The 72,089-nt window shown below is 35.8% G+C and overlaps 2 protein-coding genes across 2 annotated transcripts in view; both read right to left on the reverse strand.

The window, feature by feature from the left end:
* Window positions 1-21,092: 21,092 nt before the first annotated feature.
* On the reverse strand, window positions 21,093-51,027 carry LOC112011287 (uncharacterized). The gene is made up of 22 exons (XM_024043692.2): window positions 50,898-51,027; window positions 49,747-49,877; window positions 48,610-48,669; window positions 48,371-48,440; window positions 48,206-48,270; window positions 48,064-48,125; window positions 47,857-47,980; window positions 47,723-47,780; window positions 47,364-47,476; window positions 43,986-44,063; window positions 43,826-43,888; window positions 43,586-43,681; window positions 43,381-43,490; window positions 41,376-41,565; window positions 40,930-41,044; window positions 24,363-24,475; window positions 24,182-24,259; window positions 22,574-22,642; window positions 22,360-22,491; window positions 22,185-22,241; window positions 22,012-22,092; window positions 21,093-21,892 (listed from the first exon to the last, which is right to left on the reverse strand). Exons 2-22 carry the CDS (start codon window positions 49,816-49,818, stop codon window positions 21,842-21,844), a joined length of 1,857 nt encoding a protein of 618 aa, XP_023899460.2. The 5' UTR covers window positions 49,819-49,877; window positions 50,898-51,027; the 3' UTR covers window positions 21,093-21,841.
* Window positions 51,028-63,394: 12,367 nt separating this feature from the next.
* The window catches only part of LOC112009342 (uncharacterized), an 18,659-nt gene continuing 9,964 nt past the window's right edge, over window positions 63,395-72,089 (reverse strand). Inside the window, exons 2-6 of the mRNA XM_065783093.1 lie at window positions 71,293-71,408; window positions 66,712-66,798; window positions 66,495-66,611; window positions 66,335-66,398; window positions 63,395-66,213 (exon numbers count right to left, since the gene is read on the reverse strand). Coding sequence (XP_065639165.1) covers window positions 65,999-66,213; window positions 66,335-66,398; window positions 66,495-66,611; window positions 66,712-66,798; window positions 71,293-71,408 — 599 coding nt within the window. The 3' untranslated portion in view covers window positions 63,395-65,998. The remainder of the gene's footprint in view (window positions 66,214-66,334; window positions 66,399-66,494; window positions 66,612-66,711; window positions 66,799-71,292; window positions 71,409-72,089) is intronic.

Here is a 72,089-nt window from a genome sequence, read left to right on the forward strand (position 1 = left end):
GTGAACTGAGGGAATAATCATGACGCCTCCACCAACATGAGGCTATAAAAAGGATAAGAGAATGAGAAATAGGGAGTTGGCAGTTCTGGTGAGAAAAGTAAGAAAGAGCGAGTAAGAGCAAATGGGCGAGACCTGGGAGTGAGTAACCTAGAGAAGGGAGTAAGGGTGTGCATTGAGATTTAGGGAAACTACAAAGGAATTTGAGCCGGAATTGCACATAGTAGGAAATACTAGGCCCACTATACAAGTAGATTGTGAGCCCAAATTCCGAGCTCGGTCCACATAGCAGAAATTGGGTACGCACAGAAGACATTGTAATGGAATAACTATTTCTATCCATAAATTTTGTTGTTAAATATGGAAAGCTTGTAAAAGATAATGTATAAGGAAACTTTATATTTTTGAAAATATATTAATTTCAAAAACTATTATATGCACTAAAGAATAGTTATTATGGCACGTTTGGCAGACTGTAATAAGCACATTAATGTAATAAACATGACATAACTATTCAGTTGTTTGGTTATGTTTTTATTACAATGAATACTTATTCTTTATGAATAGTTATTTTTCAAAATGAGGAATAACTATTTCATATCAAAAATACTGAATATCTATTCCTTCACCTTATGTAATAACTTTAAAAAAAAATTCCCTAAAAAGCCATTAGTTGCCACATCTTCAAAAGGAAAGAAAATAAATTTTCTTTGTTATTAATTATTAGCTCTATTTTGAACACCCTAAAATAAGTGTATTTTAGAAAAAATTGACTTACAAATGATTTAATTACACCTTCTTTTTATACTTTACTAAATTGTGGATGCATATTCAGGATTCTATTCCAGTATTCCTAAATGGTCATCAAACTAATGAATAGTAATACTTATTACATTCCAATTTAATGTATCCCTTGTAATACTTATTCTTATTCCCATGTAATAATCATTACAGTGTGCTAAACGTGCCCTTATATTTGTTTTAAAGAGGAATAGTTATTCTTCAATTTAAAGAATAGTTATTCCAATGTAATAACTAATCCATGTAATAAAGACACAACCAAATGACCAAATCGCTATTACATATGAATAATTATTCTATTATAGATGCTATTATAGCATACCAAACGTACCCGAAATGTATTTACGCAAGGAAAATGAATAGAAAAGAATTGAATGGAATTAAGTAACCTTATTTAGATGTTTTAAAGTAAAGGAATAAAAATGAATGAAAATGAATGAAATGTAAGTAATTTTTTTTGGGATTAATATAAAGGGAAATAAATGAAATTATTTTATGACAATATTACTATTAGATTTCTGTTTTAAAATAAAATGTTGAATATATAGGAGTATTTTGAGAATTTTAGTTAAAAAAAACTCATTAAATCTAACTTCATTTCGTCCAATTCCTCCAAATTTCAAGGGAATGAAAATTTGAGGTTTAAAGATAATAGAAAGGAATAAGTATTCCCTCTTACCTATTTCATTCCTTCTTACATAAACTCCCAAACAAAGAAAATAAATAATTTTCTAAAATTATTCTCTTCATTCATTTCTATTCCATTCAATTCCCTCCTCCTAAAGAAGGGCTAACACTTCACACATGAGTCATTAAAAAATATATTGTATGAAAGTTTAGCACATGATATTCTAACTTGTGATTAGAATAAAATTTGGCTCCTCCGAATAAAGTTAGTTTATTTTAATTAATATTTCATGAGAAATTCACTTTTAAGTTAGATTTAGTGGGTGTTTGGATTAATTTTTTACTAATTAATTTGTTGATTTGTAAAAAGTGGGGAAAAAACCATAATTGTATTTTTTAAAAAGTGAAAATTTGTACATAAACAAATTAGCTAATAATTCTAAGAATTAGATCATCTGAATATATATGTGTCTAACCAATGTACATTATATAAAATAAATTGAAATAAATAAAAACGAAAATAGCTACATTTTACTCCATATAAAAAAAGAAAAATTATTAAGTACTTTCGGAGTATAAAGAAATTATGTTCTCTCCTCTCACATTTATGGTGAACCCCACCATAAATGTGAGAAGATGATCTCCATGCTCTGAGTATACCTAAGAATTACTCTATAAAAACATGGTAGGTTGTTTTCATAATCATATTCTTCATGCACTATCTGTCAATGAGCTGTCAACATGTGATTTGGAACATGTATGTGCATCCTTCCATTTCTTTTTTCTTTTTCTTTTTTTTTAGATGGATAGAATTTTCATTACAATTGGATTAGAGTAAAGTTCCTTCAACCTATTATGTGAAATATCAAGCGAGCATTCATATGTAAACTTATTTAAAAATCATGTGACTTTTTAAAATAATTTAATAGATAATGTGATCTAATACATGAATGGTATGAACTGTCACGAAAAAATTGAAGAAAATTCTTTCAACCTAATTCATGGGAAACTTTGTTCATGTTAAGTTTAACGGTTTTCGTATTATTCTCATAGTAATCAATGGCTATCCCTTGTCAAATTCTAGAAAATTATGAAGGTCTCCCAACAATCCTAGCTGTCAAATTTTTTTTTTTAAATAAAGTTGAAATCAAGAGAAAACAAGAAGGTGAATTTTTAAACTAACCTCTTTTATAATATGCGGTTTTTAATAATGAACTCTTTTATAATATTTCAAAGTCATTTTCTTGAAGCAAATTTACGCAAAATCTATATATGTATAGAACGATGATTATAAAGTATTTTAATTATTATCAAGGTCGACTGAACCTCTAAGTCATTTAAGGAAATGATTCTCAAAAAAAAAAAGTCATTTAAGGAAATGGCTTATGGCCTCAGATGTGTCACTTTGGGTCTAAAAGTCTTCAGTTAAAGATCTAAGAATCTTCCTAACAATCTTAGGTTGATCATAGATTTCACCCAAATTAAAAGCAGAATTAACAATATCATTCAGTTTGGCATAAAATTCATCAAAGGATTCATCATCAGACATCCTAATGTTTTCAAACCTAGAAGTTAATTGCTGCAGTTTGTTTATCTTAACTGCCTTTGTGCCTTCATGCACAGTTTGGAGGATTTTCCAAGCAGTATGAGCCACCTCAACATTAGAGATTCTCTTAAATTCCTCCATAGAAACAGCATTAAAGATAGCATTCATAGCTTTGCTATTGAAGCTTGCTGCTTCTTTTTCAGAAGTTTGCCACTCACTCACAGGAGTAGCGGGCTTCTCCCATCCGTATTCAACGGAATTCCAAACCCTTTCATCAATGGATTTCAGGAATGCTTTCATCCTTACTTTCCAATAGGCATAGTTGTTCCCATCAAAATGAGGAGGAACAAACAGAGAGTGTCCATGCTCCATGACAACAGGGGTCAAGGATCAGCTCAAAGATTAAAAAATCTCAAACAAAAAGAGCTACCAGGCTCTGATACCACTTGAACGGTTTTAGACCCCTAAAACACACAGATTGCGTAGCCTAGATTAATTAGCCAAGTTGTTACTTAGTCAAATTAAGCAATTCTAGGTTAAAACAATCCAAACAATCATATCAAGATATAATGCAGCGGAAAATAAATAACACAAGATATGATCACCCAGGAAACCACACGGTAAAACCTGGGGAGGATTTGACCCACCGATCCTCAAGGCTAACCTGAATTCACTATGAAAGAATTGAAGTTCGTACAAAAGGACTACAAGCTCCCCGCTCGACTTCCTAATGCTACCCACCAGTAGAACTTCCTGACACGACCACGCGCAGGCTCCGAATCCACGGACTACTTCTTTCTTGAATTCTTCAATCAGCTACAAGCTCCCCGCTTGCTTTTCTTTTAAATTCCAATGGTTGCAACAGTAATGATCTTCAAGATGTTGAAATCATCTCCACCATGAAAACCCTAAGTTTTGTGTAAAGGAAAGCTCCTCAAAGATCTCACACGAGATTCACACAAAACAGCAATGTATGAGCAACAATACAATATGGACTACCCTCAAAAACGTGGCTAGGGTTTTATTTATATACCTAGGGTAAAAACATAAAACCCTAAACGTTTAATGAAGTAGGGCTGAGTTGGAAATTCTGCAGAAAATTCAACCTGTGCGATTTTCGATCGATCGAGTCTATTCTTCGATCGATCGAGCCAGGCCGAGAGTCCCAAGTACTTCTGCAGCCACTCGATTCCAACTTTACAATATGAAACCAACTTTGAGCAAGTCTAAATAAGACTAAATACAATGTTTTGATCATGGTTTGCCAACATTACAAATTAGAGTTCTAAATACATAAAATCCTAAGACCTTAGAACCTAACAACTTAGATACAATATTTAGGTGCTGTTAATTAGGTTCTTCTTTTAAGATTCTGACATGTGAATTTTTTCTTATGGGATGAAACTTTATTTTTTTAGTTAAGTATCCACATGTCAGAATGTTAAAAGAAAAATCTAAGAAACTACACTTAAAGTATTGTACTTAATTTTGTCCATATATTTTATAGGTTAATAAAGGGCCTTCTTCATGATCACCTAGGAAACCACACGGTAAAAACCTGGGGAGGATTTGACCCACCGATCCTCAAGGCTAACCTGAATTCACTATGAAAGAATTGAAGTTCGTACAAAAGGACTACAAGCTCCCCGCTCGACTTCCTAATGCTACCCACCAGTAGAACTTCCTGACACGACCACGCGCAGGCTCCGAATCCACGGACTACTTCTTTCTTGAATTCTTCAATCAGCTACAAGCTCCCCGCTTGCTTTTCTTTTAAATTCCAATGGTTGCAACAGTAACGATCTTCAAGATGTTGAAATAATCTCCACCATGAAAACCCTAAGTTTTGTGTAAAGGAAAGCTCCTCAAAGATCTCACACGAGATTCACACAAAACAGCAATGTATGAGCAACAATACAATATGGACAACCTTCAAAAACGTGGCTAGGGTTTTATTTATATACCTAGGGTAAAAACATAAAACCCTAAACGTTTAATGAAGTAGGGCTGAGTTGGAAATTCTGCAGAAAATTCAACCTGTGCGATTTTCGATCGATCGAGTCTATTCTTCGATCGATCGAGCCAGGCCGAGAGTCCCAAGTACTTCTGCAGCCACTCGATTCCAACTTTACAATATGAAACCAACTTTGAGCAAGTCTAAATAAGACTAAATACAATGTTTTGATCATGGTTTGCCAACATTACAAATTAGAGTTCTAAATACATAAAATCCTAAGACCTTAGAACCTAACAGGTCACTTAAGTCTAACACGATGCTTAGCCCTCGACATCCCTAGCGAAGTCACCACTGTGAGAGAATGCAACTTAGGTGCTCTCAAAAAAGATATTTGGGTGCTTTTTAAGGGTAGCTCTCTTTTTGGGTAGGTTATGTGGGTTCATTATCATTAATTGAATAATAAAAAGTACATACTTGATGAATTGAGTATTACAAGGCTTTGGGACCTAGTTACAAACTACCAAAAAATTGCATGGCTTTTTGTCCTAGTTACAATCTACCCAAAAATAAAAACAAAGATAAAGCCTAGGTCCACCTATCCAAAGACACTAAATTCGAAGGCTAGATTACGGAATAGGAAGGTGTTAGGCACCCATTCCGCCCAAACAGAGTCTGGTCTTCTAGACTCTCATGACCAATGTACCTCTTTATGCATGATATGAATGATATGTTGCATACATGAGACACTCAACCAAACTAAGTCACATTAATCTATTTATGAATGTGTCCTCTTCTTTTAAAAAATTTCAGATATGTTTTTGTGAATAAAAAAAAAATTGTGATTTGATTCATTAAAAAAGAACCAAATATGTCTTTGTATATGTAAAAGAAATTAGTTTTGTAAAGAAAAATTAGATATTTTCTTATTAAATAAAAAACAAGGTTTTTTTACTTAAAAAATATCAAATCTGTTTTGGAACAAAGTAAAAAAAAAAAAAAAAAAATGGTTTTTGGTTTATATGTAAAAAAAAAATAAATAAATCAAGATTTGTAGAGAATAAAAAAAATTAAACCTGTTTTTTGTGTGAAATAAATTAAAAATGATTTTTTTTTAGAGAAGGACAACACTCATGAAATAAACCTACGCTACTTGCATCAAACAAAACAAAAAAGACATCACTACTTATGAATCAAACAAACAAAACACCTCTTCTTATGACTTTCCTTTTTTATTTCAAAATATACTATGTTTAAAAAAATTAGATCTATATCTAAGGAAGACACAACTCAGTTTTTATGTTAAAAAAAATTCAGTTCTGCATCTAAGGAAGATACAGATCTGTTTTTATGTTAGAAAAAAATTCAAATCTGCATCTAAGTCTAAGGAAGACACAAATCTGTTTTTATGTAAGAAAAAATTCAAATCTGCATCTAAGGAAGATACAAATCTGTTCTTGTATTAGAAAAAATTCAGATATGCATCTAAGGAAGATACAGATCTGCTTTTGTATTAGAAAAAATCCAAATCTGCATCAAAGGAAAATACAGATCAGTTTTTAGTTTTGAAAAAAAAAATGTGATAATGTGTAGATTTTTGAAACTCAAAAGGTAAATCATGACAACAAAATCATTAAGAACATATTTCAACAAAAATATTAACAACACATGGCATGAACACTAGAAATTGAAACTAAAATAATATCTACATCATGCATCATCAAAAGAAAAGAAAACAGGAAAAAAAAAGGTCAAGAAAAAAAACCACCTCTTGCATGGACGTACTCTTCTTCTTGAGGGAATATTTTAGGATTCAAAGAAATTTGTTCAATTATCTTTGAAACCTAAAATACCTTGCTTACAAAAAAGAAATTCTTAAGGCTAAAGCCTCCAAAACGTCTTTAACATAAGAGGAAAAATAATAAAAAGGAGAATCAGAAAGAGGGGAAATCTGAGAGTGTGAAAAACTGTCTTAAATTTTGAGAGACCTCCTCTATTTATAGAGACTAGGGGAGGCTCGAAAACATAGCTAAATGATCAAAATATGAATTGGGACACGTCCTTATCCCTAAAAAATCAAAAAAGATGTGTTTCAGCTTAATTCAAGTGCCCTCGGGCCAGGGCCTAAGTTTGTGCCAATCGGCACTCCAAAAGTGTCGAATGGCCCTTTTAGGTGTCGGCCCTGTATTCAAGTTTTGGTCTGTTTTGGACTCTTTTTTGAGGTTTTATTTAGCCGAGACTTGCACTTAGACGTGTTCTTAATCTATATTCTAAAAATTAAACTCTTTTTTTGATAATTTAGGTCTTTTCTGCAATGATTATCTTGTAGATAAATACTCCAAAAAGTCTTGATTATCCACAATTTTATTGTTATCTGATTATCCCCTTTGTTCCTATGCAAGCAAGCCCATTTTTGACACTCACTAACAACCAATCACAAAATTAATGAATTAATTTTAATTGTTTAGCCAATCAAAATTAATTTAAATTAATCATGCATGATTGATTCTACCTAGACACAATGCATGCTGACTGTGAAAACTTAATCATGTGATATCTTTCAATCCGACGGTCCGATTTGGAAACCGGGCATACCGTCACAACAGTTAGAATCTCAAGATCATTTTTATGATACGCAATGAACAAACTAATGAATGTAATGCAATCATGAATTTTGGGTACATAAATGGTCACTCTAGTCATCTTCCTTGATTAAATCATGGGTGCAAAATTAAGTGTCTACAATATCGTCCACGTAGACTTCGATCTTCTTGTGCATCATATCATGGGACAGGGTTACCATAGCTCGCTAGTAGGTCGCCCCAGCATTCTTCAAACCAAATGGCATGACATCACAGGCGTAAGTTCCCTAATGAGTGGTGAACACTGTTTTGGCTTTGTCTTCTTTAGCCATCTTAATCTAATTATAACCCGAAAATCCATCCATAAAGAAGAAGAGCATGTTGGTCACAGTGTTATCAATCAGGATATCGATATGTGACAAGGGAAAGTTATCCTTCAGGCTGGCCCAATTCTAATCTTTATAATTGACGCACATGCATACTTTCCCATCTTTCTTTGGCACGAGAACAATGTTGGCAACCCAGTCAGAGTAGGCTATGGTGGTAAGAAAACCGGCTTTCAATTGCTTTTCTACTTTTTCTTTGATTTTCAGGACTATCTCTAACTTCATCCTTCGGAGGGCTTGCCGCATTAAAGGGCACTCAGATTTAGCTGGAATCCTATGGACAACAATCTCGATACCCAGTCCTGGCATATCTTGATAAGACCAAGCAAAGATTTCCTTGAATTCCTTCAGTAGAGTTATGAGCTCATCTTTCATGTCTTTGGGAAAGAATACCCCAATCTTGTCGGGTTTTCCTGTCTTGCCTTCATCGGCTAGGTCTATCACCCCTATCTCTTCTATATTGGGCTTAGAGCCTTCACTCTCTCTGTTAAGAGCTTCTAGGATGTCTCAAGGTAAGTTTGAGACCTCTTCCATTCCTTCATCATCATGATCCAACTCTATTGTCTCATTCACGTCATCTACACTTTTTTTATGGCAAAGGGATGATGTACCCACTTGGGAATCAGAACAAATCCTATAGAGTGGAACATATATAGAGAAACAAAAGCTAATTTGCACACACATATTCATAGGAAAGCAAATAAAAGGAGATGCAAGAATTTTCTGAATAATACGTTGAATATTTCATTAATGGATTATGGGTAGGGGAAAACAAAATTCAAGCCTGATAATGATAAAAGGGATATCCTCTCTTTTTTTTTTGTTGTTTCTAGGAAAACAAACTAGGGAAATGAACAAGGAAAGCAAGAAATAACATAAGCATGCAAAACAAACTAGATATGCTATTCCAACCCTCTTGGGGGATCAGGAGGCCCAATCACTTGATGATGGAATGCTCCTTACTCAGCCCGTGCAACCACAAAGCAAGGCTTAATGGTCCAAAGGCCTGCAGCCTCACCTGGCATCCCTAGTTGATAGTAGAAGTCAGATTATCTTTGGGAGATATGATAGCGTTCATGACCTCGACTAGAGCTCTTCATCTTTCAAGCCAGACCAAGCTCTTCATCTTTCAATTCCTTGAAAGGTTCTGGCATAATGACCTCGGCTAGAGCTAGAAAAGTGGTTATGGCATGGGGAATAGACATCCCTGAAATGTCGCACTTCCTCTTCTTGACTCTAGAAGCTTGAAATAGTTCTTCATGAGTGGGTTCGTATCCCAAGCCGAATCTTTCTTTGTTATTTGAGAGTTCCATGAGAGCAGGGCTCCCATGTCCTATGGCTCCAAGGCCTTGGCCTAGTTTGAAACCAAAATTAAGCATCTCCTTCACGGCCATTAGAACTACTGTGGGCTAGCCGAACTCAAGCTCTGAAGCATTATGGATCATGGAAACTAGCTCGAAGCAATGGAAAGATGCCTCAAGGAAGGCATTGGCATCAATGTGTGGGATAGATGTCTCTTGGAAGATAGTCATGGGCTTTTTAGCCATAATGGTGATCAACTGATTTTCGGAGATGAATTGAGTCTCCTATGAAGGGTAGACGCAATTGCACCAACTGTATGCAACCAAGGTCTCCCTAAAAGCATGTTGTATGGAGAGTCAACCTTAATCACTTGGAAGTTGACCATGAAGGATCTTGGGTCAATCTTGATCATTAACTCGATTTTGCCTTACACTTCACACAATGCATGCTGTTAAAGGCTCTTATGATTATAGTGCTAGGCTTAATAAGAGATATTTCCACCTTTAGGCGCTTAAGAGTGGCTATCGGGCAGACATTTAGGGCTGACCCATTGTCGATTAATACCCTTGCGACAATCATGTCTTCACACTTGAATACGATATGCATGGCCAAGGTATGATCCCTACCTTTTGGAGGCAACTCATCATCTAAAAATGAGACTTGGTTGGTGGCCAATACCAATGATACCATTGTTGGGGTTTATGCCCTAAAATCCAATTTATTGGCATGTCATAAATAATTAAATTGTTTAATTATATGAAACTATTTGTAAATGAACTAATGGGACATTATCATAGTCCTGAGATGCATTGTATATGATTTAAGTGATTTAGTCACAGAAGATATAAATCACAATTTCCTTGTAAACTTAAAACGTAGTTCGTAGTCGGTGATGAAATTGGGTGTTTCATCTACGAAGACTATAAAACATCAACTAAGATAGTTTGCTTTGATCATGGAAGTGGAGACTTCTAGTTGATATATTGATGTGTCTTAAGTATTAAGACATATTGAACTGGACCACTATGAGATTAATTATTCAATCAACAACTGTCGCCTGAATAATTAATCTCATAACTTCTAATTTCATAGACTCTCAATCCTGAGAGGATAGTGAACCCATCATGAAATATAGGTTACTTTGATATATCAAGAGTGACATCTAATATTGACGGTCAAAATCTTAGTACGTTAGGTAACCACACGTAGTGTTGAGGGAACACATATTCTCAAGATGGAATCCATAATCTCTTTTTATAGAGACACGAAATATCCCCTTAAGATAAGTCTATTGGGAACTGGTTATTCAGGATGCCCACTTTAGTAAGGAGTTGCTAAAGTTTATATTTATTGAAATCAGATTTCAATAAATATGAATAACTAAAAGATTAAACTGCGTACTCAAGGATAAAATAGTTGTCTACAAAGTGACAGTTCATTATGACTTTGTTCACTACGGATATTTCATGGAGGGGTCAAATGATATCATTAGAGTCTTGGGATATAATTTATTAATAAGGCCTAGAGTGCAATTATATTTATATAGTGGTATTAAATATAATTAAAGGTAACTTTGGACTTGAATAAGGCCTAGTGGTATTAATAAGGCCTAGTTGACAGATAAGCTGAAAGCCCATTGGAGCTAGAGTCTTATTTGTTCCCTTTGGTCCCATCTCCAGCCACAACCTAAAGCCCAATTGGGTAGGCCCAAAAGGCTAACCCAATTAGATAATCATTTTTTATTTAATAAGAGTTATTAAATAAAGTAACTACCAAGGTAGTTAGAATATACGTATGATGAAAAGAAAAGAAAACATTTGTTTTCTACAATGAGAAGAAGAAGAGTTTTTTTTTGAGAATCAACGTACAAAAAGACTGATTGAGAGACCACTCTTCTTGGGTACCATGTGGAATTGGGATGTTGATTAGAGGAATTCTCAAGTCTTGTTTTGAATTTCACTACATCAAGGTACACTTTCTATTCTTTGTTCTAGAATTCAAGGATGTATGTTATCTCTTATGAATGAAGTAGATCCATATTTGTTGCTTCCGCTGTGTGATTTGTCTAAGATGCAAAACCAGATTTTCCAACAATCATTCCCTCGAAGGAGGAATCTGTAATACCGATAGGAACATGCATTTCCTTCAACACCTTCAATAAAGCTTCACAATGGACCTCAAAAGATAGCGACAAGGTTAAAATAGAAACCTAAGCTGGGGATTTGTTCAACTGCTGAATCACACTATAATTGGCCTTTTAGATGGTTTTCAAGATCTCCTCGACTTCTTTAGTAGTGACCCTATTGCTAACTAGCTCAACTATGCTCTTTCCAATCTCTTTCCTCCTTTTTTTTTTGTTCCTCAAAAGTATAACATCGACTATTCCTAGTGAGTCCGGCTAGGCTTGAAGAGATATTAGAGCAAACCTCTTCCTTTCCAGTTTAGGTGGAAATCAAAGTCACATCATACTTCCATGGGACGCGATGGCTATCTTGGTACAGGAAAGGCTTCAGCATACGAATGACCACACCTTCTTGAGTCTATAAATTTGGCGCTAGGGAGAACATCTTTGGATTGATGATGACTAGGTTGGGCAAACCAGCTTCTAAAGCTTTTGGGCTAGGAGCCCCAAAGGCTATCATTGGATTATCCTCGAACTCAGATTCATGATTATTAATTTTTCACAAAGATAATGATCAATGATGGCATTACATATTGAAAACGTTATAAACCCACATAAGCACGTACAATAGTACAAGAATCAAATTCAAAAAAAAAAAAAAAATGCCCGTAATCAATCTTTCAAACCCACCATTATTGCCAATACCATTAACCTACCCTCCTGCACTTGAATTCAAAATGGGGGATCACCCACGTACAAGTTGGATTTAAATTTGAAATGAGATTAGCCGCGTACAATTATATATAATTACCATTTCCTTATCCCATCAAAACACTACATTTCAATTTATCTTGAATATGCATTATGCATTACAAACCAATTTTTCCAAAATATTTCACTCTAATTACATCAAGAAATTCAGGTTTGCTTAGGTCTCTCTCTCTCAAATTATTTAAATTCAAAACTAATTGGTTCATAATGGTTTCTAAATTGGAACAACACAGTTAAGCAAGTTATGTGAAGACTCAGTTGAAATGGACTCAGTTGAGCTGATACCGAACCTATAATATCATAAATCTTCAAATTCCTTATTCCTTTTTATTTAAAAAAATCATCCTCCCAATTGGTCTTCAAATTCAACATTAAATGATATCAAAACACAAAATTGTGTAATTTAGTCATAAACCAAAGTACTAATATCAGCAAAGGGGAAAAAGAACATTAAAAAAAAAAGGATAATACCACAAACCATTATAATAAACAATTAAAAATAATAATATTAGTTTTTGTCATCTATATTTTTTTTAATAAATATGGATTTAGTTTTAATATTTTTTTTTTAATACCACAAACCTTACTTTTTCCATTCTTAAGTAAATGCACCAAAGTGGACCGAAATTGACTAAATGAACTAAAGTGAACCAAAGTAGACCAAATGACCTAATTGGATGGAACTGGACCATAACGGACCGAAATAGACTGAAATTGAACGAATGGGCCAAATGGATCAAATAGACTGAATTGGACTGAATGAACAAAAATGGACAGGATGGACCAAAGTGGACAATTTTAACGGAGTAAATGGCTAACCCTTGGTATCCCTACCTCAGGAGGTACAAAAACAATGCAAGAGAGCTTGGCAAGCTTCAACTTTTAGAGTTGCTTCCTTTCTAATCGAGTCTAAAATCTTACTAATTGACTCTTCACAATTCATGCTAGGTCTGTTAATTCTGCTTCCAACAATCTCCCTCTATGTTCTTCATTTTTGGTTCTTCATTTTGTGATTTTTAATTATTCTTTTATTCATTCCTTTTTCAATAAATATTAAGTTTTGTTTTTCAAAACATGGAAATAATAGCCTAAAATACTAGATGAGACTTTTGTGAATTTTGTCACTAAGGCACAAAATATATGAGAGCAAAATCAACATTAGGTTTGTAGCATATTAGTATTGACACATATCCTTATTATGTTATATATTAAAGCAAAACCATTTAGCACATGAATATGGGAGTAAGATATATTGTATACGTATTATAGGATATTTTTATAAAATCTACATTTGTTCTATATTGCACTAGATTAATGAGAATTTTACTATTAGTACTGAGCAATGATTTCATTTATTTGGTTGCTGGTGATATTTGAGCTTTATGACCTTTTTAAAACAAGGCTACTCTTGAATTAAATAGTATCTATGCTAATGGTGTATATACTAAGAATTTTAATCCTAATGGCTGGCAAGCCTTTGATAAAATCAGGACAACTTTTTATAGGGGCTGCAAAAGTAGAAAATGAAAATTCTGAAAATGTGTAATTTAGCTATCTATCTTAATTATTGAGAGATAAACAAAGGTGGAGTGATTCTGCTTTTTTCTACAAAGTTTTACACAGTAGGAACGTTATGATGGGGGAGCTTTAGCTATAAAGCCAGAGAGAAGAACGAAGCAATCCAAGAGAAACTCTTTAGGATACAGTGTAGAGTCAACAACAATATGCTTGCACCTATTTTCTCATATTTAGTATGATAATTTAAGCAAAAGTCTTATGAAGAAGTGACTTATTCCTTAATATCCATAGCAAAATGGTCCATTTATCTTAACTAAATTTCTCTCAACCCTCCAAAAACATTAATAGTGACATTCATTTTCTCATTGAATTTACCTCTCTTTAATTGGAAAATTTTAGTATTTCTAAGAACTTTCTCATGCATCGCACAGGTTGGTGACTAGTATACTATATAATAAAAGTTGGGCTTAGAAACCGTGGTTATGCCAAGTGGATTCACCAAATTGCAGAAATTTTTATAGATTTTAAGAAAAAATAGATACAATTTTTCTTTCCCTATAATTTCTAAGTTAATAAAAATCTTAATTTGATTACAATCCAAATTCTTCACCTAATCCTTTATTAAAAACTATTAATTAAAAAAACAAAAAAGAAGTAAATAAGATAGAATTAGTCTATTGCATATCCAACTATCAACCTACATTTGAGTTTTCTTTTTCTTTTTATTATTTTTAGATAAGAACAAATATACATTGTGTATCACAAAACATAAAAGCAATAAGATAAATAAATAAATAAATAAATAAAAAACAAAAACAAAAAACAAAAAACAAAAGACAAAGAAGAAGCAAATAAGAAAGAATTAGTCTATTGCGTATCAAACTATCAACCTAGGCTTGAGTTTTCTTTTTATTTTTTCTTTTTTTAGATAAAAACAATGGTATATTTGTTTTTATCAATTTCTTTAGATAAAATAACAATAAATGTTTTAACAAAATATGCCACCTACATTTTGTTCATATCAACTTCTTTGATTATTTGGATAAAATAACAAAACATGCATAACTTCCTCACAATTGAAAATTATCTATATATACCCTTTTTCTTTTTCTTTTTATATATTCATATGCACAACTTCTTCTTCTTTTTATGGCTTCTTTTTTGTATTTTTTATTTTTATTTTTTATTTTTTTTATATAGAAACACTACTTATTGTTCTAACCAATTTTTTTTCTATCCTCCATTATCAATAATTCTCCTCCTTTTATAATTTCTATATGCTGATTAGAAATCTAACTCTCTTTTAGTTTTTTTATTCTTATAACTTAGGCAATTCGACATTTGTGAAATCCATAGTAGAATGCTCTATCAAACATACCATCCACACTATTACAAGTGGGTATTACTCTATAAAGGAAATTTTAAATCCATTATATAGGATTTCATATTTATTTATGGGTTGTATTTGTGTTATGTTTATATGTGCGTTATTAGATTATATTAATTTTCTTGAATAGTAAAATTTTTATGTTACAATTTCCCATTTTTATTTTTGTTAATATTATATGTGTGTAGAAGTGATTGTCTAACATTATAAGCATGTAAAACTTCACTGTAATTATTATTATTTTTTTTTTTTTTTTTTTTTGTTTTTACATATGTCAATATTCATACCTATATATAGCGCATTGCACGAGACATCATCTAGTTATTATAAAAGTTTATAGCCAAAACCGTGCAACGCACAGGAATAATACTAGTCTACATATATATATATATATATATATAACCAAAACCTCTGAAGCTCTCATAATTTTCCACGTCAACACAATATTTAAATAAAAATATCATTTTATTTAAATAAAATTATTTTTGTTTAGTCCAAACTTAACAAGGAGTGAAATTCTATCTCTCTAACAAGTTCAACTTAAACTCAAACTCAAAATTTGTACCGTTTCTATCTTAGAAACCTATATCAATCCGGTTAGGTTAGGTTTCATTTACTTTGCATTGGAGAAAATCATTATCTTAAAAAAAATTATATAGTTTGACCTATAACTTTTTTAATTTTTTAGAAGTTTGACATGAAAAAATAATAATAATGATTTGACCCGAAAGAGAGTTAGTATGTGTATGAGTGATGTGTCATATGCAGAACAGGACAACAAACCCATGTGTTTTTTAAGGCAATTTTTAAAGCCCAAATTTTCACTTCATGAAATGGGCGCTAAAACCCCAACTATTCTTCTTCACTTCACAGAATTGGCTCAATAGCCCAAATCTTCTCTACTTCACAAATTGTACTTGAAAGTTGAAACCTGTGATTCCTGACCCAATTTGAAATCATGAAGATTATTGGGCAAATATCATGCAATGGCTTCTTCATTAAATTGTAACACAAATTAAAGTCATACAAGAGAAAATCATGCAATTGCGTAATTTCTTTAATTTTTAATAAAATTATTTGTCTACCTCACAAATAGATAGGTACTCTTATATAGCACGAGTTAACGACCAGTATTTATATAAAACCGAAACCTCTAAAACTCACACAATTTTCCACATTAGCACAATATTTAAATAAAATTATCATTTTATTTAAATAAAATTATTTTTATTTACTCCAACTTAACAAGAAATGAAACTTTATTTCTCTAACAAATCCAATTTAAACTCAAACTCATCATCACTTTTAAACAAAATTATTTTTGTTTAATCCAAACTTAATAAGGAATGAAACTCTTATCTCTAGAACAAGTTCAACTTAAGCTCAAACTCAAACATTGATAATTTATCTCTAAATTTGCAAGATTAATCATGAACATTGTAAAAGCAATGCAAACCCTAATATATATTTTTTAAAGCCAGGTAGAGATATGAACTCTTCTTATGTTATTTTCTTCTCATCTACTTTGTTAATATATATATATATATATATTATAATTTTTCATGTATTTTTTAAAAAATAATTTTTGTACATGAACCACCAAACTCACTTTAATCATTTTTTACAAGATAAAAAAACTTGCAATAATTGAAATTATTCTTTTAAATATAACTCATCTTTCTTTTATATTTTTCTATTGTTTAATCATATATATTTTGTTTTATTTCAATAATTTCTAAACAGTGAATTATCTAATTCTTTAATATTTTTTAATCTTCCAGAAGTTTTAATATCTAAATTTTTGAGTTATTTTTTTGCAGTATCTAAAATTGTTTAACAAATCGTAACACAAATTGAAGTTATGTAAGAGTAAATTATACAATGCTATAGTTTCTTAATTTAAGATTTTATAAAATTATTTTAGTCTACCTCACAAATAGGTAGATTCCCGTGCATAGGACAAGCTAGCGACTAGTAATAATAAGGATCATGATTTTTGTATCACAATAATAGTTATNCACCTACAAGACATTTGAAAAAAAAAATCTAATACACAGCATGTTATGAATATCAACAACACATTCTTTCACAAGATTGCTATAACCAAGTAATATTAAATCTACATCAAGAAAAGAATCCACACCTCAATATGATCTTGCATTTTTCCTTGAACTAATAATTTTTTTTAACAATTGGCTATATCCTTTTTCTTCCTTAGGACTCCTTTAATTTTAAATTTTCACAACTCTCCACTAATCTTTAAGGAGATCCCGTTTAGATAAAAGAGGCCATTAGTGTATCAAAACGAAGTCTAAATAAATGTTTGAAAAAAATATCATATAGGCTATGCACACAATTTAGATGTAACTACAAATGTCTTATAAGACAATCAATAAGTTAGAAGAGAATATTTTTTTTCCCTTATATAAATATGTTGTGTGATTGCTTGAGACCTTTAATAACAATACTTTATATACAATTTATATGATCTAGACTCAAGTGATTATTAATTTATTCTTTCTCAATAAAATCAATATATATATTATTATATATATAAAAGTAGAGACCTCATGTGTGAGTGCATGAGGTTCTGCCATGTGACACTTTAATAGGTAGTTTTGCAAAAACATGTGCTGCCATATAAAATTATCAAAGAGTTTTGTCTAAAATCAAAGTTCATGGCAAGCCCAAGCCCATTTTTAACCCAGCCGAACTCTAATTAGTAATATGCAATAACTACAATTAACGCCAGGTACAATTAACGTAGTGACTTTGAAGTTCACTTATAAGTAACACAACCCTCTCATCTTCATGTCTATTACAAAAGCCAAACATTCTCCTCAATAACACCAACTCATCACTTTCTACCTCTTGCTATCCTGAGTTCCGACCTTTCACATTTCCGTTTCAATCTCAATTTCAAAGCAATAACTTCAAAGGGCCTCAAATAAATGACCGAGATGTTCTCTGTGCTTGGCATTGTTTTCACCAGGTCCATAAATCTCTTTAACTCTGTTTCTCTTAAAAAGAAAATGTCCCTTGTGTTTCCATAGAAAGTAGCACTTCAAAGATTTTTTTTGAAAAATTTCTTGCCAAAATTAAATGGAATTTGAACTTTGGGTTTCTATGTGGTCTTTTTAACATTTTTAATGATGATTCCAGGAATATAGGACCGACCTGGAAGATCAACCTCAAGCAAAACGGTCGGCCTGTCAAGGTAAAATAAGAACCTACATTTGGGTTTTTTATTTTATAATTTTTCTTTTTGCATGTTGTAGTTAAATCCTGTTAATTTGTTAATCCATATCCATCAATATCCAAATTTCTATAGATACAAATGGATCCCACAGATTTTGGATTGAAGCCAAACACAAAATCTGCTCATGACATATAAAAACTGAGGAACAAATACTTGAAAGTATTAAGAAGAATGTAAAGTCTTGAGTTGAGTTTCTTTTGGTGCGGGTAGTCATCCAAGGCTCCAAGTAATTGGCAGTGATCTTGGGTCCAGGTAACATTAGCCACGCAAAATAAGTGTAGGGACATAACTAGAAGTTTAAGACTCTAAGGTAGTGTGTGCAATACAACATGTGCAGATGTATATGTGTTCATGACTTTTTCTGGATGTTGAAGAAGCCGCAAGATTTTCTGTGTAGATACAAGTAACTTTCCCATCCAGAGCTTAACATTTGCAAAGTCCAAAATTAACTTTGTTATACATGATGTATGTATTCCACTCCATGACTTCCCTACTCAAAATTTTCATGTGTTTTATGGTTGCCTTAGAAATTTTAATAATTTTCTGTTCTAGGTATGTGTGTATATATATATTTGATGGATCTGTTCTAGGTATATTAGAGCTTGCCAGATACATATTATCGATTCGGTTGTTAATACTTAGGCTCTATAAAGATTCCATAAACTTGAAAATTGTTAATATTAGTTCTTATCCTTCCAATCTTTGATTTTTTTTTTTTTTTTTTTTTATAATTTGGTTGGATCATGGTTCCCAAATACTCAAAAATTTTCCAATAATTGTATTGTTTGCAGTTGCATCTATCTCAGTTGTGCATCAACTGTTGCTCAAGATGGGAGGGTTGGCATGCCTATTCACTGAAGGTTACTAGGTCCTTTTTTTTTTTTTTCCCCTCTTAAGTTTAGTCAAGTAGCCTAAAAACTTAGTGCAACTACTGATTCTTTAAAAACAAATTTATAATTATTTTAGTTCTAGACTTTGAATTAGTTCAAATTAGAAACTGCAACTTAGCATATGACATTCTTTGAATATGGTTGAAAAAATTACTATCAAATTTTGTCACTAACGCTACTTCTCTTGACTATATGAAATTTTTTCGAATTTATTAGTTCTCCAACTTGGATCATGATTTTAATAAAGTTGATCTATGAATGAAAATTCATAGTTTCATTTTTAAAAATTTCTTTTAGTCCTTAACTATGGTGTTTGATTACAAAAAGGCAATTCTTCAATAACTAATGACATATTTGCAACAATAGGATTGAAAATTCATGGTGGCAAAAATGTCCCTTATGTGTAGGACATTTTTAGGGCATTAGGTCTCGGTATGTATTCAGTAAATTCTTGAGAAATACATAATGAGAGTTCCAAGTAGAACACTTGGTCTTGGTGCCAAAGGATGTATTTCTTAGTGCATTTGGCCATAGATAATGTATATTAGAAGCTTCAAGGATGATGAAAACTCATTATAAATGAATCCTTACACTTTTATTAAAAGTTGAACAATGGTGAGATATCACCCCTTTCATTTTCTTTATAAAGATGGTTTGGTTAAAGAAAATTATCTTCCTTCTGGACTTTATTCCTTAGTGATATAATGATTGGGATATTATGTGTTGGGCATAATTTGGTGGTTTACATATAGGAATTTACTGCTCTTACTAGCATTGGCGGGTATATTTATTAAAAAAATCAATACCATGTAGTTCCTAGAGAATTATTATCTTTGTTGTAGCTAGCTAAAAAGTTTCAAGAATTACTTGCAGGAACGTACTTCATAATGATTTGGCAATTTAAGGGAATTTTTGCCCTATGTTAATGAAATATTTAGTTTCGTTATCTATTTCTCGAACCATTCATTCTAGATAGGAGCTAGATTAATACTCACAAACCAAATCAATTATATGCTTGCTCTCTTTCAAAGGATGTGAAAATAATAATTGTGCAAGTAACTTAACCGAAATAATTAAATAATTGTGAATTCAATCACGCAACACACATATTCTTATTATGTTAGTAATTTATGTTTCTTTTAATTTTATGGTTTTTAAATTTATAATATAATTGAAGCTAATTATGTAAATATTATACCACAAGATGAAATTATAAAGTATCTGCGCATTGCACGAGACATCATCTAGTTATTATAAAAGTTTATAGCCAAAACCGTGCAACGCACAGGAATAATACTAGTCTACATATATATATATATATATATATAACCAAAACCTCTGAAGCTCTCATAATTTTCCACGTCAACACAATATTTAAATAAAAATATCATTTTATTTAAATAAAATTATTTTTGTTTAGTCCAAACTTAACAAGGAGTGAAATTCTATCTCTCTAACAAGTTCAACTTAAACTCAAACTCAAAATTTGTACCGTTTCTATCTTAGAAACCTATATCAATCCGGTTAGGTTAGGTTTCATTTACTTTGCATTGGAGAAAATCATTATCTTAAAAAAAATTATATAGTTTGACCTATAACTTTTTTAATTTTTTAGAAGTTTGACATGAAAAAATAATAATAATGATTTGACCCGAAAGAGAGTTAGTATGTGTATGAGTGATGTGTCATATGCAGAACAGGACAACAAACCCATGTGTTTTTTAAGGCAATTTTTAAAGCCCAAATTTTCACTTCATGAAATGGGCGCTAAAACCCCAACTATTCTTCTTCACTTCACAGAATTGGCTCAATAGCCCAAATCTTCTCTACTTCACAAATTGTACTTGAAAGTTGAAACCTGTGATTCCTGACCCCAATTTGAAATCATGAAGTGATTTTTGTATCACAATAATAGTTATATATATATATATATATATATAAGAAGGAAAAAAAAAAAAAGCAAATAATGAATAATAATATATAGATACAATCTGTTACCAATAAAGAATTTTTCTCCAACGCAGAGCAGTCACCCGCCTGGCAAGATACCCTAGACAGCCGAATGATGCATACACAAGCGTAGGCATGAGCACATCCTACTTAAGGTAAAACCAAAAGATCTATACCTCTACCTCCATGACCACACTACTCTATAGCATGGGTTGATGAAGCTCAGCAGGAAGGTTTCTATGCAATGAATATATGAACTATTTTCTTTCATCTTGTTTGTATCAACGTTTTTAATAAATTACAACAAAATTTTAATAAGAGTATTTATTACACGCTAGAAAGCAAATTGGTCAATCAGAGCATTCAATAATCAAACATAAATCCAAAATTTCTAGTCTCAATGCTTCTAACCGTTAAAATGGTCATACCTAGTGCACAAAACTCTTACTTTTACAGGGTCTAGGTAAAGTCATAACAGGCAGCTTAAGAGGCTGATTCTCATACTCAAACCTATCACCTATCGCTTTTGGTATAAGACACTTGCCATTACATCAAAGCTTGATGTCTTAACTGTTAACAATATATATATATATATATATATATAAAACAATAATAATAAAACCCTCCGCTTTACAAACTCAGCTTTTGGCTTGCATCTCACTGCTCTAGAGAGATGAAAATTTCCTTTTCAGTCAACAATGGATGGAACAGCACTCAAAATTCATTCTCGACAAACCAAATACAAGTTGTTAGTGATTTAGTACCATCTGGATAGCATCCTGCTCAGACTCCGTCAAACTCTGGTAACAAAAGTAAAACAAAACATCACATATTTTAAGTTAATCATATGCACAATAAAGAGAGGAAATGAACTTCATATTGATAGAAGCTTTCAACTGCTTGATTGAATTTAAAGTACCTGGCAAAGATTCTCAAACAGTGGTCTGTTGCTCTGGCAAAAATTCATTAAGAAATCTCGAAGATAGCGAGCCAGATTAATCTGTCAGGTGCAATCATGTTTAGTTAACAATATAAAAAATTCTTGACCACGGCCATTCTTGGAAATACAAAAATTTGGCATCCAGACAACACCTGATTAAGTGGATCGGCAGCACATAGTTGGTCGGCTTCATAGTCATCTTCATGATCCTTGAAATGCTCAAGCAGGTTTAACCAGAAATAAGGAAGAGGTATTGCAAAGAAAGAGAAAAAGAAAAAGTGTACTCATAAATTGGTAGACAGGAAAATTGTCATGTTCCTTTCAAACCTTGTTAAATACTTTTTCCATTGCTTCAAGATGTTCATATGTGGGTCTGCCTGATGATGTAGCAGAAAGTGAATGAAGCAAATCTTTATCCATCTCTGCATCCCCAGCTTGAATTTCTTCCCAGTCACTATCCTGATACACAATTCATTCAAAGCTTAAAGATCTGATTACAAATGGGTGATCTGGACTGGACGGTAAATCATAAACTACCTACATCATCATCATCATCAGCCAAATCTTGTTCTCGGATTTCAATTAAAGCATCGGCCAACAGTGCCAGTATCTGCACCACCCAAGTAATTCAATTTGTTTCAATTCAAACATAAAATTTCCAATTTAAAAAAAAAAAAAATGTTTCAAAGAACAGGCTTTCAGCTTTCTTCATACTATGGTTTATTAAAAAGCAGAAAAAAATAATCAACAAGTTTCATGTATAATGCACAGTATATCAAGCTTCTCAAGAGCACAATTGTGCACTAGTGATCTTGATGGACTAAAACAAAATGAAATGGTCTTTGCTGTTAAGTGATAGATGGAAAATGCTGATATGGCTAACAGTGATTTTAAAATATTATTTTTTATGTCATTTAAGTTGCATGTGGCCTTAATTTTTTTTTTTTTTTTAAATCATCCAAATTGAATTTATTTGAGCTAATCAAATGTATTAATAAGCAAAAATAAATCACAAATACACACAAATAAAATTCAAATTATTGGACCAAAGAAACCCAAATTTAAAACTGGTAGATCTGAAAAATTAAATTGGACAACAAAACACAATGTAAAAGTCCCTGCCCCAGGAGAATGCGGAGAGGAAGAGAAAGAGAAAGGAAATGAGGGAGAGAGATCAGACGGTGGAGGACATGGGGATTGTCAGAGTTCCTTGGATCTGGATGTTCCAGATTTTTCTCAAAGGGTGATGTGGCAAGAGACCATCATTGTCTCATTGGGTAATTCTGCTGCAAGAGTTCAACAAAAGAAATTAATGGCGGTGCAGTAATGGACAAGGTATTGCTTTGAAGAACTCTTCTGTGGGTATTATGATTGAGACAGTAATGAAGAAGCTATTGCCTCCAAATGCAAACAAATAGATGACCAGGCTGATTATTTATGAGTGTGTGAAGTGCTGTTGTGTACTTCAAGATATGATTTTTAGCAGAGATGTTTGAGAAATGATGATTATTCGTGGGCACACATAAGGTGTTTGTGGAAAGTTTCAACTCAGGACTAATACAGCGGCTTAACTCTAGAAGAGATAGACTATATGTTAGATGAGTTTCATTACACGTTACATTCAGATTTGCTTTTGTTTTATTCTGAGAACTCATGAAGCCTTTAGGTGGGATTAATGGCTGTTTTGGGTCTTCCATTAGCTGTGGAGATGATAGGCAAATTAAATCAAAAGAACTTTATCAGGAAGCTGCAAAGAAAATCCAACCAAAGAGTTCCATAAACTCCAAAGATAAGATTAAATCTGAAGAATTTTCATCTATTAAAATTTTAAATCCTAAATATGTTTGTGATTTTAATTTTTATAAAGCTTTTGCTTTTTTTGGTTATAATGTTTTTTAAAATCCACGTGGCAGCCCATGTGGCAATTTAGGTGGCACAAAAACAATATTTTAATATCACTATTAGCCATGACAGCATTTTCCATCCAACACTTAACAGCAAGGACCATTTTGATACCATACCATAAGGTTAGAGACCAAATTGATATAGTTAAAATGTTAGGGACCAAATTAATACACAGCCTAAAGGTTAAGGACCAAATATGTAATTTACCCTATTTTAAAAGTGATAAAATGCAATGTTGAAATACCTTTGCAGGAAGCGACACCATTGTCCACTGATCTGGAGCTAATTTGGCTTTTGAGCGGGTGGTTATCCCTGCAGCAAACTTTTACCAACCAAAAAATTAAACTAAATAAATATATATATATATATATAATCTTAAGTAGATGCACATCAAAAAGAAAATGCATCTAAGATTATATGCAGACCTTAACTAGATGACCTTGGACGTTGGTTTTTGTCAATTCAGCGTGCCTTGTGGAAAGCAACAATGCCAAAGCACTGGTAGTGACTTTAATTTGATAGGCCCCCTGAATTTCACCTGCATGCAAGTATTGGAATAAATCATCACTTTAGTCGGCTAATATCCTCTCTTGCAAGTCTTTTGTTAATCAACAAGGCAATCGTGAAAAATTAACTATCCTAGTCATCATTTACACTACCGCTTGAAGTTTGGAGGGAGCATGGAAAGAGGGGAGTAATCCTTTTCTTTTGAACAGATGTTTTAACAAATAAATGGAAGTAAGTTCTTGTTTGATTGCAAAGTAAAAAGGAGAGGAAATTATACAGGACCATTGATGTAGTTCATTTTTAAATCTATCTGTTACTAGCTTCTGTTTTATAATAAGTAATTTCCTTTTACTTTTAATAGCCTTTATCACTTGTAACAGAAAGTTAGTTAGCTGATAGGTTGTTAGTGATAAGTGCAATAGCCTATTAGTTAATTAGAGAAGTTAGTTAGGCTTTGGTCAATCACATGGTAGCCACATGGTGGATTCTTGTAACTAACTCAGCATCTTGCTTATGTAACTATTAATAAGCAATACTGCCCTCATTGTAACTAGTTTTAATTTGAATCCAAGAAATCTACCTATGAGGTATTATTCTAAGATTGTGTCTCTTGAAGAGCTAGTTCATTCTTTATTTCTCTAAGCAACTTAGCTTTCTAAAACATCTTTCATTTTCACCATTTTTCCTCCATCATAATTTGGTATCAGAGCTTGAGATCCTTAGGATTCAACTTCGTTTGCAATTTGTTCCTTCATTTTCTGTCATCAAGATCCTATCTTGATTTCATTTTCATATCCTTTACTAGCGAGCCTAAGAATTTGTGAAGATGACACCAATGGTTTACAATAGAAGGAACAAGAAAGCTTTTGCAGCACATGAACCTGAGGTGCAGGTTCATCCCAAGCAGCAGCCGCAACCACACCAAGGAGAACCCCAGGTGACATTGAAGCAAACTGTGGAGCTGCTACGGGGGCAGCTTGCTGCCTTGACTGAGGAAGTGAGAAGAATCCAGCGTTATCATCCTAGAAATGATGATGAACTTGCTGAAGATGCTGAAACTGACAGTCACAGCAACTTTAGTAACCCAATTGGTTAGCCTAGAGGAGGTGTTCCACAGGAAGTGCTTGATCCTCCAAGGGGAAAACCAAAATGGGAATCAAACTTCAAGATTGAGTTACCTAAGTTCTATGGTAGCTTGAATCATGAAGAATTCATGGATTGGCATAACCAAGTGGAAAGAATCTTTGATTTCCATGAGGTACCAAATTCCAAGAAGGTGAAATTGATCTTTATCAAGCTGAAAGGGAGAGCTTCAGCCTGGTGGGAACAGCTCCAAGTTCAAAGAGTTAGGAGGGGTAAAAGAAAGATCCAAGATTGGTGCAAGATGAAGCAGAAAATGAGAAACCAGTTTCTTCCTTTCAATTATATTCAGTCCTTGCACAAACAACTACATAATTTGAAGCAACATAGCAGTGCAGAAGAGTATATAGAGGCATTTTATCAACTGGTAGCTTGAGTAGACCTGAATAAGAGTGAAGAGCAGATAGTTGCAAGGTTCTTGAGTGGTCTTAAACCACCAATTCAAGATCCCTTATCATTACACCAACTGTGGACTGTATTTGAAGCTTACAATAGAGCCTTGATGTTTGAGAAGCAACTTGCAAGAAGAGCTTTTATGCAGTTTCAAGCTTATGGTGATAGCAAAAGTACCCAAGTCAATGCTCAAGGAAGGCCAACTAGTAACAGTGCACAACCTTTCAAGATTGACTGTGTAGGTCTGCCTTAAACTTCTAGTGCAGGCAAACCAATCCCTAAAGTAGCACAAAGTTTTACATTTAAGTGCTACAAGTGTGGAGAAGTTGGGCACAAGGCCACAGATTGCAAGAAAGGGGGAGTTAAAGCTCAAGGCAAGGGTAAAGCTTTGATGATTGAAGGTTGTGAAGACTAGGAAGATGAAGAATTTCCAATGTATGAAGAAGAAATTGTTATAGGTGAATCAGATGAGGAAGAAGGCTTGCCTTTGGTAATGAAAAAGACCTTGTTAGCACCAAAACATGAGGAGCAGGAGGATTGGTTGAGGAGCAACATTTTTCACACCACTTGTAATATTGGTGGCAGGATTTGCAGCCTATTTATTGATGGAGAAAGCTGTGAAAATGTGTTTTCTGAAGAAGTTGTTTAATAACTTGGCTTAAAGACTGAAGATCATCCTCACCCCTACAAATTGACATGGCTTAAGACAGGCAATGATATAAGAGTTTCCAAGATATGCATGGTCTCCTTTTCAATCAGGAAGAAGTTCCAAGATTCAGTTTTTTGTGATGTAGTGAAGATGGATGCATGTCATTTGTTGTTGGGAAGGCCTTGGCAATATGATAAGCACACCAACCATGATGGAAGGAAGAACACCTACAACCTATACAAGGATAGACAGCATTACATCCTACTGCCCATGAAAGAAAAGTTGATTCTTAAAAATCCTACTACTGCACAGCTAAATTCTTTGCTTATTGTCAAGAAATTTGCACAAAAAACTCTAGCAACTAATGTGGTTTACATGTTATTGACTGCATTAGAGTTAGATGCTATGATAGTGCCTCAATCTATAAAAGAGTTGATCAAGTCATTTGACGATGTCTTCCCTAATGAATTACCTACTGAATTGCCTCCTATGAGAGACATACAGCATGCCATTGATTTCATTCTAGGTTCTGCATTACCTAATAGGGCTGCCTATAGGATGACACCAATGGAAAAGGATGAACTTGATAGGCAAGTGCAAGAACTATAGAACAAGGGATATATTAGGCCAAGTATTAGTCCATATGTTGTACCAACCCTCTTAACCCCCAAGAAGGATGGTAGTTGGAGAATGTGTGTTGACAGTAGAGCCATTAACAAAATCACAATCAAATATTGGTTTCCTATACCTAGGCTAGGTGATATGCTTGACTGTCTAGCTGGTTCTAAAAAGAAATATCTTAGAAGTGGCTCTCATCAAATTCGAATTAAGCCAGGGGATGAGTGGAAGACTGCCTTTAAGACCCATAGTGGGCTATATGAGTGGTTTGTCATGCCCTTTGGTCTTACTAATGCACCCGCTACTTTCATGAGGGTAATGACTCAAATGTTGCAACCTTTGCTTGGTGTATGTGCTGTAGTTTACTTTGATGATATATTAGTATATAGCAAGACTTTGAATGATCATGTGAATCATTTGCTATCTGTTTTTGAGTTACTAAGAAGGGATAAGTTCTATGCAAATACCAGCAAATGTACTTTTGTAGTAAGGTAGGTCTTTCTTGGGTATGTGGTGACTGATAAGGGAATTGCAATGGTTGAGGGGAAGGTTAAGGCCATTCTAGATTGGCCTGTTCCAAGATTTGTGGCTGAAGTAAGAAGCTTCCATGGGTTAGCAACATTTTACAAGAGATTTATTAAAGGGTTTAGCACAATTGCAGCACCACTCACTGACTATCTCAACCTGTCTACTATTGCATGGGATGAGGCTAAGCAGCAGAGTTTTGAGTCCTTGAAAGCTGCCCTTACTGTAGCACCAATATTGCAAGCTCCTGACTTTGAAAAGATCTTTGAATTGGATTGTGATGCTTCTGGAGTTGGCACAGGAGGTGTTCTCAATCAAGAGGGCAAACCAGTGGCCTATTTCAGTGAAAAACTCAATTCAACCAAGCTCAACTACTGCACCAATGATATGGAATTCTATGCCATAGTACAAGCAATAAAACATTGGGAGTACCATTTGGCTTACAAAGAATTTATACTCCAACTGACCATGAGGTCAACAAACGGCATGCCAAATGGGCTGTCTACTTACAACAGTTCAACTTCAACTAAAGGCACAAAGTTGGAGTCCTTAATAGAGTGGTAGATGGTCTTAGCAGGAGATCTCCTTACTAGTGCAGATGCCCAACAAATTTGAGGGCTTTAAGGCATTTAGGGAGCATTATAAAGAAGATTCCAAGTTGTTTCAGATTGTGCAGAATTTGCAACAAGGCAACAGAACTACCTGTCCTGGATTCAACCTGCAAGATGGCTACTTGTTCAAAGGCCTGCTCCTTTGTATTCCAAAATGCTCTCTCAGGCACAAGATTCTGCTTGAAGTGCATAACCAAGGCCATTTTGGCAAAGAGAAGACACTGCAGCTCCTACAACAACAATTCTATTGACCAGGCATGCTTAAGGATGTGGGAAGACTAGTTAAAAGATGCATGATATGTCAGCAAAGCAAAGGGACAGCCACCAATGCTAGATTGTATCTGCCCCTTCCAGTGCCTAACAAGTCTTGGACCAACATTAGCATGGACTTTGTCCTTGGATTACCCCCTACTACTAGAAGATCAAACTATACTCTAGTGATAGTGGACAGATTCTCCAAGATGGCCCATTTTGTGGCTTGCAAAAAGACTAATGATGCCTCCAATATTGCTGGTTTATTTTTCAGGGAGATTTATAAGTTACATGGAGTTCCAACCAGCACTGTCTGATAGGGAAGCCAAGTTTCTTGCCCATTTTTGGAGGACTTTATGGAGGAAAATTGGTACTGACTTACAGTACAGCATCAGTTTCCATCCTCAAACGGATGGACAGACTAAGGTTGTCAATAGGAGCTTCGGCAACCTCCTAAGGTGTTTTATAAGGGACAAACCTAAGGAATGGGAGAATGTTTTACCTATAGCATATAGCAGAGTTTGCCTACAACTCATCTACCAATAAAACAACTCAACACTCTCCCTTTGAGATTGTTTATGGGATGCAATCAGCCAGTGTTCTTGACTTGTCAAGCTTACCATTACCCATGAAGGAGCATCTGAAAGCCACTGAATTAGCTGACGTCATACAACAGCAATATGCAGATATTAAGAAGAAAATAGAGGCCAGGAATGCTAAGTACAAGGCACAAGCTGACAAGAAGAAAAGGCAAGTGATTTTCAAGGAAGGTGACCTAGTATGGGTAATCCTGACCTAGGAGAGGAACCCTGCTGGACCTTATACAAAGTTGCAGCAAAAGAAGATTGGTCCTTGTCCTATACTGCATAAGATCAATGACAATGCCTACCAAGTCAAGCTACCTGATCATCTACGCATTTCTAATAGTTCAATGTACATCACTTGCTGCCCTATCAAGAACCAAATCAACTTACAACAAGCCACACTTGAGGACGAGTGTGTTCCAAAGAGGGACAATCTTGATGCAGTTCATTTTTAAATCTATATGTTATTAGCTTCTATTGTATAATAAGTAATTTCCTTTTGCTGTTAGTAGCCTCTATCACTTGTAACAAAAAATTAGTTAGCTAATAGGTTGTTAGTGATAAGTACAATAGCCTATTAGTTAGTTCGAGAAGTTAGTTAGGCTTTGGTCAATCACATGGCAGCAACATGGTGGATTCTTGTAACCAACTCAGCATCTTGCTTATGTAACTATAAATAAGCAAGGCTACTCTCATTGTAACTAGCTGAATTTGAATCCAAGAAATCTACCTATGAGGTATTATTCCAAGAGTGTGTCTCTTGAGAGCTAGTTCATTCTTTCTTTTCTCTAAGCAACTTACCTTTCTAAAACATCTTTCCTTTTCACCATTTTTCCTCCATCAACCGTACAAAGTAACAATTTTACCTATCTTTGTTAAATTTATATATATATATATATATATAAATTTAAATATATATGTATAAATTTAAATATATATGTGTGTGTATCTATATACATATATATGGAGAAAAACAATATTTAATAATAACAAGTACATGAAATTTCTCTTCAAAAGTCCATGTAAAAATAAATTAAAAGGTGTTTTTTTCAGTTAAGCTACTTGTTCAAATGGAATGGGCTTCAATAATATTGCATTTATATTTGAAAATTCTACCAAATTGAGCCAGAGATTTCTCAATATCTTCAAAAGAACACTGATTACATGTAGTCCAAATAGTCCACATTAAACAGTCTGGAACTAAATTCCAAATATTGAAATTAGGGGTATTCACGGTGCAGTTTTCGGCCATTTTTAGCACCGTACTTTGCAGTGCGATTTAGCCAAAACCATAACCGCACATCTCATTTTTGCAATCAGATGTGCGATGCAGTAAGGTTTGGTGCAGTTTAGAGTTTAGCCAAAATCATAATCGTACCGCACCTCATTCTTGAGGTCACATGTGCAGTGCGGTGTATAAGATACAGTTTGAATGGTTTGAAACCGGTATATTTTTCAAATTTTGGACTCCAGTCCAAGACTAATTTTTCCCTTTGTTTTGGGTAAAGTTTTAAATTATTGAACTAGTTTTTCTTTATTTTGGGTTGGCTTTCCTAATCAATACTTGCTAAGGTTGTTAAACTTTTTTTTTTTTTAAAAACTAGGGTTATTAAACTATTAATAATATATTTAATATTAAAAAAAATAAACATATTAATATACAGAGGGAGTGATGTGCGGTGCAGTGCGGTTTTTGCAGTTTTCTTATTATAATACCACAGATTGCACTGCACCATGCGGTGGGGTGCACTGTTACTTGTGGTGCATTGCGGTTATACCATTTTGCAAGCGGTTTTTGCAGTTTGTGAGGTTTATATGGTTTGGTGAACACCCCTAATCGGAATTATATTTCCCAAGCCAATGATACCAACAAAATAATAAGTCTGCAATTGAACCTGGCATAACCTAATCAATCCCAAACAACTTAAGCATATACATTCACATAGAATGAGCTACGGAACAAAAAATCAACAGGTGATTCATGGATTCCTCATTGCAACAGCACATACAACAACGATTCGCCAAAGGGCAACCACAAAGCATAAAGTTATTCAAAGTTAGAATCTGGCCATAAGCTACTATCTACATAAAGAATGCCACCTTTTTAAGAACCTTTACTTTCCAAATGCCCTTCCAAGAGAAAGTAAATGAGTAACATCTCGAATCTTATGATAAAAAGACTGAATGTCAAACTTCCTATAAAGTTATGATTTACAATTATGTTTTATGTTGGCTTTATTCCATGGCAAAAAGTGTTGTAATTGCTTTAATTTTGTTCCTTGTATTTTATAGGATTTTATTGTATTGGATTTAGTATCAAGTTAGTGAAGACTCAAGCTTAAATAAAGAATCAGTGGATCTCGCAAGTGTCTCGCAGGAAGCTAACCCGTGACAAAACCACGTGAGGAGCACATGACTGGAAGCTGAAGAGCTGTGTCAGGCTGTCGTTTTCGCGAATATCTCGCGGGTAAGGCCTTCTCGGGAGACAATCACGAAACATTCTGTCTGAAGGACTTTTAAGAGTGACTTTCTTACCCTTCACCCATACTATATATATCCTCATTACTCAGAAATGTATAAGAGGCTATTCAGAGAGAAAAACTCTAGATAGGTTTTCTACAACACACACACACTCATCTTTTAGAGAGAGAGCTACTCATCCTTAGTGAGAAATCATTGTAGCCTCTTCTCCATCCCTCTCTCATTGTTATACCTTGAGAAGAGATTTGTACCCAAACACAACCCACACATATTCAGAGTGTAGAGAGTATTTCGGAGTTGTTGAGAAGCATTGGAAGAAGTCAAGGATTGCAAATGCAACATGGAGCTTGTTGCAGGATCCGAAGAGCTAGACAAGACAGGATTTCGAGAAGTCTTGTTGGAGTAGGAGCTTGGAGGGCTTAGATACAGAGGGTAGATTAGGCTTGAAGGGTCTCTTGCTCACCCTTGTATCCCAACTGATTGTCTAGTGGATCGATTTTCGCTTGGAGAGCGGCGAAGAGGTTTTTCGCCGAGTTCTTCGATTTTCTCTTCGATAACACGTCTCGGTGTTATCTATGTTTGCATCTCTCTTCCCTACTCTTGTTCATTTCATTTTTACTGTTGTGTTGCTTTAAATATAAATTAGAGTAATTGTCTTACTTATACGCTAGTGTTTACACTATTCTGCACTTAGTATTAAGTTTTTGTGAGGGTAATCTTTAACATTAGGATAATCTTTAACTATTTCGCACAAATAGGTGTTTTTGTGACCTATTTCATTTCATTAACATCTCTAAGGTAATCTTTAATTCTTTTCATTGATTTTGATCCTTAGATTATGTTTTTGGGGGTTTTATGTTCATAGTTGGAATTTTCTCAAATGGGAGTTGAAAAACTTAATTTTTGTCAATTTTTTTTATTGGGCTTTGTTTTAAATGATGATTTGCTTTGGATGTTGGCCCCTTATGGCAAAAATAACATGTATTTAGACAAGATCTTCATATGTTCATGCCTTGTTTAACATACATGTGTAGTGTGTGTACTCTAAGTGTTTAATAAAATGCCCGAATGGCATTTTCTCATTGTTTTGGACCCCGATGAGTACCAAATTTTAGAGATCACTATAATTATTCATGTTTATCATGTTTTAATCATTAGTTGTGTATTTTATACACTTTTTCCCGTGAGTGCTTATTCATGCATTAGTCATGCATCTCACATGCACACTAAATGCACACTAGATGCACCTTTGCTGCACACACTTGAACATTTAGCATGTTTTTGCATTCACTCATGCTAGTTAAGTCTTTTTAGACCTTTTAGCACATATAACATGTTCTTGTGTCTTTGTCATGCTTAGGTTTATATCATGTTTCATCATCCTTGGCATGTCATATTCTTTATACTTTGTAGCATTTTTTAAAGATTTTTTTTTTTTTTTTTTGCATTTGAGCTTCATTTTCTCATACATCTTGCACCCTTCATCCATCATCTTTTACCCTTGTTCATATCTTCTTTTCCTTCCTTCCTTCCTCTTGATTCATTTGTCTATTCATGACAAAAAAGGGGAGAGTATCGTTAATTTTTAATGACTCATGTGCACACTCTTAGGGAGAGAAATTCTACCTTGTGCACATTCATAAGAGGAGAAAACCATAGGAGAGATGCATATACCAAGGGAGAAAAGACAATGTTCTTTATGCTTGTTTTCTCGTTGCTTTATGATACTTTGATATGCTTCGTTGCTCTCATTGCATCGTGTTTATGTGTTGAAACATTCTTGTGCCCTTGTTAGATCTTGTATCCTTAATACAAATACTTTGGTGTTTTGCATTGGTTGTGTTGGACATGCATACATCCTTATGCTATTGTGCTTTATTAGTTGCATGTTCGGATGATCATTTGCTTTGCTATATGATCATTGTGGTCATTTTCGTATGACTGTTTTTGTATTTGATCAAGTTGCTCATATGTTTTACAACATGTTTACTTGATCGCATTTTACTTGTTACTTTATACTTGTCATTTTATCACTTGATTTACCTTAAGGGTCTAATGCGTATTGTGCAAGTGCTTCAGGTTACAAGTATCTTGTTCCAAGTGCATCAAAGATTTTAGATTTAGGTGTGAATGAGTTTTGTCATTGTTCCCAAACTCACATTTAAGTCTAGAGTCTGTTATAGGGTGTTTTGTCACGGAATAGCCAAAGGGGAAGATTGTAAAGTTATGATTTATTACTATATTTTATGTTAGCTTTATTCCATAACAAAAAGTGTTGTAATTGCTTTAATTTTGTTCCTTGTATTCTGTGGGATTTTATTGTATTGGGTTTAGTATCAAGTTGATGAAGACTCAAGCTTAAATGAAGAATCAGTGGATCTCGCAAGTGTCTCGCTGGAAGCTAACCCGCGACAGAGCCACGTGAGGAGCACATGACTGGAAGCTGAAGAGTCGTGCCAGGCTGTCGTTTTCGCGAGTGTCTCGCGGGTAAGGCCTTCCCGCGAGACAGTTGCAAAACATTCTGCATGAAGAATTTTTAAGAGTGACTTTCTTACCCTTCACCCATACTATACATACTCTCATTACCCACAAATGTATGAGAGGCCATTCAGAGAGAAAAACCCTAGATAGGTTTTCTACAACACACACTCATCTTTTAGAGAGAGAGCTACTCATCCTAGCGAGAAATTATTGTAGCCACTTCTCCATCCCTCTCCTATTGTCATACCTTGAGAGGAGATTTGTACTCAAACACAACTCACACCTATTCAGAGTGTAGAGAGTTTTGGAGCTGTTGGGAAGCATTGAAATAAGTCAAGGATTGCAAATGCAACATGGAGCTTGTTGCAGGATCCGGAGAGCTAGACAAGACAGAGTTCCGAGAAGCCTTGTTAAAGTAGGAGCTTGGAGGGCTAAGGTGCATAGGATAGATTAAGCTTGGAGGGTCTCTTGCTCACCCTTATATCCCAACTGATTGTCTAGTGGATTGATTTCCGCTTGGAGAGCAGCAAAAAGGTTTTTCGTCGAGTTCTTCGATTTCCTCTTTGATAACACGTCTCGGTGTTATCTGTGTTTGCATCTCTTTTTCCTACTCTTGTTCATTTCATTTTTACTGTTGTGTTACTTTAAATATAGATTAGAGTACTTATCTTGCTTATACGCTTGTGTTTACACTATTTCGCACTTAGTATTAAGTTAGTGTAAAATCAATCAAGCCGTAATTTTAATTTTGGGGTCTAAACTGCTCTTGTGTTTTCAACACATTTTCGAGCTTTCACTTCCCACTTCTATTGAGGCACCAACAAAGCCTGTCACAACCACCAACCCTAGAAATGTGAAATTGGATGAAGCGAAGAAAGAAGAAAGAAGCCGCTAACTCCCAATCATTGAATTCCCTATAAAATCTTAAGTAGCACACTCTATCATTTTCACCCACCGGAAGACTTAACACATTAGAAATACAAGCTTCCTTATTGACTGAACACACAAATAACTAAGGATAAAGAGTTTTAAGAGAATTACCCTCAATCCACTTATCATGCCAAAAAAGAATATGAGAACCATCCCCCACCACAAAAAGACAAGTGCTTAGAATAGCTCTCCCACCCTTCACTAATGTTTCGCCATAAACCACACCCATGACTACAAACTCTAGTGCTCCACCCCCATTTCCCCTCCCCATATTTCATGGCAATAACGCTCCACACAGATGGGTAGTTTCATGGTCATTCCTCCAAAGCCATTTTCCTAATAAAGCTTGATTAAAAGACACCAAATTCTGAATTCTTAAACCACCCAACTCACGCAGTAAGCAAACTTTTTCCCAAGCCACCAAGGGATATTTGAAGCACTCCTCTGAGAAACCCCACAAAAAATTCCTCTGAATACATTCTAATCTAATAGCCACTGCTTTAGGAATAGTAAAAAGGGAGAGATAATAAGTCAGACGGCTTGAAAGGGTGCTTTTCAACAAAGTGAGTCTGCCACCCTTTGACAAATAAAGACACTTCCAGCCCGAAAGATGCTTCTCCATTCTCTCCAGAATCGAATTCCAGATAATGGTTGTCTTATACTAAGTACCCAATGGCATTCCCAAATAAATCATAGGCAAATTGCCCACTCTGCATTGAAAAATGTTAGCCAATGCTTGAATGTTACTGACCTCCCCAATAAGGACAATCTCACTTTTCCCCACATTCACCTTCAAACCAGTAAAAACTTAAAAACAAGTCAAAGCTAGCTTAATGGAAAGCAATTGCTCCCTAGAAGCATCACAGAAAAGAATGGTATTATCAGCAAATTATAGATGGGAAGTACAAATACCAGTAGTATTAATAGGTCCCACATGAAAACCCTGAATGAGACCACCTTCCTCAGTTTTCTTTAGAATCCGACTTAAAACCTCCATGATCAAAAGGAAGAGAAGACGAGACAACAGATCACCTTGTCTTAGACCTTGAGAGTTACCAAAGAAACCAGCAGGAGATCCATTAACCAAAACTGAGAAGTGGACAGCAGTGACACAAGCCTTTAACCATCTCCTCCATCAAACCCCAAAACCCATCCTCTCCAATAGATAGAACAAAGTGTCTCAATTCACATGATCATAGGCTTTTCTAATGTCTAACTTACACACCACCCGTAGAGTACGACGCTTCAGTCTACTATCTAGACAATCATTAGCAATAAGCACTAAATCCAAAATCTATCTACCATCAACAAAAGAATTTTGCAACTCTGAAATGAGTTTGTCCAACACCATCCTCAACCTGTTAGCCAACACCTTAGATAACAACTTATACACACTGCCCACTAAGCTGATAGGCCGAAAATCTTTAACATTCAATGCATTATTTTTCTTGGGAATCAAAGATAGGAAAGAAGAATTTAGAGACCGTTCAAACTCTAAGCTCCTATGAAAATGATCAAAGGTCATAACATCCTTTTCCACTACACTCCAACATTTATGAAAAAAGGTCATAGTGAAGCCGTCAAGACCTGGGGCTTTATCACCTTCCATCTCTTGGAGGACCTATACCACCTCCTCCTTAGAAAAATCCCTCTCAAGAGAAAGCCACTCATCCTCCTCAATACTAGCAAACTCCAAACCATCCATAGTAGGACGCGATATATCTGACTCCGTGTACAAGCCCTGAAAAAATGAACCACCTTAGAACACACCTCTTCCTCATCCTCATAAAGGACACCACCCACCTCTATACCTCTAATATGATTAGTTCTTCAATGGGAATTTGCTACACGGTGAAAGAAACAAATATTATTGTCACCCTCCTTTACAAACAATACCCGAGACTTTTGTCTCCAAGAAATCTCCTTCAAAGAAGCTAAATGTGCAATATCACCTTTAATATGAGTACGACGAGTTTGTTCCTCGTGCGAAAGACCCAACGAGTTCTCTCTAGCATCCAAACCCAACAATTCAGATAAAAGGCTTTTCTTCCTAAATGCCAAATCCCTAAATTCCTCCTTATTCCACTTTTTCAAATCATTTTTAAGAGCTTTTAATTACAAACCAAAATAAAGCTCAGAGAACCCAAAAATCAATACCCAATCCATCATTGCCAAACTCTCTCCACAAAATCCTCATCTTTCAACCACATATTCTCAAACTTAAAAGGCATTTCGACTTTTATTGACACTACCAACTACCACCAAAAGCGGGCAATGATCAAAAACTACTCGAGAGAGTACCCTTTGAGACACATTCCCAAAATGATCTACCCAATCCACCAATGCCAAGGTCCTGTCAATTGTTGACATACAATTTGTCCCCGAATCTCTAAACCAAGTGAACAAAGCCCCTTCAAGAGGTAAATCAACAAGGCAATTAACCTCAATGAAATCCGAGAAAGCAAACATAGCCGGATTGAAAGCCTCGCAACTAAATCCCAAAATGTCTCATGTATGGCATATGAATTAGACCGCTGCCCATCAAAAGAGAAAGAAAAAGGTTTTGCATCAATACGAAACAACCTCTTACCTCTTACCGCCCCCATGATCAGAGGATCGAGATGTAGGAGAGATATTTTGTGAGGTTTCTATGGTGGGAATATTTGGTATGGCTAGTGGTGCAAGTACAAGGTTAGACTATCTAGGCAAAGCATGGTTGGGCCCCTAAGGAGGTGGGAATGGAGTAGGCAATGTTGGAGGAAGGGGATAAGCATATGGGAAAAACCCATACAGTGGAGGAAAGCAAAAAGGAAGAGGAGACAGAGGAGGAATGTGTAAAGGTGGTAAAAAGGGGAAAAAAGATGGTGGTAGTTGGGGGCAAGGGTGAGGGTGGGTTGAAGGAGGGGGGTGGGGAGGAGTAGGCATCAGAGCATCCCAAGGAATCTAGGGTACCCTGTTTCAGGTAACCAAAGAGATTCCCCTTTTCATATGATTGTGATGTGATGTGATTGTATTCCTATGCATGTTGCTCACTTCCTCTAGAATACCTAAAATTTTGGATCCAGTGAAATCACAAATTTTAGCTAGTCAATACCTCCCTTGTTAAGTTTTTGGTAGACTTAGATAGGCCACATTATCTAACTCTAGTACCGATGCATTACATAAATTTGTCTTTGCCACTTCTATGGGGAGTAATAGAGGTGGTCATGGAGGTTGAGGCTATGGGGGTCAAGGTCGTGGAGGTCGTGACCAAGGGGGAGGGGGTCGTGGTAGAGGATGTGGCCTTCGTAAGTGCATTTATTATTATGGTGAGATTCATACAGTAGACTTTTGTTGGGAGTTGTATGGTACACCCTTGGCTCACCAAGCTAGTATTCAAGTTGAGGAACCGCCTTTACAGTCACTTCTACCAACATCCAGAGTAGTCTCTATTCCTAAGCAAGAGTACAATCGTCTCCTGTCTATGCATTCTAACTCTGTTTGGTTTGGTTTGGTTTGGTTTTACAATTACTTTGGCTCAACAAGGTACTTCCATTGCTTGTCTTGCCACTCTAAACCCTTTTGGTCATTGACACAAGTGCAACTAATCATATGACTATACTCTAACCTTGAGCACTCTAGTAGTCTTCCCAATCTTACTTTGACAGATGGCTCAGCTACTACAGTTTCTAGTTTGGGCATTGTGGACCACTTATTACTTCATTGTGAGAAGGCTCATCAATTGTGGAGTTTTGTTTTTAAATCTTTTGGGATTTTGTGGGTCCTACCAAAAAAATTCCAAATCTACTTTTTGGATGGTGGAATTGGTTGGAAAAGCACTGGTCTAACATTTGGAATTTAGTTCTATTGTACTTATTATGGTCTCTTTGGAAGGAATGCAATTAGTGGACTTTTGAGGATTTGGATAGTTTCGAAGATCAGTTGCTTGCTTTCCTTAGTGGTTCACTATTCGACTAGTCTCGGGCTTGGGGACTCACAGCTGGTGATTCTCTCCCTTCTTTCCTTTGTTCTTTCCTCTTTTGTAATTAATTTTTTTCTTTTTTCTTTTTTTTTCTTTGCTTTCTTTTCTTTTTGTTTTCCTTTGTAATTTTTGGCTTGCTTTATGCTTTTTTTTTTTTTTTTTAAAAAAAAAAAAAAATCATTTTAATCTTTTGTCAATTAGCATGCTTACTAAACTTTTGAATTGCACTACCATTTTTTTTTATGTTTTTATCCACTCATTGTATCTTTCAAGATCTCATGGGAAAACTACCGCTGACTTTCGTTGGGTGTATACTGTGAAGTACTTGCCAGATGGTTCTATTGAGCCTTTAAAGGCTCACTTGGTTGCCAAAGGGTATACCTAGACATATGGTGTCAACTATGCAAAGATATTCTCACCTATTGCTAAAATTTCTTCTGTCAGAATTTTGATCTCGGCTGCTAACTGTTTCAGTTAGACTTTAAAAATTCCTTCTTGAATGGCGATTTTAAAGAAGAGGTGTATATGGACCCACCACCTTGGTTTGTTGCCCAAAGGGAGTCTGGAAACGTGTGCCAGTTGCATAAGGCCAACTGTGGCCGTAAACAATCTCTCAAAGCTTGGTTTGGTAAATTCAGTGAAGTAGTGTTATAGTTTGGATTGCAACATTGCCATTTTGATCACTTTGTGTTTTCTCATACATCTGCAAGAGGAAAGATTTTGGAAGAAACCGGCTTGTTAGGATCTAAACTAGTGGAGACTCCTGTGGATCCTAATGTCAAACTGTGTGAAGATTAGGGAGAGCTATTATCTAATCCTGAAAGATATCCTTATTTGGTTGGTAAACTAATCATATCACAATTACTCGCTCAGATATATCATTTGCAATTAGTGTTTTGAGCAAATATATGAAAGATCCTCGCCTTCAGATTGTGAGGTATCTTAAAGCACATCCAGGTCGTGGCGTGTTGTATAAAGCTAACGGTCACCTACGGGTAGAAGCCTATACTAATATTGATTGAGCAGGATCATCGTCAGATAGAAAATCCACTATTGGGTATTGCACTTTTCTAAGAGGATACCTGATTACTTGAAAAAGTAAGAAACAAATTGTTGTTGCTAGATCTAGTGTAAAGACTTAAGTATAGAGCTATGGCACACACATCATGTGAGCTTATGTGAATTAAGTATCTACTTGAGGAATTAAAATTTGTTGTAAAGGTGCCTATGACTATGCATTGTGATAATCAAGCAGCAATTCGCATTACCTCCAATCCTGAGTTCCATGAGAAAACCAAGCATATAGAACTAGATTGTCACATTGCTTGGGAGAAAGTAGAAGATGGTGTAATTGCTACTCTATATATTTCTACAAGAGTCCAAATTGCTGATATGTTTATCAAAACTTTATGTAAGACTCGTTTGGGTTTATTATGTAACAAGCTAGAATTATATGATATACATATTCTCCAGCTTGAGGGGGAGTATTATGGATTTAAACTAGGGGAAAAACAGTAATATCACTATACTTCTTTATATATAAATAAAATTGTATGTGTTAGGGTCAAACTCATCAAACACTAAACAGTTTTACTTTAACAACAGTTAACACTTTCACTTTAACAGCAGTTACTTTTGTCCAACGGGTAAGTAACATATCTTCTAATTACCTCATCCGTGTTTGCGCTTTTACTACCATGCAAAAATGTAATTACTCTTTATTACGTAAGTTCGCAATACAATAAAGCCATTATAAAACTCAATCTGAATGAAATATGATATGTGTGATTACTCATATCACCACTTGAAATACATTTGGATACCTTGCTAAAAGAAAACAAGTGCATGAGGGATGCTTACTTTGTTGCTTAGTCCATTCTGACATTACATAAGAGAAGGAATTATCATAGCCTTCGGCTGGGATGCTGGTCAGTAAATCAATAAATTGTTCAACATTTGGGGAACTCATATGAACCTGCATTTTGAAGGGCGAAAAACTTTCAAAACTTTATCCATAAAAAATATGTAGGGGTGCCTGACTACTTGACCATGCCAACAATCAGGAAATGTTGGAGAAATTTGACAAAACCAATGTTGAATGAATTGAGCGCAAACAACCAGGAAGTTGCAGCATAGAACTTCTCTCACGCAACATTTTCCCGTGCGCTTTGAGATATACACATTTTTTTTCAAGAATACTATAAAATAAAACAATTTGCAACTTAAATAAAAAATAAAAAATAAAAAAACTTCTAAAGTTTACACTGTCATAACTTAGATGAAGTTAAAAAGTTAGAGGACATTACTAATCTGGCAAAAATAAGTAGCAATGAGCTTTTCAGTCCCACTATTTGAACAGATTGCATCCGTCTAACAAGAGCAGCAACCAGATCTCGTATATGCAGTGACATTTGTGATGGCAGATTCAATATAAGCTGCAGGATGTAACTCCCAACAAAAAGAGAACCAGAGCTTTCCAATTTGGGGTCAAGAAGTCTGCATTCAAATTGTGCAAATATCAGCATCCAGAAACCTATGTCAAAATTATAATATAATATTGATAATGGAAAACTAACAGGAATTGGATGAACAACTATAAAAGCCGCAAAATTTCATTTTAGAAAGAAGAAATATCATCCCAAAGCACACAGGAGGCAATGGGAAGACCGATTTATTATATTTATTTGATTTTATGTATCAAGGGCAGTTTTATAATTTCATAATGTTCTGGAATGGGATGTTCTAACAGTCCATTAGATCTTCTTTTGGGCTTTACTTTAGTTTGGTTATCTAGTTGGGCTTAGTAGTAAAAGCCTAAGTCCAAGTCCAAGTCTTATTAAGGTTTTAAGAAATCCTTGTTCATCTAGGATTAGGTATTAGTTTTCTATTTAAAGAGTTGTAGTACTTTCTATCGAGTTGATTAATGATGAATGTTTTTAGAATTTAAGAGCTGCATAGCTTTCTTTATGGTTTGTGTGATGCAACCTTCTCCGAGGTGTGATGCCAAGGAACCCTAGGTGTGATGCTTAAGAAGTCTAGGTGTGATTCCTTGAATTTATCTATTTTTTTTTCAATTTTACTATTCACGGATCACTGTTCACAGCACAGGAACAGCCACCCAAACCTTGATTGTTTTCCTTTGTTTCATCCCCAAACTCTACTAATCCTTGTCCCCTTTGGAAACCCTATTATCCCTCTTATTTTCTAGTCTATTCCCCACCAAAACCTAACCCTAATTCTTCAAAGCCCAAGCTATACCAGATCTTCCCCTGGTTTTCTAAACTCTAACCCTAATTCTTCAAAGCCCAAGCTATACCAGATCTGCCCCTGGTTTTCTAAACCAGATTTTGTTGTTCCCCCTTGTCCTACATCAGTTTGGTATCAGAGCAAGGATTTTGCATCATGCCTACACAATCAGGGAGATTGTTTAGGGGGAAATTGAGTGATTGTGAGCAAGATGAAGGTCGTGCATTTGATTAGGGAGATTTTGCTATGGATGACTTGGAGGAGGATGAAGTGGATACTTCTCTTTTATCTGTAGTGAGACGTATTTTAGCAGCCCCTAAAGTAGAGAAAGAGGATTGGAGGCGAACTTCAATATTTCAAATGTTGGTTCGTTGTGGAAACCAAGCAAAGAAGCTTATTATTGATAGGGGAAGTTGCATGAATGTTGTGTCATCTTCCACGATTGAACGCCTTAAGCTTCCGGTTGAACCTCATCCTCAACCGTAAAAAGTGGCAATGATGATAAGGCCTGCTTGCTAGAAAGGTCAGCATTTGGCAAAAGACATGAACTACAAATGGAAAAGGAAAGTCTATATTTCTCACTCAGCAAATAAGAAACCAAATTGAAGGATAAAAAGTAGAGACAATTCAATACATTCTTCCATGTCAATTATCAAAATCAATCAGGACCTTGTAAACTTACAATATTAACCAAAAAAAAAAAATGGATATTTCACTTGTAATTCAAATGCTCCCAAAATAAAGAACACAGAAAATCTATATCCCACAAAATGATATAAACGTAGCAGTGGTTAAATAAATAGAGCTAGTACCAAAGTTTGACTATTTTTAAGCCCCTAATCACAAGTGGTTTTAAGTAAATTATTGAACCTAGCATCACAATAATTTTTAAAAAATAAACACAAATCTCTTCATGCAAGTAATTAGTAATCAACAAAAGAATCTAGTTTCTACTAGCCCAAATTATTAGGCCAGTACAACGTTTTCAAATTTTTACTCAATTAAGTAAGAGCTTTCAAGCTTCCCAATGGGACTGTAAAACAAAGTAAACTACTAAAAACTAACCTTGAAGCAGCATCAAGTAAACTTCGCATAGTAAACCTAGAATCACCACTCCAAGTTAGCACTTCTTCTCTTCCACCAGATACAAAAGCAGCTAAACATTCTGTTGCATTCTGGTCAATATTGAGGAAGCAAAGGAGTTGTTTCAACATTTGGATACAAAACAAGCAAAAGGAAATTGAAAAGGCCTTGAAATATTTTAGATAACCTGCATCTCACTATGATCGTCACTTTGAAGGACTATCCAGATAACAGCATCAAAACAGACATCATGTACTGCTTTTACTACATCAATTGGAGCATTCTGTAAAATGCTATCACAAAGAGTAGTTAGCAAATTGTGGATACTATTATGATATAAATTTATGATTCCACATAAATTTAGAAAAGATGGAAAATCAATAGCAAAAGGAAAATAAAAGAAACCATCTTGCCAAATATAACTTGCCTTCAATAGCATAGTCACCAGATCCAATGATCCTGCTACTAATCCATCAGGCTGCTGTTGGGGCTGGTAATAACCATCATAATGCATCAGAAACACATACCTTCGTGATTGTTGTACATCCAGACATTATTCACACTGAGATAACTCTTATAAATTGTACCTTGTTTAAGATTGGTCCAATATATGGTAAAACCCGGGATGTTAGTGGATGTATGCAACCAGGAGAATTTTTTATTGCCTGGGATAAAAAATGAAATAAACAGTTAATAGAACAAAATCTTAAAATCATCAACTTTCTAAAGTTATAAACACAAAATGGCACAAGGAAAAATAAAACAGATTCCACATTATACATAAATGTTCACCACAACTCAAGTCTCAAGGGCAGTGGATGCCACCACGAACATTTGGAAAAGGTGGAAATAACAAAACAAGTTCCATTAGAACCAATATTGGATGCATCGAGCAGCACAACTGATAGAAGACCACAGCAGCAGCCATTAAGGTATATCAAGGGCATCCCACGGCTACTACTAATGCCCAACATTAATTTGGCAGGTCGGATGATGCCAAAGGTGCTTGGAAACTTGATTAGGCTTGTTAGTATATTACAAATTTTATTTTATTATGTTTTTAAAAATTGCATAATTCTAGTCAAATTTCTCGTACTTTATTTAATTTTAGGTGTTGAGCAAGAAAAAGAAGAGAAAACAGAACACCAAGCAAACAAAGAGTGGAGGAAGTGAGATTTAATCTCAAGAATCGATCGTTCCGTTCCCTCAAAGCACCTACTGTTCCTTTCCCGCCAAAGACACCATAACACACAATGTGGGACAGCCCGCCATAGGTCTATATTGCGCTGTCTACCAAATAGACCCTGCCAGGATGTAAATAAATCTGCAACACTTTGGGGCATCACCCAAATCACACCAAAAAGGCTCCAAACCATAGACTATAGCTCAAAAGCAATGGGACAATGAAGAAGAAGATGGTTTACCGATTCCCCGCTTCTTTTACACAGAAAACACCAATCCATAACGGGGACACCGGACACCCTAATTCCATAGCCTATCAGGGGTCAAAATCTTGCCTAAGGCAGCAGTCCAAGAAAAGAATGCAACTCTAGGAGGGATCTTTGAGCACCACACAGCTTTCCACGGAAAAAGGTTGTCAGGGGTCGAGAAGAGGGATAAGTAGTATTCACTAACCTTAAAGCCCTTATTCTTTGTTGACATGCAGGAAAGTTTGTCATGCCCCTCACCAATAAAGGTCATAGAGTGTATAAGCTTCCTAAAGATATCAAATTGTTTCATCTCCCAATCTTGGGGCTCTCTATAGAATCGAAGATCCCAATAAAGCCTCTAATTAGGAAAGGACATGACGTCCGCAAGAAAAGAATCCTTGTTACAACTAAAGCTGTAGAGTTCTGGAAATGCCTCCCAAAAGTACAACCCCCACACCACAAGTGATGCCAAAGTTTAATTCTATTACCATTGCCAACTTTGAAGATGGTGGATTTAAAAAATGCCGGCCAGCCTTGTCTTTTTTTTTTTTTTTTGATAAGTACCGGCCAGCCTTGTCTTATAGATCTCCAAAAACTAACACCATAAGTGATTGTCGCTTCTTTTGTACACCACCCACCCCAAATATTCCCATACTAGATCTCGATAACCCGCTGCCAAAGATGGCTCGTCTCCAAACCGTACCTCCACAGCCATTTACTAAGCAGAGCTTGGTTAAATTTTCTCAAATTTTGCACACCCAACCCACCAGACTTAAGAGGGCTACACATCTAAGCCCAATTGACCCGATTCAATTTATGAGACTCATCAATACCACCCCATAAAAAACCCCACTAGAGTTTCTCAATGCATTTTGCAATATCCACCGGGATAGGAAAGAGAGATAGGTAATAAGTAGGCAAGAGAATGCTTTTAAGTAAAGCTACCTTACCACCTTTTGATAGATACAAACGCTTCCAACTTGCTAATCTTCGCTTCAATTAACCTATATCAACTGTTGCATGTAATATTGTTTTAGTTGTAAGGTAAATTGGGTCATTTGTATTATGAAGGTGAACTTAAAAATATTACATGCGTATTAGGATTAATTTTGATTTAACTCAAAATACATAATATGAAATTTTAGTTTATATGGTAATTAGTATTAAAACCACTGATGTAAGCTGCGAATTCAACTACTGTTGAATACCTTCCATTCGACCATCACTGACCATAAATCGATGACCCATAAACCCAAATCGACCGCTGTTGACCTCATCAGACCCAAGATAAATTACGCAATAAGAAGCGCAAGACTTGTTCATTGTCCAACTGTTTCTCGACTGAAACCTGTCACCACTCGAATCTGTCACTGTTACGGGTCAGGTCCTTTATGGATTGACTAAGATGATTACATGTTGACCTTCTCAAGTGCTTTTCCTTCTGTTTGTCCCCAGATTTAATAGTGTTATTCCAATAGCAAGTGCGTCCGTATGTTGGTTTCATTTATTTCTTGAATTGGTCAATCAAGTTATGGAGTTGTGAGTTGTCGATTAAGTTGTTTGTAAAGTTTGGTTCTATTTATGATCCTCTAATTATTTGTCATCATGGAAACAAAGATAAAATTGGACCGCAATTAATTGTTTTCAACTGAATTGTTGTTAATGACCTCAATTAAATAAAATAATAGCAATTATGCTCAATTGACAAAGTCAGTAGAAGCTTTCTTTTTAGGTAAAAAAAATTCCGGTACTTGGTGTCAAATCCCCCTACCTCGATCAATCCCAAAAATATTGATTGGAGAGTTGAAGATACCCAAATTTTTAGTTTTCTAAGCTGCCATACACATTGCATCCAATCCAGAATTCAATGAAAGGACCAAGCACATTGAAGTAGAATGACACTTTGTCCAAGACAAGATTCTAAGTGAGGATATAACTACGTATGTGAACTCTAGAGATCAACTTGCAAATATCTTTACTAAGGCATCATGTAGAAGTCATCTAGAGTTGATATGTTCCGAGCTGGGCGTATATGACAAACATTCCCCAGCTTGAGGGGAAGTGTTTTTTTTTTTTTTTTTAAGTAATAAAATTATGTTAATTATTTCAGGTCACATTTTGTTGTTGATAATTCAAAGGTTGGGAGGGGGGATTTGAACCCTACTTGAAGGCAAGTGTTAGAGAATTAGGAATACATACGGTTGTACTTTCTGTTGTATACATGGAACCCTTCAAGAAAGGGCTAGGAAGTTGCTCTGAAGTTTCATAAGGGCTGAGCTGTCCCTTTCATGAATATTCCTGTCCTATTGTGTTTACCCTTTTTTATATAAGGAATGAATAGAAAGCTGAGGTAGATTTCCAGTAAAAGGAGGTGCTTATATGAATCTTTAATACATCCACTAACAGAACCTTATACCCCCAATCGGCAACAAACTGAAAGAAGTATATTAAAAACATATCAAGCACATGCAGACAAGATGCATGTAGGCATCCCGTCATACTATGACAATCATCAATAACACTCAAAATTTTTACCTCAAGAACCTCAAGTGCATCAATGCTGATAAAAGGATCTGAAATATGCAATGCCCACACATTAAGAATTATGGGAGAGATGATGGGCTCCACAGATGTTGATGTTTCACTGCCTACATGAGAAACAACAACAACAAAAAAGGGTACAGTTAACCAGAAAGAAAATGAAATTTGTTACGCCAGCCTAAAACTAGATTACCATATTTGCCATGGAATTAAGAAAACATGATACTACTCATACTTAAAATGAAAGAAATCGGTACTTAACCAGAAAGAATATGAAATTTGTTATACCAGCCTAAAATGAAATTGCCATATTCGCTATGAAATTAAAAGATTTGCCATATACTTAAACCCACCTGCCTTAATCACAGCTTGCAGTGTTTCAAGCACTAGGTGTAAGGTTTCATCAGATGCCTAAAAAGCAGCATTAGAACTAATAGTAAACGGCACTTCAACCAAATCAAACAAGGATATAATGGAGGTACATTACTTGGTTAAGAAGATCTGTAAGTGATGAAAATAAACCCATCATTTGGGATCGAATAAGTTCTTTGTTTGCTTCAGGTAGGAGCTGGGAAAGTGCCCTGCAGGCACCTACTTTAACAGGTGGGGGCCTGTGAAAAGAACACCATCACCATAGCTTAATTTCTCTCTCTCTCAATAATTTACATATTAAAAGGGAGGTCTGAATGCTTACACATCCATGCCAATTGCCTTGATAGCAGCGTACAGGATGTGCTCAAGAACTCCATGGCCAATCTATACGAGATCATAAATTTCATAGGAATATTCTAGAATACATGAGCTTCAAAAAGGGAAGGAACTATTTTAATATTTACCAGAGGGGAGAACTTAGCAACTGATGTAAATATACGGGCATAAAGAAAGGGATATTCATGTACCCCTGCACAACAGAACAATAACAACTAATTGTGTTCACTGATGCACAATTTGAATCCAGTACTGAAAGAGGGAGAAGAGGCAGGAGGAGACAGAGAGTTCACCAATTCCAATGTCTTCAGTGACTATTTGCTCCACAAGCTTCCCAACATCAACTCTGCTCGGTCCTGATACCTGACAAGTATATTAAATAAATATATCAATAAAATATATGAAGCAGATCCCACCAAGAAAAAAGAATCATATTATCAAAAGTGAAAGACGGTAGTAGCTACACACATTAGAACCCAACCACATTACAAAACCTAGCTTATGTTAGAGGTATAAAGTAAAAGGCACAAACCTCTAAATCAACCAATTGTTCTGAAAGAGATGCTAATGCAAATAGAGTAGCTTCCCTCGTCTGAGCAATATACCAAGCAAAATTGAGTTAAAGAGAGAAGGCTAAAATTAACACATTAAAATATAATACATACATATACATATAAATACATACACAGATTTATATGGCTATAATTGCTAGTATTTATTTGGGATACCCTGTGTTAGGCCAAAGTCAGAGTAATATCATGTGGAAAGCCATAGCTTCATCCCTCATGTAGGGTATTTGAAATGAGAGGAACACTGGGATGTTTGAAGGAAATGAAATTCCAAATTCAGATTAAAGGTTTGCAAAAGAATAAGGCGGAGCTAATACCGCAATTTGCCTCTTTCATCAACCAGTTTGAATGGTATATATTCCCCCAAGTCTCAAATCACAAGAAGTTGGATAGCATTTTTTTTATCTTTTATTAGCATCCCCCTTTGAGAAGAGAAATAAGGGGAAGGGACTTGACAAAGGCACAAATGCAGGCGTTACCCTTTTGACCCTTTGCTGTAGTTACAGGGATTCCAAATTCATGAGCTTATATGTCTTTAAGTGTTTGGATATTTGTAATTTCAAATTTTAGTTTTATTCTTTTTGTTTTTTAAATTCTGCATACTGTTTTGAACTTGGCAGTTGGACTATACCATTTTATCTTTATAATGAAATATTCAAAAGTTCTCTAAAGTCCATAAGTATTACAAGAGAATACAGGTTCTGCCACTAATACCTTGGAAAACACATTCTTCCAAGAGAATCATAAGCATAATAGACTGGAAAAGACTCAATACAGCATCTATTTTAATGGAATTTAAATCTTTAAGAAGATTGCACAGAGGGGATAAAGGGCCAGTGAAATCAAGAAACCATACTCTATTAAAGCTCTGCCAACATAAGGTGGAAATAGATCCTTGGTTACTAAACTTTATTAAGCAGATCTGGTGGCAGTTTCTTAATTACTATGCAAAATCTTGATTAACGACCCAATATTGATATCAAAATAGTGCATATCGGCAAAGTCTACTTATGAATCCTACTAGAGGTCTTTGGCAATGCCCTACTACAGGATAATTTCCTAACTGTTAACATATACACAGACAAATACATTTCACTTACCCTCCACCAAACTGTGGAGCCAGAAACTTTTTTTTGTTGAGACTCCCTGAAGTGTTGTTTTGCACCATTCATGATGGCATCAATTCCTTCTCTACCATAAGCATTGACAACCTCTTCCAGTAAAAGTGCACCTGTACGAAGCAATATCTTATACAAAAAAACTTCCACGAAAGCTCATGCCATAAGGGAGCATGAAGACAATTTTATTCTAGTTTAGGTTTATTTATTTTTAGAAGTAAATTGTATTATTACCGTTATTCCATTGGATATTATTTTAGGTGTTATTTAGCCAATGAGGTTATTAGTTTCTTATTTAATGTCTTAGAGTCAAGTTTATTTTCGAAATTCAATAATTGGACTTTGGATCCAAAAAATTATAGTTAGAGTTTAGTCCTAGTAATCTATATAAATGTGTTATTGTACTTCAATGATTAAAAATTCAATTCTAATTTTCTTCAATGGCTTGGTGCAGATTCCAGTCTATCTAGGTAGGTCTTCCACCTTGCCTAGAAAGGACTCCAAGCAACCCTAAGTGTTAATTCCAAGGTTTATTTTATAATTCAATTTATTTTCCAGAAAAATCCCTTGGAAAATTTGTGCAACTTGGTTCAAAGCGTTCTTTGTTTTGTGTTATCATGTAGCTCAAAAAATAAAGTTAATAATGAGACCAAACAAATGAAAAGCTTTATGCTGTTAAAATCTACCACAAATATTGATACAACCATATGTATAGCATGACAAAAAAGACCAGCAAATAATCATATTATTAACCCTTCTGTAGAATTTTATTTATAATTTGATAGTTAAGGGAGGGGAAATTTGAATCTTGGACATCTTTGAAGTGCCAATTGAGCTACAAGGCTCTTGGCAACCTTCAGAAGATGTATATTTCCATGAGATTGTTCAAAAGAACATCATGCGTCACTTTCATGATAATTCTACATTGTCCATGATTTCAACAATTTATAATAGATTCTATAGCTTCCCAAATTTGTGTTCATCTTGTTTCCTACCCAAAATGATCACAACAGTCTTTACAAAATAATAATTAACATATCCAATTAGATCAATATATTAAAACCCTTATTTCAGTCTACACAAACTCTTATATATATATATATAGAACAATTAAATATCACAACAATTCTTACCCGAAACACGACAGCTATAAGTGACATCATCCTCATCAGCGACAAATTGGTTAGCATCCACTGACCAAGTATGTACCTAATGACAAGTTATTTGGAAAAAAAGAAAGAAAAATTCTATAAAAAGCAAACTCAAATTGAACATTTAAATATTGACTCAGATTCGATTAGATACATCTAGAAAATAGGAGATTTCATAAAAACATCTACTCCAAACTGGTAGAATATTCAAAAGTAACGGATTTTCCTCCTACTATTAATTTCATTATTATTGCTATTGGCATCTATAGAAGGGTATGATTAGCCAGTTATTTAAAATGAGACAATGAGAAAGCGAATGATTTGATTGGAAAAATCTTCATAAAATATCTATTCATTTTTTACAATAAGCGTGAAACAATGTGGGAGGAACTAGCAGAACTTATCATTGGTGGAATTTAACATGGTGTTTGGGAGGAGACTTTAATGTAATCCGCTATCCATCAAAGAGCGGTTAGGGGCTGAAAGTTATACTCATTCTAGGTATGAATTTTCTTACTTTATCTCTCTTCAAGAGTTGATGGATATCCCTTTGGAAGGGGACCTTTACACTTGGCCTAATTCTTCCTCAGCATCTTGAATAAATTTTTGATAAATAACGTAAGAATATTATTAATAATAGAAATATTGCCAAACCGAGTACATTGGAGATGTACTATGGAGGCACAAATCAGGAAACAAAAGAACAACGGTTAAGAAAAAAAGAAAATGAAGAACAAGAAAATGAGAAAAATGAGATAAAACCACACTCCATTCAAAGAGAGTGTAAGAAAAAAGTCTTAATCTCCAGCAAAGAATGTTCACAACCCTCAAAGCTTCTAGCATTCCTTTCACGCCAAATGCACCAAATCAAGCAATGAGGCACTAATCTCCAAACATCAATGTGACGATGTCACACAAACTGTCCTTGCCAAGCCTCAAACAACTCAAGAACAATATGAGGCATAACCCATTGAATACCAAACAAGCAGAAAACCAAGGACCACAATTCCCAGGCTATGGAGCAATGAAGTAGAAGATGATCCACCGACTCCCCATACCTGTTGCACATCTAGCACCATTCAAGCACTATCACTCTTCTTTTACAAAGGTTGTCTGTTGTTAAGATCTTACCTAAGGAAGCAGACCAAGAAAAGAAAGCCACCCTTGAAGGAACTTTCGATTGCCATATCATTCTCCATGGAAAGGAAACAAGAGTAGGAGGGTAGAAGGAGCTATAATAACCTCTAACCTCAAAACCTCTATTCCTTGCAAATTTCCAACAAACCTTGTCTGGGCCAAACCCCCGCACTGTCGAAGAATAGACCAACCTCATAAACCAGTCAAAAGCTTCATCTTCCCAATCTTGCGGTTGACAACGAAATTGCACATTCCAGTAAAACCTCCCAGTAAACCAACTCATAACTTCAGCCACTGAGGAATCCTTTGACCTATTAAGACAATAAAGCTCCGGAACAATCTCTTGGAGAGGACAATCCCCACACCACACATGCTTCCAAAATTTCACTCTAGTACCATCCCCCACATCATAAACAAGGAATTTAGAGAAATTCAACCAACCGCTTCTAATGTATCTCTACAAGCTAACCCCGTAAGGACTTGTCACCTTTTTCGTACACCAACCACCCTAAATGTTCCCATATTTTGCCTCTATAACCCTCCTCCATAAAGCATCAGGCTCCATGTCATACCTCCACAACCATTTTCCTAGCAAGGCAGAATTAAAGTTCCCCAACCGTCTTATACCCAACCCCCCAACCTGCAAAGGCCTACATACCTTATCCCAATTAACTAAATGTATTTTAGGTTCACCACCAATCTCATTCCACAAAAATCTCTCTGTAATTTCTCCATACGCTTTGCCACCTTACCCGGTAAAGGAAAAAGGGAAAGAAAGTATGTAAGTAAAGACGAGAGTGAGCTTTTAATGAGTGTCACCTTACCCCTTTTAGATAGATACATTATCTTCCAACCTACTAATCTCCTCTCCATTCTCTCTAGAATAGGATTCCAAACATATAAATCCTTAAATTTTGCACCTAATGGAAGGCCCAAATATTTCAAGGGCAAAGAAGACTGCCCACACCCCAACAAACCCACCAAAGCCTCCAAATTATGTACCCCACCAACAGGTACTAGTTCATATTTCCCCAAATTAATATGAAGTCCTAACACCTCCTCAAATCTAGCAAGAATCGCCCTCAAATTTGCAATCTAAGAAGGTTCAGCATCACAAAAAATCAGAGTGTCATCTGCAAATAAAAGGTGAGACACCATCACTGATGAACCGGCCGTATTACCCACAGAAAAGCCTGAGAATTGCCCGGCAGAGGCAGCCACATCCAACATATGACCTAATGCCTCCATCACAATATCAAACAACAAAAGAGATAAAGGATCCCCTTGCCGAAACCCCCTAGAACTTCCAAAGAAATCAGATGGGCTACCATTAATCAGAATGGAAAACGTTACAATTGAAATGCAATACCTTATCCATTTTCTCCATTTCTCTGAGAAACCACAACGCTGAAGCATATACATTAAAAAATCCAAACTCACATGATCATAGTATCATACGCCTTCTCCACATCCAATTTACACAACACACCTGGAACTCCTGACTTCAATCTACTATCAATACATTCAGAAGCAATCAAGACAGAATCCAAAATCTGTCTACCTTTCACAAAAGCATTTTGTGAATCCGAAATAAGCCCATGCACCACCCTACGAAGCCGATTAGCTAACACCTTAGAAATAATCTTATAAATCCCACCAACTAAGCTAATAGGCCAAAAGTCCTTGACCTCCACAGCATCCACTTCTTGGGAATAAGAGCAAGGAACGAAGTATTAAGACTCTTCTCAAACACCGCCTGAGTATGGAAATTGTGAAATACAGCCATAATTTCTGTTTTCAAAACACCCCAACATGACTGGAAGAATGCCATTGAAAAGCCATCCGGGCCAGGTGCCTTGTCATCATTAAAGTCAGTGATCACCCCAAATACCTCTTCTTCCTCAAAAGGCCTATCTAGCCAACTTGCATCTTCCACCGAAATACTATAAAAATCCACATCACCTAAGACAGGTCTATGAGCTACCTCCTCCAAATAAAGCTACCTATAAAACTGAGAGATACAATCTGTTATAGCAGCCGGGTCCGAAGACAACACCCCATCCACCATAAGCCTATCAATAGAATTAACCCTCCTGTAAGAGTTAGCTATGCGGTGAAAAAATTTAGTATTCCTGTCTCCTTCCCTAACACAAAGAACTCTAGATTTTTGCCTCCAACTTATTTCTTCCAACAAAGTAGCTCTTTCTAACTTATCACGAACTCTTCCCATTTCTACCCTTTCCTCCGCTGATAAACCCCAACTCTCCTCCAAATTCTCTAGAGCACTTAGGTCCTTCCACAATTTTTTAATCCGAACTTCAACATGACCAAACACCTCCACATTCCATCTTTTCAAATCATTTTTTAAAAGCTTTAATTTATTGGCCAGAATGAAACTTGGTGCACTATGAACCTGATAGGAATCCCACCAAGAGCAGACCCAATCCACAAAACCTTCATCCTTAAGCCACATATTCTCAAATCTAAACAGCATACTCCCTCTTTGAAAAGATCCACCCTCAAGGACAATTGGAAAATGATCCGAGCACAACCTAAACATCCGTTTTTGAGAAACTGTTGGAAACTTATCCTCCCAATTTGTAGAAAACAAGAATCTGTCCAGCCTTGCCTTCGAAGCAACTTCTCTAGAATTTGACCAAGTAAAAGAACCCCCTTACAAAGGCAGATCAATGAAACCCTGTTCCGAGATAAAATTGGAAAACTCCCGCATAGCCGTAGGGAAAGAATTAGACCCCAATCATTCGGAAGGGAATCCAATCACATTAAAATCCCCACCCACACACAACGGGACACTCCACTAGCTATTCAAGCCACAGAGTTCCTCCTATAAAAACCTCGTCTTAGTGTAAATTAGGACCATAAACACCAGTAAACGCCCAAACAAACTAATCTGACACACTTGTAAACTTACAAGAAACCAAAAATCTCCCCATTGCTTCCTCTATTTTATTAACTATCCGAGTGTCCCACATCACCAACACCCCACCAAAAGCTCCACAAGAACATAAGTAAGACCAGTCAACATGTTGGCCACCCCACAAGCTACAAATCACCAATCTATTAATCAACCCCATTTTGGTTTCTTAAAGACAAACCACATGTGGCCCCCATCTCCTAATCAAATTTCTAACCCTGAGTCTTTTGTCCAGCTCATTCAACCCTCTAACGTTCCAAGAAATAATCTTCGCATTCATTGATAAGGCACAACAACCCGCTCAGAGCTTGCACTCCTTGCTTTTTGTGGATCATACTCCACATTCAACAATGACAACAAATTCGTCAACTCTCGTTGACCTTTCTGGCCTGACTTGACCAACTTCATCTGATCACCCACCCTAAGTTTTTGTTTATCTTTTTTTTTGGCCTCAATGGCTAGTAACAATCCTATAATCTGCTCCTCAAAACCTTCCAGCAAAGTGCTCATAGATTTCTTGAAATCCTTTATCCTATTGGTTACCATTGCGATAGTTGACAATTATCCACACTCTCCTTACACCCAATCTCCTTCACAGGACTAGTCACCAACTCCAACGAACCTTCAATGGCCAAAGGTACCACAACTAAAGGCTCATCACCGCCCTCACAAGACCTTACCCTTTCACCAAATTCCCACAATTCACTCTTCGACCCAAAAACCACAAACGAAGACTCTACTAACCCCTCACCCTCGTCTGCCTGACTAACCCTCTGCCCTTCATTAGTACAAGATTCATTACCTAGTATACACTCTCCCTTAAAACTTGAGCAGACTAACATACTATCTGGGGAACGATACAGTGACAATGGGAGCACTAATTGCCTGCCATCATGCAATTGTAATATCCAGTCTTTAGAATTACCCCAAGACTTATCCAAATCTCCAACCAATTCCTTATAGTTGGGCCAAGTACTTGAGCTCCCTCAAAATCAGAAGTACCCGGTCCTTCCAAACCCACAAAATCGTCATCCCCATCCTCCGATGCCACTGGAGAAGACAAAGACACCATCGCCGAAACTTATAGGTCAACAAGAGTCATACCCAGTTCCAATATAGTGGCCGTTGACCCCACCGGCTCCAACGTCGACCCATTCAGATCACCGATTTGCCATATCTAAACATGGGAGGCTTGGGCCACCACCGTTGGTCCTGTTGACACAATGGGTGGCTGAGCTAGTGCCATCGTGTTGTCCTCTCCGGCATTACCCACCACTTCCGATGCAGCTAAGGTGCCCAGCAATACCTTCGGCGATGTCGCAAGGTGCTCCGATGTGGTGGGTGTGCTCCTTGAGCTCTCAAAATCCTTCGTGGCAATGTTATCACTCCTACCTACCTAAAATCGGTTTCTATTCTCTCTGATTTTGGCAGACTATTTCACACACTTCTCCCAAAAACGGTTGCCTAGAGTTTTATCAAATCACTTTCAAATTCTGTTGGAGGGTGGGAGTCAACATAGAGGTTGAATTCCTTTTCGTTTTGAATAAATGTGGTTGAAGGCAAGGAGAGGTTTGTAGACAAAGTGAGGGCTTGGTGGGCAGCTTATCATTTTCAGGGAACTCCTAGTTACATATTGTCAAAGAAGTTTTTTTTTTTTTTGATAAATAACGGAATTGTATTAATTAAAAAGCCCAAGTACACTGGGGGTGTACAAGGAAAACAGTACATCAAACAGAAAAATTACAAAGATCCAGCATTTCTAAAACATTAGAACAAGAGAAGAGATTAAAGGAAGAACTCCACTCTAGCAAGGTGTGAAGAAGAAGAGATTTAATATCTGGAATAGACCGTTCCTTTCCTTCGAAACATCTTGAGTTCCGTTCTCGCCAAATACACCATAGGACACAATGAGGGACAGCCCTCCATAAATCAATGCTCCGACACCCACCAAATGAACCTTGCCAACTCGAAAATAAATCTAAGACACCACTCGGCATAACCCATTGAAGACCAAATAGAGCCCACACCATAGACCATAGTTCATAAGCAATAGGACAATGAAGAAGAAGATGATTCACATCTTTATTGATTTACCATTGGAGGAGGTACTTTCACTTGGTCTAATTCTGGAGCAGTGGCTTCGCGGTCTAGGCTTGACAGGTTCTTCTCTCTTCTGATTTGGAGGAGCAATTTCCTAATATTCGTCAAAAAAGATTGCATAGATTACTTTCAGACCACTTTCCAGTTCTGTTAGAAGGGGGAAATTTTCATAGAGGCAGCCATCCTTTTCGATTTGAGAATATGTGGTTAAAGGCAGAGGGTTTTGTAGAGAAAGTGAGAACTTGGTGGGAGTCCTATCATTTTCAAGGTTCCCCTAGCTTTCGGTTTGCAAGCAAATTGAAAGCTTTGAAGCTAGACTTAAAGAAATGGAACGTAGAAGAATTTGGCAATGTGGAGGATAAGATGAACAAGTTATGGAAGAGCCTTGAAGCATTTGACTTGCTGGAAGATACTCGTCCTCTATCATATGATGAGACTTTGGAAAAGAACAGCTTCGCATAACTTGAAAAGGTAACTCTTATGGTTGAAATATGTGGAGGCAGAAATCTAGGGCCTTTGGATCCCGAGGGGGATAGAAATACTAAATTCTTTCATAGAACAGCAAACTCTCACAGAGATTTAATAATATAGACAAACTGATGGTGGAAGGTGAATTGACTTCGGATCCTAATTCAATAGCAGCTTGCATCTCTCACTTCTTCAAACAATGTACTCTGAAAATGAGGGCAAAGACCTGTGCTTGATGAAGTGGAATTCTCTATGATTTCTGAGGAGGAAGCTGCCTGGTTAGAAAGACCTTTTGAGGAAGAGGAGGTATATGGTGTAGTCCAGGTTGTAATGGCGATAAATCTCCTGGACCAGATGGTTTTTCAATGGCTTTCTTAAGGCTTGTTGGGACTTTCTAAAACTTGAAATTATGGAGATTCTTGCCAACTTCCATTCACAAGCTATCTTGAGAAAAGTCTTAATGCGACTTTATTGCTCTAATTCAAAGAAAGTGATGCTGTCAATGTGAGAGATTTTAGACCTATTAGTCTTGTGGGTAGCATTTATAAAGTCATTTCAAAATTGCTGGCTAATAGGCTGAGAAGGGTGATTACTGGAATTATCTCTGAGTCTCAAAATGCTTGTTCTGGATAGACAAATCCTAGATTCTGTCTTAATTGCTAATGAGTGTTTGGATAGTAGGCTCAAGGCAAGGATACCTGGGGTTTTATGTAAGTTGGATGTGGAGAAAGCTTTTGATCATGTCAGCTGGGATTTCTTATGTATATGTTGCAGCGTTGTGGATTCTCTGAGAAATGGAGAAAGTGGATTTTGTTCTGTATTCCACAGTGAAATTTCGATCTTGATAAATGGCTCCCCTAAGGATTTCTTGGGAGCTCTAGGGGGCTACGCCAAGGAGATCCTCTCTCTCCGCTCTTATTTGCTATTGTTATGGAGGCATTAAGCCGTCTGTTGGATGGTGCAGTACTGGCTGGACACATTTCAGGTTTCACAGTTGGTACCAGATCTAATACTCCCCTCATGGTGACCCATCTTCTCTTTGCGGATGACACTTTAATTTTCTGTGATGCTACAGTAAGTCAATTGAATATTTGCGGGAAATTTTAGCCTCTTTTGAGGTGGTGTCAGGGTTGCATATTAACCTGGCTAAGTCAGAATTAGTCCCAGTTGGAGAGGTTACTAATATGGGGGAGCTTGTGGCATTGCTGGGCTGTAGACAGTCATCTTTGCCAATGACTTACTTGGGACTGCATTGGGTGCTAAATTCAAGGACAGGGCGATTTGGAACTCTATCTTAGAAAGAATGGAGCGAAGATTAACGAGTTGGAAGCGATTATACCTATCAAAAGGTGGTAAGATTACCTTAATCAAAAGCACTCTCTCAAGTTTGCCAACTTATTTCCTATCTCTCTTTCCTATTCCTGTGGATATCTATTCGTATTGAGAGGCTACAAAGAAATTTTCTTTGGGTGGGATTGATGAGTCTCCTAAATCCGACTAGTAAATTGGGCCCAGGTTTGTTCTCCATGTGCAGTATGGTGGTTTGGGTATTAAAAATTTGAGAACCTTCAATCAAGCTTTGTTGGGGAAATGGTTGTGGAGATATGGAAGAGAGAAACCCATCTCTGGAGGCGGTTATTGAGCTAAATATGGGAATGATTGGGGAGGTTGGTGTACAAAAGAAGTCTCTAATCCTTATGGTGTTAGTCTTTGGAGAACCATCAGACAAGGCTGGCCAGCCTTTTCAAAATCCATTCATTTGAGGTTGGTGTTGTGATAGAATTAAATTTTGGCATCATGTGTGGTATGGGACTTGCACCCTCCGGAGGCTTTTCCGGAACTCTATAATATTAGTTGTAATAAGGAGTCTTCTATTGCAGATGTTATGTCCTTTCCTAACCAAAGGCTTCACTGGGATCTTCTTTTTTCTAGAGCTCCCCAAGATGGGAAACAGAGCATTTTTACACTTTTCTTGATCTTATCAATTCAATGCCCCTTAATGGTGAAGGTCAGGACAAACTTTGCTGGAAACCAACTGGGAATAAGAATTTTAAAGGAGTGAGTATCTATCTCTCTCTTTCCTCTACTCTAGACATTTCTTTCCCTTGGAAGCCTGTGTGGCGGTCTAAGGTCCCTACTAAGGTTGCTTTCTTCTCTTGGACTGCCTCCTTAGGTAAGATTTTGACTATTGAAAATTTATGGTATAAGGGTGTAGCCGTTGTAGATTGGTGCTATATGTGTAAAAGAGTGGGGAATCGGTGAATCATCTTCTTCTACATTGTCCTATTGCCTATGAGTTATGGTCTATGGTGTGGACCCTTTTTGGTCTCCTTTGGGTTATGCCGCATAGTGTTATTGATTTATTTTCGAGTTGGCAAGGTTCCTTTGGTGGGCATCAAAGCATTGATTTATGGAGGGCCATCCCTCATTGTGTGCTATGGTGAATTTGGCAAGAACGGAACTCAAGATGTTTTGAAGGGAAGGAACAGTCTATTTTGGATCTTAAATCTCTCATTTTTCATACCTTGCTAGAGTGGAGTTCGTCTTTTAATCTTTTCCTTGTTCTAATTTTTTAGAAATGCTTGATCTTTGTATTTTAAGTGTTTGATGTACTGTTTTTCATGTACACCCCTGGTGTACCTAGTTTTTCTCTTTTAATACAATTCCATTATTTATCAAAAAAATAAAAAGGGGTCACCCAAGTATATAGGAAGTATACAATTGGGGACCAAAACAATCAAAAACACAAATTACAAGCATCCATCACATCAAAAACCAAAGAAATAGAAAGACTTCTATGATAGACATCCATTCCGATAGTGTTTTAAAGAAGAAAAGCTTTAATTGTATTTCAGGGTCTTCAAAACACCGGTTATTTCTCTCACACCAAATGCACCACATCAAACAATGAGGGAGGACAGCCATCCAAATAACTCCATTACGATGCCAACCAAACTTACCATGCCAACATGCCAGAGTCTTTGCCATTACCTAGTCAAACAAGGTGAACACCATAGACCATAGCTTGAAAGCAATAGGATAATGTAATAAAAGATGATCTACCGATATATAACATCAATCTTGAATCCACACTTTCCTCAAACATAAATTATCAATAGTCAAAATAGTCCCCAAATACTCCACATACACATCAAACAATGAGAGACCATGTTCCAAATCACCCCATTTCTATGTTTACTAAACTTGCCCAGTGAGAGGCCATGTTCCAAATCACCCCATTTCTATGTTTACTAAACTTGCCCAACCAGCTAGCTAGAAGCTCCACTACATCCTTGGGCATAACCCAAAATAACCCGAAGAGTGTAAACACCATACTCTACAATTCTCTGGCTATTAGGCAATGCAAGAGTAGATGATTAGTATTCTCCCCTGCCCTACTACACATACAGCACCAGTCAATAACAATGAGTCAGCGGTTCCTCAAATTGTCATTGGTCAATATTTTACCCAACGCCACTGTCCACACAAAGAAGTTAATCTTTGAAGGCACTTTGGAACTCCAAAGTCTTCCAAGGGAATGACAATTGGGAAGGGGATTGGAAAACTTTATAAGAAGATCTAACATCAAAAACTCCCTGAGAAGCAGGTTTCCACCACAGCCCATCCACCCCTTCCCCTTTCCATACTCCAGAATACACTAAATCCATGAAGGAGGCAACTGACTCTAATTCTCAGTCTTGAACCAATCAAATGAAGGTTATATTCCAATGNTAAAAAAAAAAAAAAAAAAAAAAAAAACCCATGCCCAGAAACTAGAAAATTACAAAATTTCCACACTTAAAAAATAAATAAACTAAAATTAAAATTAAATTGGCTTCTTGCAGCCTGCGTCAATCACCAACTGCATATTTATCCATTACAAGTGATGCATTTGGTTTTCATGCCATATTGATTGTTTTGTATTAGTTCAAAAGATTGATTTCTTATGCATGTACTACTGCATGTGCAGCTGTTTGAGTTTCTGTTGACCATCATGGGTAGTGCAAAATTGGCAAAGGTATGGTTATGTTTTGAAACCTGATTGTGCTTCATCTTTATTTCTCTTTCTCTGTTATAAATCAAACATTGCTGATGTAGGTTCTTGCAAATAATATCACGGAGTTGGTGTATTATACTATTGCCTTTCTGCAAATGACTGAACAGCAGGTAATTGTGTGTATTATATTAGTAAACCACATTTCCATAGACATAATTATTTTGAATTGCAGCAATGTTTACATTTGTTAAGGTTCTTAAAAAAATATTCAATGAACTCCCATCATAATTTGCTTGTAAACAGAATATGACAGTATATGACTTTCCCAAACCATTATTACCTTAAGCAGATTGCTTAGGCTTTACCTGAAAAATACTAACAAATTGTTTGATTTGCCACAAACCATGTCCAGGGGGTTAATTGTTCAAGTCAAAAGTCAATGGGTCAAATTGACACTCACATCAAAGTCTAAGGGTGATATTTGTAAAATTTTGAGCTTACAGTGCAACTGACCTCATAGGATAGGGGACTGCTCATTTTTAATTTTTAGGATAGGATTGCAATTGACTTTATTGCTTGTGATGAGAGCAATTTAAACCAACCACATCCCCCACCACCCCCCCCCCCCCCCCCCCCCCAAACACACACACAACCAAAAAAGAAAAGAAAAGAAGAAAAAATAGAACCCACACACCAAACACACTCCTTTTTTTCATAGGTTTGAATGTTCTGGCCCTTGTGGAAAAATAGTCTGTTTTGTTCAGAATGTTTTTAAATTGTAATTTAAGGATTTCTGTTTAGTGACTACCCTTACAAAATAAAAACATACAGGGGTGGTAAACGGTCTGGTCTGGTCCCCTTTTTGCATTTTTTTGGTACCAGACTGATCTGTCTAGTTCCATAATAGCCTGGACCAAATCTGACCGGACAAGTGACTGGTCTCAACAGGTCCGGATCCAATTGGTCCTGGTCAGTCTGGTCTGGATTTTGGTCCTGGGCTTGCACTGTTGGTCTTCCAATTTTTTGGGCTTTTGCTAATAATTTTGGTTTTTCTAAATTAAAAAAAAAACCAATTGATTCAAAAAGCTCAAATATATTTTCCATTGTATTAGAATAGAATGAGAGGAGAGAATGGGAGAGGTAGGTTATAAAGCTTCCAATAAATAAAAGATAAAGATAAAAAAGTAAATAAAAGATAAAGATAAACAACTAATCCTAGTTGAACTCAAATACTAATCCAAATACTAAACTAATCCTTATCTAAGAACATGAAATTTAGTCCCTATCATAACTCAAACTAAAAACTAAAAATATAAAATTATCCTATGAAAATCCAAAATTAGATATTGAAATAATTTCTGGTTGCACTCCTGCATCAATTGGTTTATTGTAATATATATATATATATTTTAAAAATGATGATTTGAATGTGTACTTCTCTTTTTTTTTTTTTTTTTTTTTTTTTTTTTTTGATAATTCGATAATTACAACAAGGTAGGAGGGATTTGAACCTAGATGTCTGTTGGTTGGAAATACTAGGACGTGCCAACTAGCTGCAAGGCTTTTGGCAACGTTTATATGCAAAAGTGAAAAAATAGTCTATTTTGTTCACAACTTGGGTGCTTCTCTATGTTATGAAAAACTGAACAAATTTTTCATTTTTTATTTATTTTATAAGTAATAAGATTTATTGATATAAAAAGGAGACACCTAAGTACACAGGATGTGTATAGGGGGTAAACAAATCAAGTACGAAAATTACATAAATTAGGTAAATCTAGAATAGACAATAAGAATTACAATATTTTTTTTTTTTTTTTTTTTTTTTTTAAATAAGTGATAACTTTATTGAGAAAAAGATCTGCTTCATGTTCACAATGAAAGAACACAAAGTTACCAAGAAATTACAAATAATCAAACAAAAAAAAAAAAATAAGAGAATTCTGAATTCAAAAATGGAAGTATAATGAGTGAATCCCCAAACCCAAGCCCACTCAAACAAGGTGCATAGGAAAGAGGATTTCAATTGCTCTAGTGATTTCTCAGTGTCTTCAAACGTGCGAGAATTTCATGCCTTCCACACTAGCCACATCAAACAAAACGGCACCATATTCCAAACGCCCGAATAGTATTTTCCAAACCAATTCCTCCAACTTCTAAGTAGTGACACAACTGTTGGAGTCATCACCTAGTGAACCCCAAACATCCAAAAGACTATACTCCACTATAGAAAAGCAACATCACAATGGAGCAATAAATGGTCCATTATTTCCCTGCTATAGCGACATAAACAACACCAGCCCACTAAAGAGAAACCCCTCTTACTCGAGTTGGCAATAGTGAGAATTTTACCCCACACTTCTGTCCACAAAAAGAAAGCCACTCTCCTGGGGGCTTAACCAAGGAAGCTTCCACTGTTTCTGGGCAAGGCATGTACTATTGGTCCATTGGGTCGTATTTTGGGATTTGTTTGCTTTATTGGATTTCATTTGTGAGTTTAGTTATTTAGCTTGAACTAGGTTATCAAATATCAAGGAATCCAAGTCCTACTAGGGTAATCAGTCATATATAAAATATATTTATACGGAAGCAATGTTTTCTATTGAGGAGAAGAATAAGTTCTCTAAATTTTCAGTGGCTATGAAGCTTTGTTTGAGGTTTGTGTGATACAACTTCTCAGATGTGTGTGCCAAAAATCTAAAGTGTGATGCCTAGAAGTTTATTATTTTTCTTTTTCGTTCTTAGATTCCCTAGCAACTTAAAACCATGCAAACACACATAAGTTTCTCACCTTTTAAACCCTAAAATATAAAAGTTCAAAACCCTAAACCACTCATCCATCAAATAGCTATAAATACCCCATAAAAGCCAAAACACGGTTCACAGTTATCACCCAGGAACAGCAACCCGGACTTTGGCGTTTCCCCTTTATTTTAACCCCAAATCCTACAATTCCTTTTCAACATTAAAGCCCTATATACCTTATTCTTTTCCAGCCTTTGTTCCCACCAAAACCTAAACCTAAATTACTCAAAATATTAACTGCCCAAGAACTACCAGACCTGACCTAGGAATTTTAAATCTGAAACGACCCTAAATTATTCAAAATATCAACTATCCAAGAAATTCCAGACCTGACCTAGGAATTCTAAATCTGAATTGACTGCGTTCACCTTTATCCTATGTTATGGAGATGCAATGTTGCATTGCACAGTACACAATTTCCAAATATTTTCTGCTGCTCCAAAAAGTGAGAAACAAGCCCAGTTACATAGTTTTTTAGGAAATGTGTCACATTGGAAGTTGATTCTTATTCAGCCAGTTCAATATTGGGATCTGGAGCTAAATGCTCTTTCTTGACTGCTATATGAGGTGCAAGACGTAGCGTTGGTGAAGAAATCATGCACGGGAATTACAATAGGCCAGTGGTTTTGAACCCACGATCTCACCCCACCCATCCTTGTTGAAGGAAGTGCCATTTCAGCTAGAGATCATTGCCCAAAAATAAATTCCAACAGAGGCTGTATTGTTCAGCTAAAAATATCTTTCTCTGGAGAATAGTTGGGATTTGATTTTGTTGATTGGTGTTGCATGTGTCACTGTTGTGGGGAGATTGTGGATCATTTGTTGATTCATTGTGAGAGGGCTCGACAGTTATGGTGTTTTGCCTTTCAATCTTTTGGGTTTTCCTGGTCTTACCAAAAAAGCAAAAATGGTGTTTGATCTTCTTTTTGGTTGGAGGAATTGGCTGAGGAAACACTCGTCAAACATTTAGAATTTAGGACCCTTGTGTTTGGTGTGGTGAATACGGAGGGAGCATAATTGTCATATGTTTGAGGATGTAGTTGCTTGCTTCGTTCAATGGTATTTGTTTTGATTGTTCCTAGGCTTGGAGACTCACATCTTGTCACTCCATCCCTTTGTTCTTCTTTTTTTTTTTTAACTAGTTTTCTTTCTTTTTTTTCCCTTCTTCTTCGTGTACTTTTTGACAACTCTGTGCTTTTCCAGCATATTGTAGTGTCTTTACCTATTAAAAAAAAAAAAATTACTTGGGTAAGCTGAGCTCAGTAATCAATATTTTGGAGTGTTGGAGCAGAAAGTTGGACTGTCAGCAGTGGAAAAGGCTTAATTGCTTAAAGAGGTTGGAGAAGAAATATATGGCTTTTTAAGGCAAGGAGAAGTCCATAGGAGAGATCAAAATGGGCTTTTTTATGGTCTTGTATGATTGGTTGCTATCCATCGAGCTTTAGGATATTCAAATTCTTTTTCAGCTTTTATTGACATTTAAATTTTAGGATTTGATTTGTTACTACTTTCTCTTGATTTAATAGCTTTCATTTTTTTCCTATGCCCTTTCATATAGTCACTATAGCTTTCATTTTTTTTTCCTGTGCCCTTTCATATAGTCACTATGTATTTGGCTTCCACCCTCCTATGAAGCACTTCTTAAAAAGATTTATTACTTAATATGAAATATTTATAGAAGTTGCTGCCTACAAGATGCATCATTAGTGTCACCTGGATAACATATGAATCAAGGCTCTTCTCCGCACCATCAGAGTCATATCTTCCCTCAAATGAATCTTCTGTACCTTCAATAGATGACCTCACATACACTCCAAGAGATGATACAAATGTTTCCCACAATGGTCTGATAATTACTGGCAAGAGAAAGTGTGTTAGATACATACATACCTTTCACAAATATAATGAGAAGAACTTAAAAATAAAATAAGTAAATTATTAGTTTCAACATCAACTAATACACAGCAGCTGACTTACCCATAAATTCACTTTCAGTAAGACCAGGGAGATTCTGAACAAACTGATTCAAACACTTCAATACCTAATGGCAATGAGAGATATTCAATTACCAATTCTTACTGAAGTACAATGAGTACTCACATTTTGATGCAGATTTTGATAAAAGCACCACACCAACCTCCATTCTGATGCTCCAATCATTAGGATCTTCAGATTGCACTGGATGTTCTAATATAATAGAGAATTGATCCATCCATGGTTTAAGCATAGGTCCTATTAATGCAGTGGTTTCTGTCTGGACATAAACATCTTGATCTGTTAATCATAATAAAACAAGCTAAATCCGACCACACTCCAAAAATATGCACAACGAAGATCTAGTGTCAAGAACATACCTTATATACACCACTCATTGCCACCAGCATAGAGGTGCAATAATAAACTATCGAAAGCGCTTTAGTGCGTATGTATTTTTCATATACCTGAACATAAAAGACCCAGAAATAATTGCATAAGCAGCGTAAACAAGAGAAATATGATCCTTTAAATACAAGATCAAAAATGCAATGGGAAAATATCATCATTCAAATAAATGTACAATTACATGTGCACAATATGAACTGAAAAGGGAAAAATTCTGCCAAAACAATGGATTGTTTTCCTATGTGAAGATGTGGGTTTGGTCCTATAGATGGAGTAAGTGGATTTGCTCATGTATTTGCTAGTAAATGGCAACATGTGAGGCTTTTTTCAGAGCTCAAGAGGACTGTGACAAGGATATCCTTTGTCCCCTTTATTGTTCTTTCTTGTGATGGAGGCTCTTGGTGGGATGTTGGAGAGGACGAGGAATGCAATTATATTTCAGGGTTCTCGGTCGGTGGTCCAGCCACTAATCACTAAATGATTTCACTTCTTCTCTTCACAGATGATACATTGATATTTTTGTGGGGCAGATCCAGAGCCAGTGTGGCATTTGAAGGCAGTTTTCATGTGGTTTCAAGCTATTTCTGACCTGAAGGTAAATTTAGGGAAATCCGAGCTAGTCCCTGTTGGAGAGGTGTTGGATGTTGAAGCTCTAGATAGTATTCCTGAGATGCAAGATAACTCAGCTTCCCATGACGTACTTGGGTCTTCCCTTAGGATCCACATTCAAAAGCAATGGCTATTTGGAATGGTATTCTAGAATGAACGGAGAGGCATTTGGCGGGTTGGAAATGTAAAGGGGGGGAGTCATACATTGATAAGAGTACTTTATCTAGCCTTCTCATCTAATGCCTCTCTTTGTTTCCTATCCCGATGAGCGTTGCCCGCGTATTGAAAAAATACAAAGGGGCTTTCTGTCGGGTGGGATGGGGAATAAGTGCTAAGTATCAATTGGTTAGTTGAAAAAATGTATGTGAACCAAGCCAAAGTGGGGGGATAGGAATTTAAGACTTGGTATTATTTAATCAAGCTTTATTGGGGAAATGACTGGCATTATGTAGTTGAGAGGGATGCTTTGTGGAGAAGGGCAGTGGAAAATATGGGGTATGCTTGAGGAAGAATATCAATAAAGGCTGGGACACTTTTAATTCGTTTTGTTAGTTATAAGGTGGGAGATGGCTCTTCTGTTAAGTTCTAGCACAATTCATGGTGTGGGAGGCTTCCTTTGAAAGAGAATTTCCCCAAACTGTTTGGTATTGCACGTGAGAGAGATGGTTCAGTGGTAGAGCTAATATCTTTTCAAGGGGCAAGTACCATCGGAATGTCATTTTTGTTAGACTAGTTCAAGATTTAGAGTTAGAATCATCCTCGGCAAAAAGAAGAGATATAACCATCTTCGGCATTACCCAATGGAAACCAAACACTTGAAAACTTCACACCATAAAGCATGAGCCAACTTACAATGCAGTAAGAGATGGTCCACAATTTCCCTATCACACCGACACATGCAACACCAATTAACAAGGGGCAGACCTCTCTTAACAAGATTATCAATGGCAAGTATACCATCCCTAGCTTCTATCCATAAAAAGAATGACACCATTTTAGGCACCTTTACACATCAAATGCTCTTCCAAGGAAAAACAGCAGTAAGATCACCAGACAACCAATCATAAAAGCACACATCAAACACACCATTTGGAGTCAACTTCCAAGATAGCTTATCCTCCCCCCTCACCTAAGCACCTCTAGGCATACAGGAGTAAAGAAGCTCAAAAAAAAAATCTACGGCCTCCAACTCCCAAACATGAGGAGCTCTCCAGACTGTAAATTCCAACTCCTCTCTCCCCCTTCGGATGCAGAAAAAATCAAGTCAAAAATCCAAGCTCCTTTAGTCCGAGAACAAGCATACAGATCTGGAAAAAGATTTTTTAGAGGTGTGTGTCCATATTAGACATATTAAGGGTATTTTGGCTATTTTAGAGGTTTTTAGAGGTATTTTGGCCATTTTAGAGGTTTTACGGCGTATTTTGGTTTGGCCATTTTAGAGGTTTTCTAGATTCTAAAGGGTATTTTGGTCATTTTAGAAGTTTTAAAGGACATTTTGGGTTAGATATTTGAAGGGGTATTTTGGCCATTTTAGAATTTTTGAGGAGTAATTTGGTCATTTTAAAGGTTTTATGGGGGCCACTTTGGAGGTTTTTTGGAGTATTATGGTCATTTTAAAGGTTTTCGGTGGTATTTTGTCCAATTTAGAGGTTTTAAGGGGTATTGTGGTCATATTAGAGGTTTAAGGTGTATTTTTGCTATTTTAGAAGTTTTAGAGGAAATTTTGGCCATTTTAAAAGTTTTAATGGGATGTGTACATATATATAATAAAGATCTAAAATATTACTTCCTTTAATAATTTAAGCCTATGTACTAATTATATTTAAGTCCACGTCCCAAGTATATTAAAGCCCATTATTTGAGTGCCATCCTGATATGTGAATTAAAAAAAAAAAAATGAAGGGAGGCAAGAATGAGAGAGGGGAAGTGGCTAACTGGCCTCGTAAAAGTCAAATTGAAAAAGAGGAGGCAGTCAGCCACACAACTCTCAAAAAAAAAAAGTTGTTTTGTAAGCAAAAAATGAGAGAGAAAGTTAAAGATGAAGAGACAGAATGGGAGAAACTGAAAAAGCATGAGGAAGACTAAAGATGGAGATGCAAGGTTACAGATCTCTCTTTTTTTCCTCATTTTTTCTTTCTTTTTGATGCAGGGATTCTAAGGGGGCTGCTGTTTAGGCTTAGAATTGATTAAGGGAAATGAGAGTTGCTTAGAACAGTGAACAAGGTGTGACAAAACCTTCTTAAGAGAAATCCATCTCTTGAAAATAGCACTAGGCTAATCTATGTAATTGCATTCAAAAATTAATCACAAAGTAACTACAATGTGGTACTTATACTATTTATTTGGCATTGGAGCCTTCTAGATGCTTGACAAGTGTCTAAATCCTATTGGCTATTGCTTAAGCAATCATCTAACTAACTAACTAACTATTCACAAGAGGATTAGGATGCAACAACTTGAAATGCCCTGCATCACTTTTTTTGGCATAGGCCATCTCTAACAATTTAAAACAAAATAAATAAATAACGACTAGGACACCAATGCATACCCAGTGTCTAGTATGTGTCCGACACAAGCACGGCAAGCAAAATGTCGTGTCCGTGCTTTCTAGCTCTGCCACCACTGCCGCATAAGACATATCTTTGCTGTTCTTGATGAGACCAAAAGGCCTCTTTTGGTGAGTATAGACTGCAACTGAACTAAATCTAATGCGATAACTTTTCTCAAATGAAATCCAAAACCTCTCCAGCCACAACCCAACTTACCCTCCAAAACAACTATAGAACCCCTATGACGGCCATTTATCAGCTCTATAATCCGTTAAAAGGCTCCATAGCTGGAAAATGAAATGTTCTCACAAAAGGATCGGGTGACTGATTTGACATTAACCCTTCAATATGCACCAACAATCGCTTAGCACACTCTTTGCCCATTAAAACCGATCATATAGAGTCTCTACCTTGCTTGTAAATCCGGAGAATGAAAACAGAACCACTTTCCTCTATTGATAATTCAAAAGCCTTCGATTCAATGAAGATAAAGATGGAACCCCATAAGTCAAAAAAAAATTTAACCTTTCTCAAAATTGCCTACTATCTACCATGTTGCACTAATCAGTGTACTTAGTTTTGTTTCTATTAATAAAATCTTTAGTTACTTATCATGATGTATTTGAAGTTAGATCTTACTATAAGGTGTTGCATAGTCAACCACCTTTTCCATGGAAGAATTTGTGGAAAACTAAGGAGCCAACAAAGGTTAGTTTCTTCCTCTAGAGGTTGGCATTGGGAAAATTTTGACTATTGATAACTTGTAGAGGTGTCGAGTTGTTGTGATTGACTGATATTGTATGTGTAAGAGGAGTGGGGAGACTACAAATCATTTACTCCTTCACTGCCCTATCGATAGTGAGTTGTGGAACATGGTTTTTTCACAATTCAAGATTAATTGGGTTATGCCAAGAAAGGTTGCAGAGCCTATTGCTACTTGGTCATTCATGTCTAGTAGGCATAGAAATGCAGTGATTGGAGTATTATTCCCCATTTTCTTTTATGGGGGTATTTGGCAGCAGCGGAATGCTTGGATTTTCAAAGGGAATGAGAGACTAATTCATGATTTGAAGCTTTTATTCCTCAATACTTTGATTGAGTGGATAAATGCTTCAAGCGCTTTTACTTCTGTTTATTTTCCTAATTTACTTTGATTTTACTTTTCATGCATCTTTTGAGTACACGTTTCCTTAGTACAAGGCCTGTGTACTTAGGATCCACTGTGTTCTTGATTTTTTTTCAATGAAGTTTTATTTCTTATCAAACAAAAAAGGAAAAACAATAATCTATCAAACAAAATATTGGAGGAAAAATATATTTATGAAAAAAAATAAATAATATGTGAAGCTTTTACAAGTCATGACAAAATTGTAAAGAAAACTAATTAGAACTAACCTGCGGAGATGAAACAATTGTAAGCAAACAAGGGAACAAAACAGGAACTAGTGCTGGCACCATCTTATCATCCAAGTCTCCCGACAAAAGAGCTAAGCACCTTAGAGCTCCATGCACTAGAAAAGTTTTACCATCACCAGCACAAAACATGCACAAAAATAATCATAGGAAAAAGTTAGCACGTTCACATTCCCAACATTCTTTTTTTTTTTTTTTTTATAAGTAATAGATTCATTGAAATCAAAAAGAGAGGAACACCGAAGTACACAGGGAGTATACAGAGGTGAACAAATCAAAAACGAACATTACAAAAATCAAGAAAATCCAAAATAGAAGAAAAAGGATGGTTTCTCCACACAGAAAACCAATCAAGTAAGGTTCTAAAAAAAAAAAAAAACAACCAGCAAACAACGAACAGGAAAAAACTTAAAGAGCAATACTAAGAGAAGAAATAAACTCTAAGATAGTGGAGCATTCCGAGAAGCCCCAACACCTAGACCAATCAAATAAAGTCTTCTAACAAAGAGCTTGTAATTGAACCAAGGATTTCTCTGTGTCCTCAAAAGAGCGCCGATTTCTTTCCGCCCAAACAATCCACATCAAACAGCCGAGAACCATATTCCATATGTCTGAATTAAATTTTCCCCGCCAAAAACTCCAACAATACACCAAGCTTTCCACAGAGCCTGGCATGACCCAATATATCCCAAAGACATTAAGCATATAAACCCATAGAGAGTGAGCTACAAAACAATGGAGGGGAAGATGATCCACAGTTTCCTCATTCCGATGGCACA

The sequence above is a fragment of the Quercus suber genome, unplaced genomic scaffold (assembly GCF_002906115.3).
Source record: "Quercus suber isolate HL8 unplaced genomic scaffold, Cork oak 2.0 scaffold_328, whole genome shotgun sequence".
In the NCBI taxonomy this organism is placed as follows: domain Eukaryota; kingdom Viridiplantae; phylum Streptophyta; class Magnoliopsida; order Fagales; family Fagaceae; genus Quercus; species Quercus suber.

What these genes read in the sequence shown, in the direction of transcription:
- LOC112011287 (XM_024043692.2), bottom strand. Translation starts at nt 49,818, where the DNA reads ATGAATGGTGCAAAACAACACTTCAGGGAGTCTCAACAAAAAAAAGTT. An exon ending in ACGATCATAGTGAGATGCAG is followed by an intron (nt 43,491 to 43,585) that starts GTTATCTAAAAT and finishes AATATTGACCAG; the next exon opens with AATGCAACAGAATGTTTAGC. An exon ending in CTGCCGATCCACTTAATCAG is followed by an intron (nt 22,093 to 22,184) that starts GTGTTGTCTGGA and finishes TGCACCTGACAG; the next exon opens with ATTAATCTGGCTCGCTATCT.